The sequence below is a fragment of the Camellia sinensis genome, chromosome 3, assembly GCF_055761805.1.
Source record: "Camellia sinensis isolate YWXY chromosome 3, ASM5576180v1, whole genome shotgun sequence".
Classification (NCBI taxonomy): Eukaryota; Viridiplantae; Streptophyta; class Magnoliopsida; order Ericales; family Theaceae; genus Camellia; species Camellia sinensis.
Window position 1 is genome coordinate 6,248,149 of NC_138963.1, and position 71,699 is coordinate 6,319,847.

At 33.8% G+C, this 71,699-nt stretch overlaps 6 protein-coding genes across 12 annotated transcripts in view; 4 read left to right on the plus strand and 2 right to left on the minus strand.

The window, feature by feature from the left end:
- Positions 1–6,243, plus strand: part of LOC114259259 (putative WRKY transcription factor 70) — a 7,796-nt gene extending 1,553 nt beyond the window's left edge. Inside the window, exons 2-4 of one of the 2 annotated variants that reach the window (XM_082918970.1) lie at positions 3,855–4,229; positions 4,890–4,994; positions 5,548–6,243. In XM_082918970.1, the coding sequence (XP_082775096.1) occupies positions 3,883–4,229; positions 4,890–4,994; positions 5,548–6,073 (978 nt within the window). In that variant the 5' untranslated portion in view covers positions 3,855–3,882 and the 3' untranslated portion in view covers positions 6,074–6,243. Of the gene's footprint in view, positions 1–3,496; positions 4,230–4,889; positions 4,995–5,547 lie in introns of those variants that run through there. The other variant, XM_028199270.2, reaches the window with a different exon arrangement.
- A 14,795-nt stretch (positions 6,244–21,038) lies between these two features.
- LOC114259281 (transmembrane protein, putative (Protein of unknown function, DUF599)) lies at positions 21,039–22,851 on the minus strand. The gene is made up of 2 exons (XM_028199294.2): positions 22,614–22,851; positions 21,039–21,676 (listed from the first exon to the last, which is right to left on the minus strand). Exons 1-2 carry the CDS (start codon positions 22,776–22,778, stop codon positions 21,164–21,166), a joined length of 678 nt encoding a protein of 225 aa, XP_028055095.2. The 5' UTR covers positions 22,779–22,851; the 3' UTR covers positions 21,039–21,163.
- A 1,544-nt stretch (positions 22,852–24,395) lies between these two features.
- LOC114259262 (uncharacterized) lies at positions 24,396–35,547 on the plus strand. The gene is made up of 5 exons (XM_028199271.2): positions 24,396–24,839; positions 25,896–26,829; positions 27,540–27,635; positions 27,771–27,907; positions 35,090–35,547. The coding sequence occupies exons 1-5, from the start codon at positions 24,595–24,597 to the stop codon at positions 35,223–35,225; spliced, it is 1,548 nt and encodes a 515-aa protein (XP_028055072.2). The 5' UTR covers positions 24,396–24,594; the 3' UTR covers positions 35,226–35,547.
- Positions 35,548–38,209: 2,662 nt separating this feature from the next.
- LOC114259263 (vacuolar-sorting receptor 1) lies at positions 38,210–48,751 on the plus strand. 2 transcript variants are annotated; one of them, XR_014363408.1, is made up of 12 exons: positions 38,210–40,196; positions 41,695–42,387; positions 43,190–43,278; positions 43,413–43,482; positions 43,567–43,650; positions 45,173–45,249; positions 45,365–45,446; positions 46,006–46,088; positions 46,240–46,306; positions 46,963–47,091; positions 47,172–47,532; positions 48,343–48,751. XR_014363408.1 is itself a non-coding variant. In XM_028199273.2 (12 exons), exons 1-12 carry the CDS (start codon positions 39,905–39,907, stop codon positions 48,439–48,441), a joined length of 1,872 nt encoding a protein of 623 aa, XP_028055074.2. In that variant the 5' UTR covers positions 38,210–39,904; the 3' UTR covers positions 48,442–48,751. The 2 variants fall into 2 exon arrangements, 1 of the variants encoding a protein (XP_028055074.2); XM_028199273.2 differs by having other exon boundaries at positions 47,426–47,532.
- A 1,418-nt stretch (positions 48,752–50,169) lies between these two features.
- LOC114259278 (protein FATTY ACID EXPORT 3, chloroplastic-like) lies at positions 50,170–54,550 on the minus strand. Of its 5 annotated transcripts, none has more exons than XR_014363410.1 (6): positions 54,160–54,550; positions 52,245–52,605; positions 51,889–52,084; positions 51,650–51,696; positions 51,508–51,545; positions 50,170–50,588 (listed from the first exon to the last, which is right to left on the minus strand). XR_014363410.1 is itself a non-coding variant. In XM_082918975.1 (6 exons), the coding sequence occupies exons 2-4, from the start codon at positions 52,492–52,494 to the stop codon at positions 51,651–51,653; spliced, it is 465 nt and encodes a 154-aa protein (XP_082775101.1). In that variant the 5' UTR covers positions 52,495–52,605; positions 54,160–54,550; the 3' UTR covers positions 50,170–50,588; positions 51,508–51,545; position 51,650. The 5 variants fall into 5 exon arrangements, 2 of the variants coding, with proteins under 2 accessions (XP_082775101.1, XP_082775100.1); XR_014363409.1 differs by having other exon boundaries at positions 52,245–52,608; XR_014363411.1 differs by having other exon boundaries at positions 51,889–52,020; positions 52,245–52,608; positions 54,160–54,534.
- Positions 54,551–67,145: 12,595 nt separating this feature from the next.
- Positions 67,146–71,054, plus strand: LOC114259264 (leucine-rich repeat receptor-like protein kinase PXC2). The gene is made up of 2 exons (XM_028199275.2): positions 67,146–68,888; positions 69,349–71,054. The coding sequence occupies exons 1-2, from the start codon at positions 67,429–67,431 to the stop codon at positions 70,793–70,795; spliced, it is 2,907 nt and encodes a 968-aa protein (XP_028055076.2). The 5' UTR covers positions 67,146–67,428; the 3' UTR covers positions 70,796–71,054.
- The last annotated feature ends 645 nt before the right edge of the window (positions 71,055–71,699 follow it).

The window sequence follows — 71,699 nt, forward strand, 5'->3', positions numbered from 1 at the left end:
TGTTGTCTTTTAGTACTATTTTAACCAAAAAAGTTGCTTCCCAAACACTCCCAAAGCTTTGTTAATATGTTAGTGAAATTGTTAGTAACGGTGTGGGTGTTTGAAAAGTTGTTATTTTAGTAGATTAAAAATTTTGTATTTAAAAAGATAGATTTTTTTGTAATTAGATGTGATATTTATAAGAGAAAAAGTGAAATGATTATAGATTTAATATGATATTTTATTTTGTTGATTATTTTAATTTATCTTATTATTTTATAAATTTTAACCCAACAAATTAAAAAAAAAAAATTTTACCAAACATCCAGTATTCATTCTCAATATTTCTACAAATAAGAAAGGTTTAGATAGGGCTATAAATGAGCCTTTGGACGTGTAACGATGTGTACTAACAATTTTGGATGTGTAGATCTAGATGCAGGGGATTCCATTGCATTGGGAATGATGAGCTTTACTTGTACATCTCTAGTTTTAAATGGGCATTCGATTGTATTAACTAACAAAGTATTGTCAGTATTCTAATAATCAATGTTAATAATAATGACATTATATTAACATTATAGTTTTGGCTCATTATAAAAAAAATTACAAGCGGATGATAAGGAAACGTGTCCACCAACTTGCATAATATTTTAATAGTAGTTAGTAAAAATCTTCAACCAAAAAAAAAAAAAAGTTTGCCAGGTGGCACGAAGAGATGACGGAAGAACATGACGAGAGCGTGCTGACATCACCAACGTCGTATGGGCCTTGTCCCTCACTTGCTGATACAAGTCGTGTAAACCACATTCTCTCTGTCGTCACGACAGGTAATTCTAAATTCGGACTACGAAATGATTGTTTGGAATGATATAAATAAATACGTTTTTTGATTTTTTATGAAATATAAGTTGGATATGGGTTGAATTTGAAGTGATGTGATAAAGAGGTGATGTGACTTAAGTAAGATGATGTGACTTAAATAGGATAGTGATTTTTTAATTTTTTGACTTTTTTAAATTGTGACAAATAAGGCCTAAATTAACTCTAATGAGTTAGAAAATCAAAAAAAAAAAAAAAAAAAAAAAAAAAAAAAACCCAAACATCCTATCCTGTGGGACTCACACCCACATTAGAGTTATTAGAACTCTTGATTTAGAGGTCTGAAATATTTTTGAACCATAATGTGGTCTCGAGTCGTACCAAATTAAATATTCCATCCTTATTAAAATAATAGTCTTTTTTGGAGAATTAATTTTTTCTATAATACAATTATTATACTTTAAAAATATTATTTTTTTAAATCATCCTTTCATAGTATATTTTTTTAAGTATATTTATATTGTTAATGAATTTAAAAGAAAGACAAAATAAGAAATTTATATTATTTAAATCTATAATTTTTAAAAATTGACTAATATTTTGGGATAATAAAAAATAAAATAAAAAACTAATATTTTGGAATAATAAAAAATAAAATAAAAAACTAATATTTTGAAATAATAAAAAATAAAATAAGAAACTAATATTTTGAGACGGAAGGAATACATGAACCTAACCTTATAATGTCCCCATCCTTTATTTTTTCCTAGTATGATTGGGGCAACCTTAGGCAATGAGTTTGGCCTCTCTCAGACATGAGTAAAAATTCAATATTACAGTGATATCACTAATGTGGTACCATCAATAAATTATATAATGTGAAAGTTACATTCTAATTTTTGAGTATCACCTATACATGAAAGGTAAATAGAACAAGAAATAATTGTATAGTTTTATTTATTTATTTATTTATTTATTTGGGTTAAAAAATTAAAGCTTATGAAGTAATATGTTTTCCACATGGTTTAATATTGATATATGAATTATAATAATATTGTGTACTAAAATAGCTTGAGCATGAAATATGTCAAGAATATTAAAACCAGATTTGGTTGTAATTGCAAGCCAGCCAACATTTCATTATTTCAAGAAATAAGTAATCCTAGTGCCCTAGGTTGGGGTATATTGGGTCTAGTGAGAAGAAGTTTCTTGCTTAACCACGAGAGAATTGGTTTTTGGTGTGGCAATTCATGTTCTTTCGATTTTAAAATGTTGTGCTAGTTGATGTTTTGTGGAGTGTGAAGCTAGAGGCGGAGAGAGGGAAGGTGGGGCTGGCTTTGCTGGCATGACCACAATTGATGGCTCATAACAAAATAATTTAATGTGAAAAATCTATATATATCGATTGATTAATATTAGGGTCGTTATGGTTGAATTGTCGAAATTAAATAATTGGATGTAATTTGAATCTTAAAATGACTCACTGTGTAATTAGTTAGATTGATTTAAAATAATAGAGTTCATTCGAATTGTGTCATCTAAAATTTACTTTTTATTTTTTATTTTAAACTATGAGTAATGATTAAGACCCTCACTCTCATAAGATTCTCACAAGACCCCTACAAATCTAAACCACTCATGATGTGGACCTCACACATACATGACTAGGCTCCACACATACATGGAGGGCCATGGTCACTTTGGGAGTGTGGGTGTCATACCCAAAGGGGTCCCAAACATTTTCCTTAAAATATTTGGAAATTGGAGTAAACTAAACATTTTCAAACATTATCACATATTATATTAGCTATTTATTTTATTACAAACCAAAATAAATTATAGTTGTTTATCTTATTAAATGAAGAATCATAAGATTATAAATATTAGATTAATTTACTTTAAATACCAGAGATAAGTTTCTCCCTTTGAGTATAATTGGTGAAAGTGAAAATTATTTTCCATTAATAGTAATGATACCTGAAAAAAATAATAATAATATTACACAGACTTATTTCTTATGTCATTTTTTCACTTTTAATAATGAGACTCTTTTATACTTGTGTTTAAGAGTAAAAAATTAAAATAAAAAATGAGATTTAACAAAAAAAATTCAAAAAGAATTTATGTAATTATGTGAGTGAATTAAGTCATGAACATAAATAATTGTTATATATGGATAGAATATATACGTCTTATAGCACATTTTAAATTGATTTTGATAATAAAATTTACTATATTTATATTGAGTATTTAAAAAATAATAAAATATATATATATATATATTTATAATTAATAAAAATTAATGTTACATAATATTTCATTGACATATAAAAATTTCTTCACGAACATGGAAGGTTGTTGGCATTTACAATTTTAAGTCGGAAGGCGTGCCAAAAATAATAATAATAATGGAGTGTTTATTTAATATTATCATAGTATAAATATGTGGTGCTTTATAAAATTTTAATTGATTGAGAAGGTACGATTTATATTAGAAATAGAAGAATAACATAAAAATTAAGTAATTAATAATTGGTTTAAAATATGATCCCGTAATGTTTCGAAATTATTAAATAATTTTTTTTAATAATAATTAGGCAAGATCGTGGCGCGTGGGGCTGAGGAATTTTCCAAGCAACCCCCTCCCTCTCTCTCTCTCTCTCTTTAAACTTCCAAGCATTTGGCTAGTTGTTATGCGTTTTTTCTTTGGAAAATATTATAGATGTTGAATAATTTATCAATTTTTTTGTTAAATCTGTTTAGTTGAAAGATTTTAAAAAAAAAATTATATAAAATTAGTGAAATATAAATAAATTTTATGAACATTTTATTTTATTTTTTTTCTTATACTTTTTAAATTATTTCTTAAATCTTTAAACTAAATACAATATTTAAATATAGTATTCACACAAATTCAATATGTATGGACCCACAATTATTATACAAAAGATTTGATAAAAAAATTAGATAAATTATTTGAAATCCGTAACTCTTTATCTTCTCTCACCTGTTTATCATTACATATTAAAAAGCCTACCCATTTCTTTACACAGATAGAGATCAAGAGAGTGAGGGCGAGCTATGAAGCACACATTGCAGCAGTCCTCTCCCACATGGCCTGAAAAGTTATCTTGTGATCGGAAAAAGGCCATTCAAGAGTTAATTCAAGGCCGTGAATTAGCAAATCAGCTCAGACTGATCCTCCGCAACCCCTTCTCTCACCACGATGAATCGGCCGCTGCCGGAGATCTCCTCGTCAAAATCTTAGGATCCTTCACGGACACTATTTCCATATTGAATCGTACCCATGAGGTTTCTGCTCAAATTCAGGCGAATTCGCCTCCTTCGGATGCTCGCAAGTTCGAAGATTCCGACGACAGCAGCAAGACTTCGGGGTTGAAAGACCGCCGAGGCTGTTACAAGAGAAGGTGTGTGTCGTATGCTAATATAATTATAATTTTTTATAAATTAAACTTATATATAGAATTTATATGATAATGATATTTTTGTAATTGCGAGGTACTATGATGAGTATTTTGAGGGAGTTTCTATTTTCATTCATAACATTATCTCAATTTGTACAATTTTTTTTTTTTTTAACAAAATAACATAATTTGAAAATTAAACTCCAAACAAGGCCATGATTTCGAAATAACTTTGGTTCAAAAGTTAATTTTCAAAAATTAACCTTCAAAATGAAAAATAGTTGAAAATGAAAACTCCCATGGCTTCGTGTTATCTTTTCATTTCAAGAAGGTAGCTCAAAATTACAATCTCATCCTTCTGTATGAGTTTTATATATAAAAAAAAAAAAATTATATTTGTGAATTATTTTTTTCTATTATTTCACTAATTTGACAAATAGATAGAACTGTATTTTTGGGGGTTATTTTAGTCTTTTTAGGAGTGATAGGGAAAGTTTTTGTTTACCAATTGGATCCAAGTAAGTCATGAACAAGGAGAAAAACTTTGTTCGTGAGAGAAAGACTGTTGTGTCCCCATTTTAGACCTTGAATTACAAACATTTTAATGATGAGTGGTGTGGTGGTTAGTTAACAATTGTAATACTAATAAAATCCCACATGCAGAAAGACATCGCAGACATGGACAAAAACTACCCCTGCTTTAATTGACGATGGCCATGCATGGAGAAAGTATGGACAAAAAGTTATCCTCAATGCCAAGCACCCACGGTAATTTCAATAATTCTACCCTTGCACATTATTTTTCATTACCAAAAAAATAAATTTTGTTGATAATATTTAGTCTTTCATCAGTATTAACAATTTCAATGGATAAAATATTTACTCTTTCATCTTCATTTTTTTTTTTTTCCTGTTTTTATTTTATGTTTTCATATAGAAAACAACAAAAATAGTTTCCAAAATTCAAAAGTTACCTTTTTTTGTTTCTTAGGAAAATTTTACGAAACATATGGTCTTAAAAAAGAAAATATTTGTGAAAAAAGTCCACAAAAAATACTTTATTTTATCTTTAGTGATTTTTTTTTTTTTATAAAAAAATTCTTTACAAATATTTTAATTTTTAGATGCATTAAAAATTTATAAAATTGACTAAAAGGTTCATCAATGACAAAAAATATGAAAAATAAAAATTCAAAAACAGTTTTTAAAAACTAAACTAAACAAAACAAGATTATATTGCTATATTAATTACATGCATTTGGGAAGGAAGGCTTAGGCTATAATAAATGAAGCTAATTTATTTGATTTGATGTGGGTGCAGGAACTACTTCAGGTGCACACACAAGTTTGATCAGGGATGCCAAGCCACCAAACAGGTCCAAAAAACCGAAGACGATCCGGAGATGTATCGGACCACATACCACGGCCACCATACTTGCAGAAATCTTCTCAAATCTCCTCCTCACTTCATCTTCGATTCTACTCCTAATAATGACTCTTCTTCACTTTTCCTCAGCTTTGGTTCAAACAACAAATCGCATGAACCATTTTCCCCAAACAATAATTTTCCCATGATGAAGCAGGAGTGCAAGTGCAAGGAAGATGATCACAAGCCAACTACTTTATTTGGCCAGTACAACCAATCATCGTCGTCCGATTATCTTCTGTCACCTGATCTCACAACATTCGAGTCATCCGGGCCCATGACGGTGTCTGATCATGATCATGGGGATGTCATCTCATGTACGGCTAGCCCTAATAGTCATGGCGGCTTGGACACGGATGATTTCATTGTAGGAGCTGTTGATTTTGATGATGCATGTCTTCGCATTTTGAATTTTGATTAGTGCCACTACTATAGTATTAATTAGCAGTTTTTTTTTTTTTTTTTTTTTTTTTCTTTCTGGTTGTGTGCTAGGTTTTATGTAAAAAATTAAAAAAAGAAGTTAGTATGTATTTTAGTTTCTTAATTAAGACTTTCAAGGGAGCAAATGTGACTGTTGTTCTTCTTCTTTTACTATTTTTCTCCCTCTCCAAAGTTTTACATTTTAGACATTTAAAACTGTAAAAATAAAAAAATTAATTAAGGCTTCATTAAATAGGACGTTACTATTTTGTAATAAATAGTAATTATGTTAGTACTCTCAACTAATTAATTTAATGTCAAGCTAAAATTAATATAATAATATTGATAAAGATCTAATTCACAAATTTGCAAGTAAAACTTGAGGGGCATGTGATAAGAGTAAAGCTAAAGGGTTGTCATGGCAAATTTATTTGAAAAAAAGATGGAAAATTGTTTTTAAACACATTTTTAATGATGAAGAAAACTCGAATAAAAATCATGTGGTTCCAAAAAAATATACCCTGGACGCTGGGGCTCAATAATTCAAGCCATTGAATCTGTTACACTTCTATTAGATTCAAAAGATACTTGTAATTATACCCCTAGATTAGATAAGATATTATGGATGGATGTATGACCAACCTGGTCGGACCACTCCATTTTACAAATGTTCATAGCTACAACTTGATAGACAAAAAGCTGGTTTGTCCTTCATATCTCCCCATAGTGGAAGTAAAAGAGCTTCATTTCCAAAAATATTGAGAATCCTAAAAAGTATATCTTAATTTTATCCATAATATATGATAGCTTGTGTGTTAATTTTTTATTTGTCGCAAACTCAGTTATGTAAGACAAAACTCCTTACCATGTTAGTGTGAGTGAATTTGGATATTTAAATTCTAAGTTTCTAGCAATCCTCATTTGCAGAGTATTTGAACGAATCTTATGGTTGTATTTGAATTTTGAATTTGTGAAGAAAAAAAATAATAAAAGAGATTTGCAACAGACAATGATATTTTATTTTATTTACAAATCCCTTCTCTTTTCCTTTCCCTCAATAATTTTTTACAGAAATTCAAAATTTCAACACAATTCACAGAATATTAAATGGTGTACTATCTTTCATGTCAAATTTAAAATTTGAGAGCAACTCTTTTAAATTTGTTTTCATTGGTTGTTATCTTCCATACCCAATTATAACAACCACAAACTTGGACAAATTTTTTATGATAGGACTAACAAATAATATTTATATTTGATTTTTTATTAAAAAAATAAAAAAAAAATCAAATTTTGGTACATTATCATTTTGCCCCCATAGATACATGCTCTTGGCAGTACATATTTAGGGGAGTACAGGCCAGGCTGGATCTTGGGTTCATTTCATATTGTTGATGAATTAGATGATTATTATCTAAGCCTTTCGTTTGATATGTCAAATTTTTTAATTTTTTTATTATTTTAGTCACAAAAAAATGAAGTAGACTAAAAAATCAATAAGATAAAACGTCACATTCAAACCATAATCATTTCATTTTTTTCTCTCCCAAAAATCAAAAAACCTATCTCAAACAAAACTTTTTAGTTTCAAGCTAAAATAACCAAAAAAATCAAAAAACCAACCCATATCCCAAACAAACCCTAACAAATAATTTTAAAGTTAGTTGTGGTTCTCTTTATTGTGGTGAAATATATGCCAAACAAGACCAAGGTTTTTCCAAGGTCGTACATATAATTGTCGACGGCTCAGCTCAGTTAAGGTTACACATTACCTTGCCAGTGGACCGATCACTTGATTCAATTTCAATTATTATAAATCAACAATTATAATGAGAATCAAATACAACATAAATCACAATTATATATAAATTTTTAAAAGTAAAAAAAATAGGCCTGAAACAAATATAAGAGGAATAAGATTTACATAGAAGTAATTGAATTCTTAATCCTAGTAAGGTGCAAAATATTTATTGTAATATTAACAAGTAAGCTAAGTTATAACTTTTCACTAATAAATATATATTTTCAAATTCTTGATCTTGGTTAGGGCTCTTTAATTAATATTGTTTGCAAAATTAAGACAAGGGTACACAATATTGAATTTCTAGCTATGTCATCAAAGCTTATAATAATTGCAACTTTTCATAATTACTTTGGGCTAAGAACCTACTGATGACCACAATACTAAATTTACTTTTCATTTTAAATCTAAAATATCTTAACCACTGATTGACCACTTTAAACTTCTTGTAGAAAAAACGTGTTTGGGTCAACAAAAGTTAAAAGACAAGATTTCAATTTATCATAAAATAGACATTTTGGCGTAAACCTACAAATAAGACGATACACATAATCATATTATGTACAAAGAATTCAAAACAAGGTACACCCATTTGTTGGCAAGATAAGTGCTAAATACAACTAGAATAAAAACAAATTGGAGCTTTCCATGAAAAAATATTATAATTGTTGAAATCTTGAAAGTTGGCCTTGCATGCATGTTTAACAATCACGGTAGCTCAACCCCAAGGGCAAGTGGCCGAATGGTAAAGTCTGGAGGATAAAATCTACAGGTCTCGAGTTCGAGTCACCCCTTGGGGCCACTGGAGGTTTGCCCGGTCGTTAACTTCAAGGCCCTCAGGATTAGTCCTGACTTCCCTTAAGATCAGCGGGTTAGGGATACCTGAGTTATTAAAAAAAAAAAAAAAACATTCACGGTAGCTCAAGACTGGGACCAAACCAAGGGTGGGACAAGGAGCCATGACCCTAGTAAGTTTTTTAGAATTTTGGAAGGTTGAATTACACTACGATTGCCTTAACTATCAATAAATATTAGTTCATATGAATTTATACATTTTGAACTCTTTAACTATAAAAAATATATAAAATATTTGAGACACCTAATTTATTATCTCTAAAAATTATATCTGATGATGTGCTTGATAAGTGTCAAATTTTAATTTATCAACAATTCTATCATGTGGAGTCTAACCTCAATGCCACATCATTTTGAGTTATTTAGGGGTGATAAATTAAAAGAATGTAGCATTGTTGAAAAAATATATCACTTTCATCACTAAGAGTAAAGCATTTATACGTGTGCTTACAAATTATAGAGATAAACTGATATTTATTAATATTTTTAAAGGGAGTCTTAGTATAATTAAATTTTTTTATTATTATTTTCATTAATTTGTGAATATTTTTATAATGCATATAGAATGGTTCCTCTATGTTTTTTAAAATTCTTTTATTGATCCTTTATTTCAAGATTATTTTTGCAATATTTATATCATGACCCCCAATTATTTTTGATATTACGTAATAGGGTCAATTGATTTAATATGTAAATGTTATATTAACTAATAAAATATCTTAAAATGACATTCTAATAAATTATACACAAAAATCCTAATTATATAGCTAAAAAATTGTATGATTTAATTGAGATAAGTAGTATCAATCATAGATATAAATTTATTAATTTTTTTGCTAATTTTTTTCACAACTCTTACATAAAAAATTATCACTCTCCAAACTCTAGTTTATTTTGCTTTTTTTTTTTTTTAATCAGATAAAATTTATTAATTTTTTGCTAATTTTTTTTCACAACTCTTACATTAAAAAATATCAGTTTCCAAACTCTAGCTTTTTTAAAAGAAATTTCTGCTACACTTATCTTGGCCCTCTAACAAAATAGAAGAAGAGACATCTAGGAGAAAGGCTAACACAACTACATGGAAACTATGCAGCAATTTCATAGATGTTATGTTTGAGAGAGAGAGAGAGAGAGAGAGAGAGAGAGAGAGAGAGAGAGAGAGAGAGAGGACAAGAATGGGAAAAAGGGTGAAAAAATAAGGTATCATCACTATCAATATTTTTGAAAAGGGAATTACTTGGAAAAGTAATATGTTCAATGTGAATGTGTGATGATGTGGGTATTAATTTCACCTCTTATGATGTTAATGAAAGCAAGGGTTCCATTGAAAAACAAAAGAGGAGATAGTGAAGCAGTCAAGATTGGGTTCCACATATTAAGTCATGGGCACGAGGGCTTTACCATTCCCTCTTTCAATATCTTCTGTTCACACTGCCACCATTATTCTAAGGCAGATAGAGCTTTCACAGAGAGAGACACCACACAACACAACAACAACCAATTCACAAGGGCCTTATTGGTCCGTTTTCTTCAACAAACATATTAAAATGTATAGATTGTTACGCATCTACTTGTACATATATATATATATATATATATATATTTAAAAAAAACCGTTATTATATATATAGAATAGATAAACTACTAAGATACAAACTCCTCTCACCTATAAAGAAACTGAATGAAACATACAATATAAAATTTAAAATTTATTCATAATAATATGGTAAGGGAGTTAGATCTTATATGTTTAGTGGGTGCTAAATTAAAAGTTATGATGTATGTCATTTGTTTGTGAGTCAAATTGTGACTATTTTTTTTAGACCAATTCATGGGCTATATATGGACTTAATTTGAGCCCTTCTAGTGATTTGAATAATTCATTTTTATTATTCATGAAGTAACCTTGTTAAGCAAACTAAGTTAGTTGAGCTCAATACTTGTTTGATTCGTTAAAAAATTGTTTAAGATAATTTATTATGTAAATAAATCAAACTTGAATACAATTTTAAACTCATTAAATTTTCAAAGTAAATTTGAACAATCTAGTATTTGATTCAATAAACTTATATGCATTAAAAAAAAAAAACCAAACTACTCGACTTGTGTTCGGCTTGTTAAAAGTTCACTTGAGATCAACTCCTTTGTAAACAAGCTAAGTTTGAATATATTTTAATACTCATTAAGTTTTTAAGGCAAGTTTAAATAACCTACTACTCGACTTATTTATAACCCTATCACTAAGTAGATCAAATGTTAGCCTACATATATATATATATATTGATAGTATGTTGGCTTACCTATTGAAAACTCGAAAATTAAAAACCAAACAGAATAAATAGTTCTTGTTTCTATAGTATTATGAATAAAGATTTGGACCCCTTTTTCCCACCCCCTTTTGACCCCCTTTCTTTTTTGATTGGTCACTTTTTATTTTTCTTTTTTTTCTCCTCCTCCAATCACCACCCACCACGCGTGTGTGGGGATGGTGGGGGTTGAAGTTTGAGGGGATCTAAATCACTGCTGTAATATTATATGTTAATTTTGTAAGTTCATGTGTAAATTGCTTGTTAAAAATATTAATCACTCGTACTTATCATTTTGTAAGAGATGTAGATATAATTATCAAATTAATATAGTTTTTTTTTATGAACAATGACTTAAAAAAATATTAATCAGCTTGTTTGGTTCTGATTTTCAGAAAATATTTTTCAAAAAATTTTACTTTTTATTTTTCGTATTTTAATATTTTCAATGAATTTTTTAAATATTTTAAGCAATTTTTTTTTTTAATTTTTAGACACACTTAACATTACATACACGTAAAAAGTTAATATTTGTGAAAAAAATATTAAAAAATACACTAAATACCAAAAAATACAAAAAAAAAATTCAATATATTTTTTTATATTTTTGTGTATTTATTAATTTTAAAAAATATTTTCTAAAAAATAATTTATTATTTAGATACATCTAAGTAATGTGCATCTAAAAAAGCAAAAAAATTGTTTAAAATTAAAAAAAAATTACTAAAAACAAAAAAATATAAAAAAATAAAAAATTTAATTTTCAAAAAACTTAAACTAAACCGACTGAATAATATTATCAGCATGAAACCCGTAATAGAGTATACTGTGGTCCAGGCAATCAATCTACCTCCCTTTTTGTGTGTGTGCCTTCTAGCCTATGGTTTTCCTAGTCCGGGGGGAAATTATTTTCCACAAGCATGAAGTCCACTTTGTAGCAGAGGCTTCCGCGATATTATTATTGACATAAAATTATTATGCAAAGTGTTAATTTGGGGGAAAATTAGTCTAAAATTCTTTTTCTATTTTTAGTAATGAAAGAAATTTATAATATTATTTTATGATATCTAAAGTCTCTTAATCTCACACTCATATATCATAGAAAAATTTGATTATCTCCCATCAAATCTCTCTCTCTGTTCAAAACCTGCCAAACTCAACACGCAGACCTAGAACTAGTCCACTCCCCTCTTTCTCTCCCTCTCTCTTCTCTTTTCTCTTCATCTGCCCAAACCAAACCCTAACCTATTCACAATTTGGATCTCGTGGTGGTGACAGGACAGACACAGTCGAGAGGTTTTGAAACTCTCTCTCTTCACCAATCTCTCTCTATCTATCTCTACACATAGAAAACTCCAATTTTGAAATCCTAATTTCGAATTCAGAATCTTCGATGATCAATCTGAAGCCGCCAGAGGCTCGAGCGGCGTCATTGTCGGTGCCGCCGGTGATGGCAGAGAAGGCGTTCTAGTTCACATCGTGAGATTGGAGAGAAGTCAAGAACTCTGCAGACACTGATCTCCAGTTGATGAAAGACAGAGCCAATTCCTTCAAAAACTTGGCTTCGTCTTTCGATCGAGAGCTCGAAAACTTTCTCAATTCAGCCTCTATATCAACGTCCTGCTATTAGGTCTTCGCCTCTGACTGAAATCGATTTTGTGATTTTGACATTTATTGCAAGGTGTATGTTCTTAAATCTGTTGTTTAATCAACGGTTGAGGTTGGTTTATTCAAATGGTTGTTGTTGTTGAAAGTAGAGAAAATGGTAAACAAATCAGAGAAAATTATAAGTAAATTAGAGAGAATTTCTCTGGTTTAGACTAGAGAAATTCAAAACTAGATGGTTGTTGTTGTTAAAGGCAGAGAAAATAGTAAACAAATCAGAGAAAATTATAAGTAAATTAGAGAGAATTTCTCTGGTTTAGAGAGAATTTATGTGGTTTGGATTGAATTTTTTCTAGTTTGGATTAGAGAATTTCTCTCGATTGTATTTTCTCTGATTTGGATTGAATTTTCTCTGGTTTGAATTAGAGAATTTCTTTTGATTGAATTTTTTCTGGTTTGATATGAGGGACCTTAGACATTATGAACATATTAGATATCCTTTATGCTATAAAATCTTAATACCAGAGACCTTAAAAAAAATTCCATTTTTGGAAGATAGTTAAAAGTTGAATTTTTGACTTTTTTGAAAAAAGATATAAAAAATGCGAGAGATGATGTGACTTAAAATAAATTAAAAATTGACTTTTAGCTACTAACTCACTTTCCAAAAGAGCCCAAAGTAATTTAACTTTAAGGAGAAATTGCACTTCAGCATAAATTTTTAAAAATATTTATAAATAAGTAAAAAAGTTTATCAATTTTAATATTTAAACTTTTAAGTTTTTTATGAATTGATAAATATTTTGTAGAAATATCAACTAATTTTAATTCCTTATTGGGCTTAGCACGGCTAGTTGAATTCCTGTTTCTGGGCCAACAAATTGTTGTACTGCTGACAATGGCAAAACGGTGTGTTGTATGATATCTTTGGTTGAATTTTTAAAATTAAAAATAATTTTGATAAAAATAAAAAGTTGATGTATAAATAAATTTTTTTAAAAAAATAATTAGTATTCATGATTTTTTTTTTTTTTTCGTTTTCATTTTTTGAACTTTAAACTATTTTTTAGAAATAAATTCAAAAATTCAATGAAATGCAATCATATCGCTTGTTTAATCTCTCCCTATTGCTCGTTGTGATAAAATTGTTGTTTTTAATTTTTTAGAAAATGTCACATTTTACAATTGAAAGAGGAGATGGGTCAGACCATGACAAAACTATATGTTAAAATTTGGAAACAAGTGATGATATTTTGATCATGTGCATGCCAATTTGATTGAGAAAAAATGAGGTTGAGCCAAAATTCCATGGGCCAAGTTTGGTTACATCCTCATGTACCTAAATAGTACCTTTGGTTGTTGAACACAACAAGGAGAGAAAACATGATTATCTTTGAAATTAGTGGTGGAATTATTAAGTCTCACAGTATAAAAAGAGAAGAGTGAAGGACAATTTTATATTTGAGAAGAATGAAATAGATAAAGTCATTGCATATTTTTTATTAAAATAAATTTTATATCCTATCCTACTCTATCCCATCATCAAATATTATAAAATCAAATTGATTTTTTTTTTTTTTTTTTGAATTTTATGAATAACTAATCCAATTTCTATCTTTAATGGCAACCAAACATGTCCAAAGTAGGTGAAAGATCTTCTCTCCTCAAATTTCTATCTCCTTGTTCCAAAATATTTACAATTATTCAATTATTAAAAATCTTCAGATATGATAATACTGAGATATGAGAATCTCTAGATACCATTAATACAAATAAAACATTCACAATTATTGAATTATTGAAAATCTCAATGTAAATCAAAACACAAAACATGCAGCGGAAAAATATCTAGATCATACCTTTAGATGATAGAACCTCGTGGGTAAATCACGTGCTTCCAGAATCCAATAAACCAACCCAGCAGTGAAGTGATATTACAGAATGAATATCACCCACACAAATCACAGTGCAAATGACTTGATCGTTGTTTTTTTGGGAGAGAGTCAGTATATGGGTAAAACTCAGATCATACGTTGTTTCTCTCATAATCACTCATAACCCATATACCAGATATATTATATGTTATTATTATCTATCCATATCAGTAATGGAGATAATATCTGTATCCTGAGTGGTTATCCTAAATAGGTTTGAATTCAATTTCAAAACCTATTTGGATAAGATTCAAATTCAAATTCAAATGGTCATGCCACATGGGCGCCCATTACTAACATCTCCCACTCGCACATGAGTTGGCATGACACTGCCATATCTCTATCTCAATCTCCCAAAAATAAACAATCTCATACTAGCCACTGCACCGTGCGACTGCTGAGAACACCTGCATGTGGGAGCTCTATACTAGAAACTCAAAATGAGCCAGCATAGAGACATCAACCCAAAAAGAATAGAAATGGTGTCTCATATACCCTAGACCCACCTAATTACACCAGTCCAAAAAACATCTCTAATCCCTCAAAAGGAGCATGTTTGACCCTCTTAATTCTTGCAATATATTCACACTCAATTCGCCTCTCATACAGAGCGATGTGAGTTGCCGGCAGTGAATATACAACAGTGGTGTAATACTTGATGATCTTCCCTTTGCACTCATGCCATTTAGTTTAGGATTGACCGTTTTCCCAGTAATGTCCCTTAAGGCCGAATCATGCATGACCGCAGGCAACATACCAAAGTAGCAGAACATCAACCCCTTACCTTATGACATAGTCAAAAGTCACAAAAGGGTACATAAATGAAAGTTATATCAATAATGACACGTAAGACTCACACGGTGAAGAAGTAGGGATCCATTCTCTCACCTCATTACTCGGTCGCCAAGCACATATAGTATGAATACATGCTACGGTGGAGTAACTCTTCCATAAAGAGTGACGTCATACTCGATACACCGTACAGATATTAGTCTAGTCGCTTTCTAGCGCCTAACCCGAATTCTCTATTTGCTCGCCTTCTAGGCGCCAAATGAGATCTCATATCTGGCTAATCATAACAGGCACGACATGGAAAGTGGGTACTAACATCCATGTTTGGTCCTTAACACGACCTCATCTTGGTTATAACCAAGGCGACATACATAGTAGATGATTTAAGCCTCTCTTGGCTCCAAATAAAAATAAACCACCAGTCTCATCCTTGCTCGCTCCCAAGCGCCAAGGGCGATTGCTCGTGTGAGTGAGCCAATCTTGCCTGCTGACATCATCATCTGCTAATCATTATGACACAAACCATAATAGTGTCAACATCCCATCATCTCAAAATAAGTGATCGATTTAAAAAAAATTGACCACAGCTTGCACAATCATAGATTCCAAACACAAGCCTTATCAGCACCTCTTGCGATAAGTATATACAACGGAATCCACCATGTGCGCCTCACATGAAATGATTTAAGATCACTACCTCTTGCGCAATAACCTCTCTAAAGATATTTTTTTGGTGACCAATTTGCGTTCATTCTTTAATGCGCCCAACTAGCGCAGATGCGCCCAACTAGGATATTCCTTATGTAAGTCATCGAAGACAAAACATGAATTCTCCCAAAGCAATCCCTAAGGATCGTACATCCGAGCATATAAATTACATCACCCATGTCCATCATATCTAAAATAGAGGACTGCCCACCCTAGGTGGCGACAACCTTATAAATTCCTGGCTCATAATGACTAAGTAAGGAAAAACTTCTTTTGGACCATTGATCATGCCTCAGTGGTCTTCATCGATCATCATTGGCCTATCATGGCTTGACGAAATCTAAGAACCACTGTTTGGATAACTGCTTTAGGCTGTAAAAGATTTATTGGAACTAGCAACCTTTTTGCGCTCCTAACTTTTCATCATAAAAGCAGAAAGTAAATCCCTACGAATATACTTATCCAATTCTCTAATGAGAAATTGGGTCACAATGTCCACAAATCAATGTTCCGAACTTATGTCAATCATAGCCTAAGTCAAAATAGCCTCACTCCCTAGGAGGAAGTCTTCTCATGGTCTACACTTTCCTCAATGGTGCGACTTTTCGGTATCTAGCGAGCCTTATGCCTCAACAATGACTATCCAAATTAAGCATAAATTTAGAACAGTTTTGCGTCATAATGGAAAGTCAACCAAATTATAAAAAATGGTTAATCCTCAAAGACTTTGTCTTAAACTGCGCAACATTGATCCACTTTTTAAAAATAGGGGACTAGAGCCTTGGGCATTATCCTAGGCTCTTTATCATCTTGCGGAGCAATCATGAATGTTTTCCTCTCAATCACCCAGTGATGACGTGGAAAATTTTCACATTCGCTACCACGCAACTAAGAATGTAGAGTATTCTTCTCTAATGGAGTAATCCATTAGTAGGCACATCGCTCCCACTGTCCCTAAGATATTGAAAATTTCTTTCCATTCTCAACTAGGCTACATAGAGCGCTATGCTTGGAATTCTCCATCTTATAGAGTTCCGAAAACTCTATTCACGTCACCTTTACTAATAAAACTTTATGTGACTTAGTTACACTACCACAAAGCTGCTTACCTATATGCACATGACCCAGAGGGTTTGCATGACCGCATACAATAATGCGCCACACGACCCTTTGTGTTTACAAGACAGCATACAATAATGCGCTATAGAACCCTAGGTCTTAACTTCACAATCTTATGAGAAGTAACATAAAGATAAGCTGCTTAACGGTTACAGATCGCCCATAGATGGCTCTCCACTAACCTATTACTCAAAATTGGAGTGTAAAATCAGATATGGAGGGCTCTTAGTTAGGGATATAGGCAACAAACTAGTGCAATTTCCAATTGGAAAACATTTTGCGCCATTATCCACCTAACATTAACAATATTTAATTCCTTATTCTCTACTACACCATTGTGTTGTTAAGTACTAGGAATAATCAATTTTCTAAGCATCCATCTCTCTTCACAGAGTTTTTCTAAAAATAACTCAAATAGATACTCGCCACCTTGGTCAAAACTAAAAACATGAATGCTGTTATCTAATTGATCTCAACCTCATATGTGCAATGTCAAAAATCATCTCAAAACTTTTGACTTATGGGAGATCAAATAGTCTTGACTCAGATGCGTATCGTGATCTATAAATGTGTCGAGATTGAGGCTTAGCTATCATACCCTTACACATATCTAGTCACAAATATCATAGTGGACTAAATGCGCCAAAACAAATGACCTTCTACGGCTTTCCTACTTACTTGTGTGCACCCATTGCGAACAAAGTTACACATTCACATGAGAGCAGGATGTCATAAGCGAGTGGGCCCGAGAAGGCCTACTCAAACCATCGTGTCATCATCTCATTAATGTGATTAAGTATAATAAGCCACTAGTTCATGACCAATGTCATAACTAATTCCAATCATCTTAATGTGTGAGTTCTCGAAGACAAGTTTTAAAGGTTCAGGCCCAACTAGGTAATGACTCATGACTAAGTCATATTCGCTAGATCATAAAAAGGATGTCATGGAGATATCAACTGTGCCTAAGTCGCAAATTTAACTAGTAAGTACTAATCCCCTGCACCTTCAAGTCAATTTTATTCTCCATACACTTTAATACATCTAGTTGAAAGATGACGATACTCCTCTTGCCATATCTATTTCTCGCTTCATAGTTACTTGCAATTAATTCTACTATCCATAAGAATGAGAGAATAAGCTATCAACTATGACAGCTCCTGAAGTAACTTAAGCGCGAATCAGGCTAAATAGTCTAATTCAACACAATGCTCTTGCTCTCACGAGCCATGCGTCAAATTCTTAGAGTCATAACAACCTTGTCAGTCTTGACCTTTTCATTACTATGCTGCAACGTTTGCGCTTAGTGGTAAATGTTATTCAAAACGTTAGCCTAGTAAAGGAATCACACAAAGAAGCACCTCATCCATGTCTCACACTTGAGTGTGGAAACAAAGTGTCCAGACTTAGACAAGTTAGCAATGCTAATAGATTTTGCAGCCTTTTGGCGCTAATCTTTTCACTTAGTGTTAATAGATTTTGCTACTACTAAGCACTAATCTTTTAATCTTCAAGTGATACTTCAACGCACACTATTATAGTGCATGAAATTTTGCTCCATCCACTCCCAATAATTGGGTAGAGAGCAAAATGCTGCTCATACTGGCTACTCGTCTTACACTTAATGACTAATTTATTTAAGCTCACATTTCTTGGATGACGTGACTCTTGAATGTTACTTCATCCAATGATGTAACATTATTTACAAGTCAAATTACAAAGTCAATCCGCGCAGCTCATTAGTCAAGATCATATACAGATCTATTGAGGGCTTACTAATTTCATAACTCCAAAACTCGCCAACCAAAACAACGTAGCGTGCCGCTAACCATAGCGCACACATTAGTTTTTATTATGCCAAACAAGGCAACAAAACCACGGCGACTTTTGAGTCATGTTTCCTTACTTTGGCTCAATTAAGACTTGACCTAAAGTCTCCAAGACTTTTGCTCATCTAAAGAATGGGATTACATTGTTCACATTTGAACATCTCTACTAAGTCTAGGTCAACCAAATTAACTTCCATAAGTTAAATCAATTTAGAGAGAAATTCGCAATAGGATTAATTTGATTAGCATAATATAATTTTGCCGCAAAAATCTAAATTAAATAGTGACAATATTACACAAGTCGCAAGATCGAAAATCCGCTATGCTCGTAATCATCTCTTGCGCCACAAGTGACAATTATCCAAAATTTAGTTTAATTTATGCGCAAAATATTGGTTTTCGGGAGTTAATCTACAAGGATTTCTCTCAACCGAATAACCTCCCACTGACTATGGCATATACAAAGCATGATAAATTCCATACAATAGCATCTCAATATAAATTTACAAACAACTCATGCTATATTTATTTAATGATGGAATTCAAATAAATAAATAAATAATCATGCTCCTCTAATTACAACAAACCCAAAAAATATGCTGTATTTAATATTTAAATTATGTCATAACAGAAAGTATATCATCCTGAAATTTTCTGGAATTTTTCTGAATTTTTTCTGGAATTTTAAATAACTAATAAACACACATAAAATTAGAAATAAATATTCCAGAATCTGGTAAAATGCTATAATTATACCAGTAAACAGTAAACCATAACAGTAGTGTACAATAAAAAATTCAGCCCCAGAAACTTAATCATGTAACACCAGATGTATTTTAAAGCAAAAATAATGCATTATTATTTCAGGAAAAATATTTTTTATTTTTATAAAATTTTCAAAATTTTACAGAAGATAAAAAATTTAATTCTGAGTCTAACGGTACCAACCATGCTTAAAACAAAGCTATAACGAATAAATTATGGCCAATTAACGCAATTCAAAATTAAAAACAAACAAACAGAGCCTTAGAGCCAAGCCAAGCGGGAAAAACGGTTCGGCTCGGCTCGCCGCCGCTCAGCGCAACTCGGCGCGAGTCGGCTCAAGGAGCGGCTCGGCGCGGCTCGGAGCGCGGCTCAGCCGGCGGCTCAAACCACGCGGCGCGCATGCGAGGCGCGAACGGCATGCGCGTGGACAGCGCCGCTGACGCGCGCGTGATGGCGCGTGCAGGCGCGTCAGCAGGGCATCCGGCGCGTGCAGGCGCGTCAGCAGGGCATCCGGCGCGTGGCTGCGCGTGGGACGCGTGGAAAACGGCTCACGACGTCAGGTGGCGCGTGGTATGCACGCGCCGCCTTCCAGGGTGTTTTCTGGTCCGATTTTTGTACTGCCGGACTCCTTTTTCCAAAATAAAATCATTTATGGTCTTAAAAAAGACATTAATGATCATAAAAATGAAATATTTTGGATCTCTACCTCTTTTATAAATATACACATGATAAAAGAAAGCAAGAAAATACCCATCAATGGCTCTGATACCAATGTAAATCAAAACACAAAACATGCAGCGGAAAAATATTTAGATCATACCTTTAGATGATAGAATCTCGTGGGTAAATCACGTGCTTCCAGAATCTGATAAACCAACCCAGCAGTGAAGTGATATTATAAAATGAATATCACCCACACAAATCACAGTGCAAATGACTTCATCGTTGTTTTTTTGGGAGAGAGTCAGCATATGGGTAAAACTCAGATCATACATTGTTTCTCTCATAATCACTCATAACCCATATACCAGATATATTATATATTATTATTATCTATCCATATCAGTAATGGAGATAATATCTGTATCCTGAGTGGTTATCCTAAATAGGTTTGAATTCAATTTCAAAACCTATTTGGATAAGATTCAAATTCAAATTCAAATGATCATGCCACATGGGCGCCCATTACTAACACTCAATATATCAATACAAATGTTTTGAGACATAACATAAGCAAGGGGGAAAAAAATTGAGAATAGAGGATCCGTGCCCCAAAGTACCCTGTGCTTGCTGAACAAAAAGACTAGTTTATTATTTTTGAAGCCATGAAGTTGATGCATATTTACAATTGATTGCCAATAACCAATATTGTTTTCAACTGAGACCTTTCTTACTATTTTTGGCAAACTCACCAGAAAAATCAAGCTCATACAGCCCCCAAATCAGTAGCACAGAGGACAACGCAACCGGCACAGGGCCAAACATCCACAGCAACAGAGTAAAAGTGATGCAAAGCACTCGGCTACCAACAACCGCCAACAAGAACCCTCGCTCCAGTATCGTCTGTGTGTATCCAGGCGAAGAAAACTCATGATCAGCCGATGCATTGATCAAGAAAATGGCATCTGTCAAGCATCCGATGGAAATGGAGCTGCACAGGAAGCTAACCAACAGGAACAGTGATGCTGCGCCGTACTTCAGAACAAGGATGGCACCAGCCTGTGAATCGAAAAGTCTGTTGGTGAAGAGGTGACCTGCCTTGTAGGTGTTGTTGGCCAGAACTGCTAGTGACAAGTTTATGGTGATTGCTATTGAAGCAGTGAGTATTGTGGTCATTAAAGTGTTTCTCAAGCTTTGGACTGCCAGCACACTCTTCTTATCATCACCCTACACAAGAAAAATTTGCACTAGCAAATTAACAATGAGATTGGCAATAGGTGGATCAAGGATTTTAATGTAGAGGGAATGAACATATATATTAAAAAAAATTTAAACGAAAGTCTAAATTATAATATCAATTTCTACATTTATAAAAATGTACTTTGAGAGGTAGTCATAAAGAGAGAAATATTTTTAAGAACCTAGAGAGGACGACCACTTAAATATATATATATATATATATATATTTAAAGACTCTAGATCGAGACTGTACAATTTTGGATGGTTTTTTGAAATCATAAAAGGGGCTATAGACCTCTTGCTGCCCTTCTAGGTCCATCCTTGGTGGTGTGAGAGGTGAAGTTTTGAGCATGAGACATTTACACTAGGTCCGAACTTAGCCACGAAGCCACATGGAAGAGATCTGTGTGGTAAGCATCGGAAGGGCACAAAGCCATGTGATTCAAGATGAGTGGAGATACTCATAACGATTGTTGAAAGATTCAGCCTGCAATCAAGGGATCACTCCTTAGCAATTGGGGAAGTGGGCAACAAACATAGAGCCGTTGGAGAAGCAAGGGAAGTTGGAGACAGAGTAAGCTACATTTTAGTAGTAGTGCCACCATGTTCTCTGGAAGTAGTTACAGAGCTAAGAAAATAAGTCAACATAAGGTATAAATACTTGTAAAGCCAACAAAGTAACTGAGAATTAGCTATTGAATACTGCGAGCCCTTTATTGATAATTATTTAAGAAGTCCTGCTTCTCACATTGAAAGCACCGGAGCCCCTGACAATCATCCAACAATACCGGCTCAAGGTGTTTACGGTTTGTGTGTTTTGCAGGATCACTGGTGCATCACAGATGTCCATCTTGTTCATACACTGGAGTGGATAATTACCATTCACAATAGGATTAATTGTGTAAGAGATTGGGGGATGCCTTACCTGTTTCATGTCCTGCAACCATGCTCTCCTCATGAATGTGTCCATGCCTATGGTGGTTAGAAAGGGCTTGTTCTTGAAGGTGTGCCAGAGGAAGGCATGGTAGCCTATTGTGAAGAATAGGCTCAAGGGGACCAATATTGTGTCCAGATAGAGAATCACTCCCATCTTTCAATTGGCGGGCATCCAATAGACTCTGAGATGGTTTGGTAGCAAAACAGGCTTTATAACACTAATCTCTCCCTTTAAACTATTTTAAGTGATTTTTTAGTGGAGTTTAGGTCATGAGGACAAGGAGACGGAAGGCACTTATCTTGGTTTTAGTAATGGGTGTCTCTATTGTGGAAAATACATATAATAGTTAATGGACAACAAGTTTACACACACATACAATATATATATTGGTAAGGAGGACATTTGAAATTATGTTTTGATTAATCATTTAAGTACATATAATCTTTACGTTCAACTTTATATATTAAGTAATTATTGAGCCGACTAAAAATGATTTCGTAAGGGTCAAACATTTATGAGATTATAATTAATAATCTATGTTTCTTATAGTGCTTATCACATTTGTCATCTTTTTTTTTGGTTGTTTCTGAATGGCCTATCAAATAACTCTCAAGTGTTAATTAGATTATACATTAAGTTCAAACTGTGAAAATGAGGTTTAAAAGGCGCACACCCACTTTAGGCAGGTGAAATCCTCCCAAATTTGCTAAGTATCATATTAATATTCCATTGCCAGGCAAAATGATTCAATAATATGATCTAATAATGCCATTTCACAATGCTATACATCAAGAAAGTAGTAGATGATCTCATGCCAAGAGTACAAGTCTTTTGTCCCACTTTTTTGTTCCATTCTCTGTTATATATTTATCTGATATTATCACATTACTAAAAATAAATATATATATAAAAAAAAAAAAAAACTTTCATTTATTGTTAACTTTATTTTATTTTCTCTCTTATGATGGCATGGGTTTTGGGATTTCTGCATTGACACATGAAAGAAAGAGGTTAGAGTCAGACATTTTGATATGCCATGCCTTTATAGTCAGACATTTTGATATGCCATGCCTTTATCTTTTTTAGCAGCAGCCATCAAATATTGGACCTTCTCAAATTTAATGTTGATGGTTGTTATTTTATTTTTTTTGGTTTACCTCAATTGAAAATTATGCCATGGTACTAAATCTATGCAACAGAATGGGATTGAATAAATCTATCCTCTCTTATAGTCCTGCTGCTTGGATCTCCAAACCATTACATATGTTATTGGGAAAGTTCAAAGGAACTTATCAGATAATACATCTTTGGCTCATAAATCCTACCTCGCGATTTTTTCAGCATTCAGGCATTGGCCCAAGTAAATATAACTTGCCTTCAATTTTTTTGAGTACCAAGTTTTACTAATGAGGTTTTAAATTTTCAAAAGTTCTATTATCTCTCAGAAGTTTTTCTTTATAAAAAAAAAATACAGTACTAGTGTCAAGTTTTAACGAATTACTTTTTTTTTAATTGTACATATAATCTCCTGCTTCAATCCTCATTTTTTTTCTTTTTTATTTAAAATCTCTAAGAAATCAGAAAAAAATATTTTAATATTTTAAAATTCTGAGAAATCAGAATTTTACTATAAATATTGATATGTGATTTAGATTTATATAATAATGAATCTCAATCATTCAATATTTTTTTAGATAAAATTTTTAACTGCTTAAGTTTTTTTTTTTTTTTTTTTAAGAACAACTATCAAAAAAAAAAAAAAAATCTGATATGGCCAAGGAGTAGTTTCCAGATACAAACAAAGCTACCCATAGAATAGAATACGGGGTCGTTTTTACTTTTCTTAAGTTAAAGTTGACACGTCACTTTTGTAAAACTGTTCCTCCTCGTTTCCTTTCCCTTCCCTTCCCCCGGTCGTCAACACGCAGAGCAGAACCAGCAACAGAGAGAGAGAGAGATAGAGATAGAGATGATACGGGGGGGACGCTATCGTAGTCGTAAAGGCTTGGTAGGGTTTTTAGTTTGCTCTCTCTATATACTCGATTCGATCTCACTCGTCTCTGCTTCGATTCACGAGTACCGGGACGAATCTTTCGCTACTCAGTCCAGTGTCTTCTTCTTCCATGGAGGTAGCGAAGGCCTCTACGCTTCCAACTTCCACGATTCATCTCCCAATTCTTCTGATTCTTCCTACAAACCCAAGTCTTTCATTAGGTATATTATTATTCCTCATCAAAACTTAGTATTTTTCTATTTCTCTGTCTGTGTCCGTGTTTTTGCATCATTACATGTATCTATTCATGTGTTTCTTCAAAGTTAAGAATTGGTTTATTGAAATTGGCTATTTCTTGAAGTTAGAGAGCTAATTTGACTTTGATTTTGGTGATTCGGAATTCCATTCAAGTTCGTTGTTGATCAGTCATAAAGAATTGTATTTTTCATTAACAAATGCATTGGTAATATTAAATTGGGTCAAAAAACAGACTAAAAACTCCATTTTGCAATCTTTGAACATTAATTCCTGATTATATTATTTAAAATCATAGCCTACTACATTACTTAGGGCATCTCCAATTCTTACCCAAATGTTGACTCAAACTAAAGTTTTTAAGTAAAAAACAACTCAAAACACTCCTTCACTCAAACTCATACCTACCAACTTGAGTTTTACTCAAAGCTTGATGTCTTTTTCAATATTGTAAAATTATAAAGTGATTCTTGGAAATTTAACATGGAGTGGAGCAGAGTGGAGTGGAGTGGATGATCTCCTAAAGAAACTATTAAACTAGTCATGCCATAATTTCTCAAATGGGATGGGAGATTTGCTTGTTTTGACAGTTTACATGACCAATGACCATGAATTTTTATCTTTCTTGGAGTTTTCTGCTTTTTGTGTGTGTATTAAATGTTCTTTACTTAGTAGTAATTTGAAACTGCTGTTTCAAAAGCTTTTTATATTTTATAAAACATGGGATTTTTTGGACAATGCAAGGAAATTAAATTTGAAAGAACATCAGTTTTTCTTGAATGTGTACCTAAGGAGATAACTTCTCTCGCAAGATATGGTTATGAGCTAATGACCAAAATTTAAAAAACTACATATCTTTCTTTGAAAGAACGGTTTAATTGGTAAGTTGTCAACTTTTTTGCCTAGGCATGTCATAATGTAAATTAATGGGTAAGAGGTTCGAATAGTACTCATGCACTTTACTTTGTAGATCCTCGCTTTAATATTTGTGCTGGATCTCACCCTTTCCTTATGAATTCCAGATTTGAAAATGTCATCTTTGTGAGGTCAAAAGAGTCCAGTGAGAAACAGAATCCGATGCAGAGTGGGACTGGATTGGTTGAAACTATTATAGTTGAGGTAAAAGATAGGGAAAGAATTGGAGGTGCTTTTCTAAAGTCTGATGCAATATGTTGCACCCCAGAACTTTCCCAGGATAAATCCTGCAAGGTAGGGGAGGTTATTATTCACAAAAACCTAGACAATCCCGAGTGGCCAAAACGCATTCAAACTTTCTTTGAAGGAACACGTCAAGAAGCTAAGATGACTCCTCAAAATGTGAAAATACAAAATACTGGAATGTACTATCTTTATTTCATGTTTTGTGATCCAGAGCTCAAGGGCACAGTAGTTCGGGGTAGAACTGTGTGGAGGAACCCAGAAGGTTATTTACCTGGGAAGATGGTCCCTATGATGACTTTCTATGGAATTGTAGCTTTAGCTTATCTTGTACTTGGCCTAATGTGGTTTTTACGGTTTGTCCAATTCTGGAAGGATATTATACAGTTGCACTACCATATTACAGCAGTAATTGCTCTTGGAATGTGTGAAACAGCTCTCTGGTATTTTGAGTATGCAAATTTAAATGCCACAGGAAGCAGACCAATGGGCATCACATTGTGGGTAGTAACCATTAGTGTTGTTAAGAAGACTCTATCTCGCTTGCTTCTTTTGGTGGTTTCAATGGGCTATGGTGTGGTGAAGCCTACCCTTGGTGGTGTAACCTCAAGAGTACTTCTTCTTGGTATGATATATTTTGTTGCTTCAGAGGCTCTTGACCTTGTCGAGCATTTGGGGAACATCAATGACTTCTCTGGAAAAGCTAAGATATATTTGGTGCTTCCTGTTGCTTTTTTGGATTCGTGGTTTATATTGTGGATTTTCTCTGCATTGTCCAAAACATTAGAAAAACTTCAGGTAATTTTTCTGTTTCAAAATCCTCTTTTCCTATTTCCAACCACAAACTTCTGTATGAACACTGGAATTTCTCAATTTGTCTTCAGCATATGTACCGTAAGACTAGACGGATTATACTATTTAATAACACAATAGGATGATTGTTGGTCCCATTAAATTTCATGTAGTCGGGCTTATTATTTGTTCTGTTCATCTACTAAACATGACTCGATAGGTTTTGTGTGTGCATGCATTAGACATTGATTACATATTATGCATGAATTGATGTATGTGTGCTGTGAATTTGTGTTTGTGGGTGTGATTGATAGACAAATGAATGAATGGATCTACAACCTTACTATTGTGATGAATCTCTTTAAACTCATCAAGTTAGGCCAATTTTTCATATAATTGGCGTAATGCATGACCTAGCCTGTGGTGAATCAGTTCTTTTCTCTGCTGCTAGAATGATGATTTGATTGAGTGCTTGAACTTGCCAACTACAACAGATCTATAAAATAGATACTGGATTATACTGGATTTGCTGAAAATATTTGCGCTAACTTTATTTATTTTCTTCTACTTATGAAAATATATTTGGAACATGTGTAGATGCTTTTGGCACCTGAATAAGAAGGTAGTCCGTGAGTACTAGAAAATATGCTTTGTTTGAATGGTGTCACCATTGATGGCTCCTTTTCTCTCATTTTCCTGCCTTTTTTTGAGTGCAGATGCGGAGAAGCATGATCAAACTTGAGCTCTATCGGAAGTTTACCAATTCCCTCGCAGTTTTTGTGTTGCTTTCTATTGGTTGGATTGGCTATGAGGTAGTACATTTTTTTGTTTTGTTCATAGAATAATATTTCATACGCTCATAGCTTCATAAACCTTGACAACAAATGAAAACTTGTCTAATGTTCCCATTCATATAGTTTTCTGATTAATGGCTCATGTTGGCTCAGCTCTACTTCAATGCAAGTGACCCATTAAGTGAGCTATGGCAATTTGCCTGGATAATTCCGGCTTTCTGGACTCTGCTTGCATTCTCTCTCTTGGTGGTGATATGTGTTCTTTGGGCTCCTTCAAGTAACCCGACTAGGTATTTTCTATGATACTAATGCCTTCATTTTTATTGTCTGCTAATTCATAGAAGTATCTAAACAAACTGTTTGGATAGTAATGGTTTTAATCACCTGGCAGAGCCAGATGCTTGCAACAAGATACCTAACTGACTAATCTATCAGAACTTCAAACATAAATATGAGTTTACTGGGCTCATTAAGAGTGTCGTAACTTTGAAGATACATTTTAATTTTACAAATGTACTAACTCACACATTGCATACAAAGGGGGCTGGTCTGGGTGTGGGGTACCTTTTTTTTAGTAATAATTTTGTTCTCAAAGAAACACATGCATGTGCACACCAAGGACCAAAGAAGTATAAACCCCACACACTGTAGACTTGAAGGGCCTAACTTTTGGAGGGGCAATGGAGACTTGTAAGTAGGGATGGCAATGGATAACCCATCCAATGGATATCCATGGAGACCCGACCCAAATACATGGGGTTTCTTCATTTTTTTCTACCTGTTGGGTTGGGTAGGTGATATTGTTTAAATTCCCATCGGGGATGGGTAGCCGCCCATTTCCCCATATCCCTGTCTACAACTAGGTTTTTCATTCTCACTCTCTCTCATTCTCTCACTCCAAATTCCTCAGATTCTTCAAGCTTACTGGGATTCATGACTTTGTAATAAATTGTCTTACGAACCAAACAAACTGCTGGAAATTTGTGTTATAATAAGATAGTGGCATCTATATAATATGATAGTGGTGTTGGTGGTAGATAGTGGCATGTATAGAATATGATAGTGGTGTTGGTGGTAGATAGTGGCATGTATAGAATATGATAGTGGTGTTGGTGGTAGATAGTGGCATGCATATAATATGATAGTGGTAGATAGTGGTAATATATAATATGTAAGTGGCATATAATGGGTTATAATGATGTTTGTAATATCTCCTATATAAGGAGTGTCATTTGGTCTTGTAAAATAAGAAGTTTTGAATATAACAGAAATATATTCCTTCTTCCTCATATTTTCGGAGTTCTTCTTCCTCATATTTTCTAAGTTGGTATCAGAGCAACAAAAAACACAGCAGCCCTAAAACCGTCATAGCCATGTCGGAAGTCACGTCCGAAACCACTTCAACCCCTGCCGCTGCCATTCCAGTGAAAACGTCCAACTCTCACTCTGTCCAAATCACCACCATCCGCCTAAATGGTGATAATTTTCTCCGCTGGTCACAATCTGTCCGGATGTATATCCGTGGGCAAGGAAAGATCGGTTACATCACTGGTGACAAGAAGGCTCCTGCTGTTAATGATCCGCTGTTCGACAGTTGGGACGCTGAAAACTCCATGGTTATGACATGGTTGGTCAATTCCATGGAGGAGGATATAAGCTCTAATTACATGTGCTATCCTACTGCACAAGAATTGTGGGATAATGTTTGTCAGATGTATTCTGACCTAGGAAATCAATCTCAAGTTTTCGAATTAACTTTGAAGTTGGGAGAGATTCGTCAAGGAGATGATTCCGTCACCAAATATTTCAATTCGTTGAAAAGGTTGTGGCAGGATCTTGACATCTTCAACACATACGAATGGAAATCGGTTGACGACTGCAACCACCACAAGAAAACTGTGGAAGACAGCCGTATTTACAAGTTTCTTGCCGGCCTCAACATTGAGTTCGATGAAGTGCGAGGAAGAATTATTGGCAGACCTCCTCTCCCATCCATTGGCGAAGTATTTGCCGAAGTCAGAAGGGAAGAGAGCCGAAGGAGCGTCATGCTTAAGAAAAAAGGTACTGGTGAATCAATTGAAATTTCTGCTTTAATTAGCGATGCTGCGGCCAACAAGGCTGCAAATTACCAGCGCAGGTTTGATGATAAGCCACGGGTCTGGTGTGATTTTTGCAACAAGCCTCGCCATACACGCGAAACGTGTTGGAAGATCCATGGCAAACCTGTCAACTGGAAAAGCAGTAAACAAGGAGAGAAGAATCGTGGCTTTCCTACCGCTAATGAAGCCGATTCAGGTCCCTTCAACAAAGAGCAGATTGATCAACTCTTAAAGCTGATAAAATCCAACTCCTCATCCGGTACTCCTAGTGTTTTGTTGGCACAAACAGGTAGAAATCCTAAAGCCTTCTCTTGCCTAAACTTCTCTCCGTGGATCATAGATTCCGGTGCCTCCGATCACATGACTAGTTTTTCCCATTTATTTAGTACCTATTTCCCTTGTTCTGGTCATGACAAAATCAGAATAGCCGATGGTAGTTTTTCACCTATTGCAGGAAAAGGATTTATTAAACTAACTGAGAAAATTAATCTCAATGCTGTTCTTCACGTCCCCAACTTAGCCTGTAACCTTTTGTCTGTCAGTAAACTATCTAAGGATTCTAATTGTCGTGTTACATTTTTTGAATCCCATTGTGAATTTCAGGACCAGAACTCGGGGATGATGATTGGGCGTGCTAGGATGCTTGAAGGTCTTTACTACTTTGATGAAGTACCTGTTAGTAATAAAAAAGCTCAGAGCTTTAATAGTACTAGTTCAATCTCTGTTCGAGAAAAAATAATGCTATGGCACTATAGGCTAGGACATCCTAGTTCTCTTTATCTGAAACATTTATTTCCAGAATTATTTAAAGGGATTGATTGTTCTTCTTTTCATTGTGAAAGTTGCATTTTTGCAAAATTTCATCGCTCTACTTATTTGCCAAAACCTTACCAGGCTTCCAAACCTTTTTATTTAATTCATAGTGATGTTTGGGGCCCTTCTAAAATCACTACTCTTTCTGGTAAAAGATGGTTTGTTACATTTATTGATGACCATACCCGCTTATGTTGGATTTATTTGATGAATAAAAAATCTGACGTGAAAAATTTATTCACAAATTTTTACAATATGATTGAAAACCAATTTCAAACCAAAATTGGTATTTTACATTCTGATAATGGAACAGAATATTTCAATGAGCAGTTGGGTGAGTTTTTGGAAAAAAAGGGGATTTTTCATCAATCTACATGTCGGGATACCCCTCAACAAAATGGCATTGCAGAACGAAAAAATAAACATCTACTTGAAGTAGCACGTGCTATAATGTTTTACATGCATGTTCCTAAATATTTATGGGGTGAAGCAATTTTAACAGCCTCTTATTTGATAAACAGGATGCCTACAAAGGTGTTAACATACAAAACACCTTTCGATTGTCTCAAAACTTTTTTTCCTGACACGAGGTTGTTTTCTGATTTACCCGCCAAAGTTTTTGGATGTACTGCCTATGTTCATGTTCCCAGCCAATTTCGTTCAAAACTTGACCCCCGTGCTATAAAATGTGTTTTTTTGGGTTATTCCTCAAACAAAAAGGGGTATAAGTGTTTCGATCCTCAAACCAAGAAATTTCATGTGAGTATGGATGTGTCATTTGTTGAAACAAAATCCTATTTCCCCAACACTTCTCTTCAGGGGGAGACAAGTGGAGTAGAAGACCGTTTTTGGGATATTTCTATCCCGCTCCCCAATGTCATTTATCCTACACAAAAACCACATCTGTCTGATAATGATCACTCAGGAGAACCAAGTTCTATGGTGCCTAGTCAAGAAGATTCTTGTTTAGGGGGAGAAGTACTACAAAATGATCTAAATCCTGAGCTTCAGGTTTATACTAGGAAGCGATTTCATCTGAGGAATAATGACCCGAAGGTCCATCCTAATGACCCGAATGTCCACCCGAGTTCTGGCATCGAAATTTTAGGTAATCCTATTCCTTCTATTTCTGACCTTGATGTTCCTATAGCAATTAGGAAAGGTGTCCGAAATTGCATTAAACATCCTATTGCAAATTACCTCTCCTATCAAAGACTGTCTAAAAACCATAGAGCTTTCACATCTAGGATTTCACACTTGTTTGTTCCAAGGAATATACAGGAAGCATTGGATGATCCGAATTGGAAATTAGCAGTCATGGAGGAGATGAATGCTTTAAGGAAAAGTGGTACTTGGGAGATAGTTGATCTACCCAAAGACAAGAAAACAGTTGGGTGTAAATGGGTGTTTACGATAAAATGTAACGCAGATGGAAGCGTTGAGAGATACAAGGCGAGACTGGTGGCTAAAGGCTTCACTCAAACTTATGGGATCGACTATCAGGAGACGTTTGCTCCTGTTGCTAAAATAAATTCCATCAGAGTACTGTTATCTCTTGCAGTAAATTCAGATTGGCCTCTACATCAACTTGACATTAAAAATGCATTTCTCAATGGTGATCTTGAAGAGGAGGTGTTCATGAGCCTACCGCCGGGATTTGAGCAGAGACTTGGAAGCGACAGAGTATGCAGATTGAACAAGTCATTATACGGACTCAAACAATCACCAAGAGCGTGGTTTGAACGCTTTGGGAAGGCAGTTATCAGTTGTGGCTTCTCGCAGAGTCAAGCAGATCACACAATATTTTATAAACATTCAAAAAAACAGTAAAATTGCAATTTTGATTGTTTATGTTGATGACATCATTTTAACTGGTAATGATGAAGCAGAGTTAGCAGCCCTCAAAGAGAAACTCGCAAAAGAATTTCACATTAAGGATCTGGGAGCCCTCAAGTATTTCCTCGGAATGGAATTTGCAAGATCCAAGGAAGGTATATTCGTTAATCAGAGAAAATATGTTCTTGATCTCCTTGGAGAAACAGGTATGCTTGGTTGTAAGATGGTGGAGACTCCGATCGAGCCTAACTTGAAGTTACAAGCTGCTAAGGCTGAAGAAGTCAAAGAGAGGGAACAATATCAGCGACTTGTCGGGAAATTGATTTACTTGTCTCATACGCGGCCTGATATTGCCTTTGCAGTCAGCATGGTAAGTCAGTTCATGCACTCACCAGGGGCAGAGCACTTTGAGGCCGTTTATAAGATCTTAAGATATTTGAAAGGAACTCCAGGGAGAGGCTTACTGTTCAAGAAACATGGACATCTTCAAGTTGAAGTATACACAGACTGGGCAGGAAGTGTTACAGACAGGAGATCAACATCCGGATACTGCTCCTTTGTAGGTGGGAACCTAGTTACATGGCGGAGTAAAAAACAGACTGTGGTAGCTAGAAGTAGTGCAGAAGCAGAGTTCAGAGCTGTTGCCCATGGAATCTGTGAAGTAATGTGGATTAAAAGAATTCTTGAAGAATTAAAGCTTTCTCACCCGACACCTATGAAGGTCTATTGTGACAACAAAGCAGCTATATCTATAGCTCATAATCCAGTTCTACATGATCGCACAAAACATATAGAAGTGGATAAACATTTCATCAAGGAGAAAATCAATGCTGGCATAATCTGTATGACCTACCTTCCAACAGGTGAACAATTAGCTGATGTGCTAACAAAGGGACTACACAAGAAGCAATTTGATAAGCTGACTAGCAAGCTGGCTATGGAAGATATCTTCAAACCAGCTTGAGGGGGAGTGCTGGAAATTTGTGTTATAATAAGATAGTGGCATGTATATAATATGATAGTGGTGTTGGTGGTAGATAGTGGCATGTATAGACTATGATAGTGGTGTTGGTGGTAGATAGTGGCATGTATAGAATATGATAGTGGTGTTGGTGGTAGATAGTGGCATGCATATAATATGATAGTGGTAGATAGTGGTAATATATAATATGTAAGTGGCATATAATGGGTTATAATGATGTTTGTAATATCTCCTATATAAGGAGTGTCATTTGGTCTTGTAAAATAAGAAGTTTTGAATATAACAGAAATATATTCCTTCTTCCTCATATTTTCGGAGTTCTTCTTCCTCATATTTTTTAAGTCAAACTTTCCATGCAATCAATTATTCAAAATCAAAATAAAATACAGAATAGACAATAAAGCATAGTAATTGACAAACCAAACCACATGGAAAGAAAAGAAAACAAACCAAACATTGAAATTAAATTAAAAGTAATAATAAATTTCATACATGAATCAAAATACAAAGACCAATCATGTATTCACACTTTCTCCAAATCCTTGCATTCCAATAATTTTCTATCTCAAGAAAACCAAAAGGAAAAAAAAGAAAATTTATATACAAGTCAAATAATTCAGAAACAATAATAATAATAAGAAAATCAATGAAACATGTACTGTTGAAGATGGTCTCTGTTTCTCTGATCAATCGATCTTAACACTATTTGTTCTCTATCCTTCCATGGCATCGAAATGAGATCCTTTGATCATCATAACCTTAAACTCCGCAAAATTGATCGTTCCATAGCTATCACAATCGACTCCACTAATCATCTTCCTACACTCACCGATCAAGCATTTGTTGCCCAGGCTCCGAAGCACCTTCATCAATTCCTCGGTAGAGATCGATCCATTTACACGTCAAGCTCGATTCTCTTCCTCCACAAGCTTTATCTCTCTATATCTACAACTTTACTTTCTCTCTCTACAAGGGATTGACAGTGTAATCATGGGTTTGGTTGCTGAGAACCCATATCTCCCTCTCTCTTTCCCCTCTTCTTTCTTCCTTTACAAATCCAGAACCTTCCTTCTCTCCTCCTTTACAAATCCAGAACCCTTGTCCTTATTGTTAGATTATACCAGGGATTGTGGATGATCTTGATCTGGGAGTTTTTTTTTTTTTTTTTATTGGATTATTATTATTATTTTTAATATTTTAATTTGATTGATCTTACTGTATGGGACTTAATTGGATACAAGTTTCTTGATTGGCAGCTTTTGGTAGTCCATACTAACATTTTTTTTTTTTTTTGGGTTACTAGAAACTTGTTTGGTTGTCTTATAAATCTTTAAAATAAGCTTTTTAATTAATTAATTAATATGTATTTGATTTTGTTGTTGAATCAAAAAAATTAAAAAATAAAAGTTAATGTGTATTTGGCTTTGGCTGTGAACCTTGAGGGGGGAAAAAAAGGTCAAATTGGGTTGGGAAAAACCCAAACCCATTAGGGGATGGGGAATGGAGAATGGGAAAAAATTATAATAGGGGAATGGGAATGCGGATGAGAAATTAATATCCACCCCATTACCTCCCATTGCTACCCCTACTTGTAAGTCTCACTTGGGATGGAATACACAAACCATGTGAAATAAATTATTTTGTTTTGTTTTGTTTTTCATATAGAAATGTGCTTTTCTGAAGATGGACCAAATAAAACTCTTTTGTTGTTACTATATAAATTTGGTGGGTGGGAATTTCAGGTATGCATATGCAGGAGACACAGCAGATGACTTTGATGAGGAGGCTATCTCACTGACAAGTGCAGTGAAGGTATCTGGTGCAACGGAGCATGTAACTGGGCTAAGTGAAGATCTTGAGGAGGATAAGCGAGAATAATTGTCGAAGCTTTTCTCGTAAGCGATGTTTGATTTGTATGGCAATTTGCCTTTTCTTCAGTGTTGTACAAGCCGTGCTGCATGTACAAAGTGGTATACTACAATCAACTATGATGAACTCGATAGTAAAATCATACGGCTCACTTGTAATTGTCTGATCACTTTTGTTTAAGCTACGGGAGAGAAATTTACTTATGTTTGATCTCGTGTATGGAATCATGACCATATACAAGTGCAAGGAAGCTTACTCGTTTTTCTTATCATGAGCTGTGTGCGCTTCTTCTTATTACTGCAGTCAAAGTAGACAGGCCTGTTTTTATTTATTTATTTTTTTTCAAGAAGCTTTATATTCCTCGAATGCTACTGCTACATTTTGGTTCTTTGTAAACTGCAAACCTTTTTACCTCACGTCTCTGTTTCAAAATGCGGTATATAAATTTTGGGTTTATTGTTGAAACCTTATTGTTTTTGAGTTTTCACCTCCGTCATAGTTGGTGTGTTGGTCATCTTGCACTTGCAGACGACATTCAAGTTTGCAGCCGACTGATTTTACATTCCACCTTAAACAATAAAATTTTAGAGTAAAGCTATATTTTCTTCATCATATTTGAAGATTACAGACTGTCATGCCAGGAAACATGCAACCGAATCTCAATCCCTCTGTACTAGGTTCCACTTGGGACCTCTCGAAACAATGAAAACAACTATATTTTTTGAGTGAATTCCACTTGGATCATCATGTGTTTTATTCTAATTATTTGAGTCGTTCATCTTATAACATGTTTATTAGATTGATTCAATAATTATAATCTTATGATTTTTTTTATTAAATTTGTCTTTAAAAAAATAGATTACAAGTATATTAAAATTAATTGTTCATTATTTAAAGACTAATCAGTGTGTTTGGTTTGAGTTTTTTAAAAATTGAGTTTTTTTATTTTCGTTTTTTTTGTTTTTAGTGAATATTTTTAAAATTTTAAACACTTTTTTTTTTTTAGATGCATCTTACTTAGATGTATCTAAAAAGTAAAAAATTTGTGAAAAAATATTTTTAAAAATTAATAAATACATAAAAATTCAAAAAATGTAATGAATTTTCTTTTTTTTTTTTTGTATTTTTTGTATTTTTGATATTTAGTGAATTTTTAAAAGTTTTTTTTCACAATTTTTTTACTTTTTAGATATATTTATGTTAGGTATGTCCAAAAATTAAAAAAAATTACTTAAAATATTAAAAAAATACAAAAAATAAGAAAGTAGAATTTTTTAAAAAGTGTTTTTGAAAAACCCCAAACAAGCAAGGTGTTATCAGATCAAATCCTATAAAATATATTTGGAAATTCACTCATTTGTCTTTAGTAAGCTTTGAATTCTCCTCCCATCTCTACCTTGTTGGAGTTATCAAATGTTGATATTTTGGCTTGATTGATAATTTAGCAGGCATAGGAGTTTACCATGAATTGATTATTAGATTGGATTGATTTTGGAGTGTGGTTTGATTAATATTGGGCGAATTAGATTAACTCTCATTATAATTTGGGACTTGTGTCAATTTAGTTCTTGACTTTTTAATTGTGACACATTTGACATTAAATTTTAAATTTTATTCTAAATAAGAATAATTGAAGATATCATTACTCAATTTCAAAGGCAAAATCGTCAATTTGATAAAATATAAACTAATTTGACAAAAATAAATGTCAAAAAAATATTTTTGAATTTTAAAAATTATTTTTACCCACCATTGATAAAATTATGTAAAATTAATAAATCTTTTAAGCATTTATTTATTTAACCAAATTAATTTTTATTATGTGTTTAGATGATAATCATGTAATGTGTGGTTGTTAGGTTTTTAATGTGTAATCGATATATTTAATATATGAAATGTCTTTAGTTTTGAATTTTTTGATTTAATAGATTGGTTTAATAATGATATCAAAGTTGTCGACATATTTGACTTTTGAAAAAATAAAAACTAATTTAATGAAAATAAAAACCATCATCCATTACATAATTATCATCCAAACACATAATAAAAATTAATTTGGTAAAATAAATAAACAAATAAATATGTAAAAGATTTATCAATTTTATATAATTTTATCTTTGGTGGGTAGAAATAATTTTAAAAATTCAAAAATATTTTTTTGATATTTATTTTTGTCAAATTAATTTATATTTTATCAAATTTACAATTTTGCTTTTGAAATTGAGTAATGATATCTTTAATTGTCTTTATTTGGAACAAAATTCAAAATTTAATGTCAAATGTGTAACAATTGAAAAGTTAAGGATTAAAGTGATACAAATCTTAAACTATAAGAACCTTTAGCGTAATTTATCTATTAATATATATATATATATATACATATATATATATATATTGGCTGGGGGTGGTTTGATTAATTAAACACCCAAATTCCTATTAGATGTCAACTTTGTGGCTTTTAGTTTTTGTATCACCACATTTTCATTAATTTTTTAGAAAAATGTTTGAGGGCCCGAAATTGTTTAGCTCGAAATTGGCTCGAAACTCAAAATAACGTTGTTTTGGATTCTCTTATCGGTAACATGTAATAAAATTTTTTTACTGATAACATGTAATAAAATTCTCTTATCGGTAAGATATATTATAATTCTCTTACCGGTAAAATAATCTAAAATAACATCGTTTTAGATTCGAGACAAATTTAAGTTTGAAATGTTGGAACCCTCTAGCAGCGTTCAATTTTTTATTACGTGGTTGTTGACAGTAACCCTCTTTAATAATACACTAGACAACAAAAGGCAGACTTTTGATCAGATGATTGAAAGTTAAAATTAAATCTTATCATCCGATTCCTTCCCCATTTTTTTTTTATGGGATATCATGAATTTTGAGTTTATTTTTATGTATGTTTTATACGAGCAGTTATTCGGTGCTATGAAATGGAATCAATAACTGGGTGTCTCATGCAATTTTATAATTTTGTATTAGATAATAAAAAAATAACAAAAAATATATAATATAATTAGTATAAGACATGTGTCACGTAATGATAAATAGTAAAAAATATCTTCTTACATAAAATTTACACAAATAATAAATAGTAAAAAAATGTTTGATGTCAGTACAGTACCACAACAAACATGGAATAATTTTTCGATGAAGACTGAGCAAACTTCTTTGAACAGAAAAGAAGTGCATGAGGCACCCAACCTAACTTCTCCACGTGTACTTCGATATGACACGTCACGCCTTGGAATCATCTTCAATTACAATGCTTTGATAAAAGTTCATGCAATTGATTTGTCTTTTCAAATCATATTTATAATTAGATTTTATTTTCAGTTTTTTTTATTTGAGTAACAATCACCTTGCGTGTTTTCACTTTTTAAAAAATATTTATTTTTTTATTTTTTATATTTTTTTGTTTTTACTAATTTTTTTTAATATTTTAAGTAATTTTTTTATTTTTTAGACACACTTAACATAAACACACTTAAAAAGTAAAAAAATTATTAAAAAAATCTTTTAAAAATTCACTAAATACCAAAAATATAAAAAAAAAATACAAGAATTCAGTATATTTTTTATATTTTTATGTATTTATTAATTTTTTAAAATATTTTTTCACAAATTTTTTATTTTTTAGATACATCTAATTAAAGTGCATCTAAAAAAAATATTTAAAATTTAAAAAATATTCACTAAAAATAAATAAAAAAAACATGAAAATCAAAAAAGTCAATTTTTAAAAAATTTAATCCAAAAAATTCAAACTAAACACACAAAATATTATTTTGGGGATAATTTGGTGTCTATTTTTCTACTAAATAAACAGATTAAAATCCCAAAAGAAAATTGAAATTGTTTTTATTTTTTTTATTTATTTTTGGGGGAAAAATTTCATATCATTGGATTGGAGTGTGTTCCACGTTTGATCATCCAAACACAAACAAACAGAGACTTTGGCCTCATTTAGGAACAGGTTAATTTAGTAATTTTTTTGATTATTTGACTAAAATATAAATTAAAAAAATTAGTATATTTGGGATATTTTTTAATTTTTTTACGAAAAAATATGCAAAAAGTAGAGAGAAAAGAGAATTTTTGACTTTTTTGGTATGAATTGTTAACTTTTTGACTAATTTAATAATTTTTTTTGACTTTTTGACTAAAATAGAGGGTTCCAAAGGAAGCCTTAAAAGTACATGTCGCCAACGTGCCAAATGGCTCGGCTCGGCTCGGCAGGTGTTAGTTAATTCTATCTGCAAAAATCCAATCGGACCCACATTTAAGAAGACTCACAAAAGCACTTCGAATGGTAACCGCACTAGATCACATCCTCTAGGTTTTTGGGCCCACTTTTTCATCCCCATACCATCTGAACCATTGATCGTCTACTCATTTGGTCCTTGAAATCCACAAATCCAAAACCAATAATAAAAAAAAAAGGTTATTATTTTTTATATATACATATACGTATACCCCCAAAGCTGTTGAAGTAGTTAACACGGCTTACTATTCAACTTCTTTTGTTTTCTCTCTCATATTCTTTTCTTCCAAACACCCCGTCTCTTCCACTCTCTGTCTATATAATACATTCAGCTGAAAACCCAGGAAAATTACGGAGGAAAAAAGTGATTTGGGTATTACTTAAATTCGAGTAAAAACCAAGGAAAGTGCGAGAAAACATGAAGGAAAATCTGGGAATTTTTGTGGTCGTTTGGTTTCTTCTATATGGGACTTGCTTGGGTAGGTTTGTAGTGGAGAAGAACAGCTTGAAGGTGACTTCACCAGAGTCACTGAAAGGTGTTTATGAATGTGCAATTGGGAACTTTGGGGTTCCCCAATATGGAGGAACCATGGTTGGGATTGCGGTTTACCCAGAAACCAATCAAGATGGATGCAAGAGCTTCGATGATGATGTCTCCTTCAAATCCAAGCCTGGTGGCTTCCCCATCTTTGTTCTTCTTGATCGAGGAGGTAAAATAATAATAATAATAAATTTAATTTTCATTTCTTTTGAATTAAATTTATCAGTTTTTAACTCTCAGTTTTAGTGATGCCCTCATAAAAAATGTTCAGACTTGTGATTTATGTCATTGTATACTTTGTTGACTACTGATTTGTGGTAATTGGTTGTCTTGTTTACTTGATTACATGTTCATATGGTTTTAAAATGATAGAGGCCTATTTGGTGCAGCTTCTAGTAAGCTTAAAGTTGATAATCAGCTAAAAGCATCTCTACACTGATTTCCCAATAATCAATTTTAAAGTTTTTTTCTTAAAAAAAAAAAAGAACTTAAGAAGAAGAAGAAGAAGAAGAAGAAGATGGACTACTGTTTTGCGGTAATTGGTTATTTTGTTTGCTTGATTACATATTACTTATTTAGTTTTATAATGATAGAGAACAAGTTTGTTTATTGGATATGGTTGTATGATATGTTTATGATGCATGACAATATGTACCAAAGTCGATGTCTGTGCAATTTAATTGTCTTTGCTATGTGAAATCTTGAAATGATTACAAACAAAAACACACACACACATATAGCCCATGTAGGTTTCAATACGCAGGCGAACAAAATTTTATTTTTATTTTTGAACTCAGATAACAAGTCGTGAGTTGTTGTGACTAACAAGTCGTGTGAAATAAGAAAAGATTGTACCCAGTGCACAAAGCTTCTACTTATACTAATAGTAGGGTTTGGGAGAGGTAGTAAATACTGAAATGAATAAAAAAAGCAAACCGAAACCTGTGTGATACCACAGTCTCCTTAAAATAGGTTCACCTCCTTACCATGGGTGCTGGAGGTATATTAACGTCTGTCTCCCAGGATATAACAGTTTAGAACCCACTAACGCAGAAGCACCCTCTGCTTAGCTCCAGCGAACTGCCAATGGCAGCATTCTCTCACACAGGAAGAATATATTATAGGAGCAAACTGACTATAATATGAGAACAAAAATTTCTGTACTCAAACCAAAGAGGATGGTCTCCTTTTATACACAATGGGAAAAAAGAATAAGAGAACTAAGATTATTTTTGTGATAATATTCACAATGTTGAGCATGCCCTTATATAGGCATCTTTGGCAAGGCCATGTGTATGTCATGGTTTCCAAAACCATGTGTCTCTCATGGTTAGGCCATGTGTGTCTCATGACACTATTAAGGCCATGTGTTCCTCATGGTCAGGGCATGTGTTTCTCATGGTTAGACCATATGTAAAATGCTCAATCATCATTCTCAATCTCCCATTCATGAGGCCAACTTTATAAGATAATTTTCATTCAATTCTCAAACCAAAAAACCTTTTTTTTTTTTTTTTTTTTTGAGGTGTTGATTCTTGTTATTTGAACCCCATGTCACAAGGCTGCCTGTGGATAGCACTTGCCATTGCACAAAGTCACAATATGTATGTGCATTGTTATCATCTTCGCCAACATAATGTTTTATTTATAAATTGTTGTTGTTGCAGATTGTTACTTCACCTTGAAGGCATGGAATGCACAGAATGCTGGAGCAGCAGCTATTCTAGTTGAGGATGACAGGGTTGAAACTTTGATCACCATGGACATCCCGGAAGATGAGGTTAAACAGGCAGATTATCTGCAAAATATAAGCATTCCTGCAACACTTATTCGCAAACATTTTGGGGATCAGATCAAGAACGCTTTATCTAGTGGTGAGCTGGTTAAGATAAACCTTGATTGGAGAGAGTCTCTTCCTCATCCTGATGAACGGGTTGAGTATGAGTTATGGACGAATAGCAATGATGAGTGTGGGCTTAAATGTGATAGTCAGATCAATTTTGTCAAGAACTTCAAAGGAGCAGCTCAGATTCTTGAGAAGAAAGGGTACACTCAGTTTACCCCACACTACATAACTTGGTATTGCCCAAAGACTTTTGTCTCGAGCAAACAGTGCGAGTCTCAGTGCATCAACCAAGGAAGGTATTGTGCTCCTGATCCAGAGCAGGACTTCAGTATAGGGTATAATGGGAAGGATGTTGTCATTCAGAATTTGCGGCAAGCTTGCCTTTTCAAGGTGGCCAAGGAAAGTGGAAAACCATGGCTTTGGTGGGACTATGTGACTGACTTTGCAATCCGTTGCCCAATGAAGGAGAAGAAGTACACCAGTGATTGCGCGAATAAAGTTATCAAATCACTTGGTAGGTTATCGATTTACATTTTCTGAATGTTTCAGTTTGTTATTATGTTTGTATGTGCACAAGCTTATGTTACTTTGTTCAAATGAGGTGAACTGTTCTTGAAATATTATGAAAATCCCAAAGTAGAACTGCATATTATTTAATAATTTCTTCATTATATGTTTTTCCTTGGCAGAACTGCATAGTATCTAATAATTTGTAACAGATTAGTAATTTTGGATGATGCTTTCTCACTCCTCTTCATCAAATTGTACCTTTGTATTATTTGTGTAATCAACTGTGGCAATATATGCTTGAGTAGTCGTTGGTTGTAGTGGTAATTTTCTGTGTGCCCTTCCTCAACTTAGATATATTCTTTAGTATTTTTATGATATTTTTGTCAAATTAAGTCAGTTGTCTTTAGTTGTGAGTCCAAATTTCCACAAATTGTGTCTAGTTGGGACTTTCCTCAAAATTTAGGGAAATTCTTTGAAACCAATTTGCTTCATAGACATATGGATTCTGAAGTAAGCGCCTTTAGATTTTAGTTATCTTGGATGATTTTCTAGTGGGTACAACAAGGAGGCATAAATTTGTAGACATATGGATTCTGAAGTCAGCAATTTTAGATTCCCTTTTATTTAACTTGGCTGATTTTTTAATGGAAATGAGGCTGACATAAATAAATCTGTTTACACTCTCACTATTTTGGTAGCTGCTGATTTGTTGGGGTATGATCAGATAAGTTCCATTCATCTTCTAAGATCAATATATTGTATATTCTAACAAAGTTTTTCTTTCTTTCTTGTGGTAAACCTTAAAGGGGTTGATGTCGAGCAGATAGACAAATGTATAGGGGATACTGACGCAAACGTAGATAACCTGGTTCTCAAGGCTGAGCAGGAGGCACAGGTAATAAACTAAGAGAACATTCTTCTGATAATTCTTGTAGCCTTGTGTTCTGGCAATACTTTTCTTTTCGTAGTAGAAGCACTTTTTTTTTTCATTGATAGCAATATTGCATCGTCTTGGAAATGTGGTCTCAGATTGGCAATGGCTCGCGTGGGGATGTGACCATATTGCCAACACTTGTCATAAACAACCAACAGTATAGAGGTTTTAAGAAATTGTATTATATTATTTCAATTGCTATCTGATTCCATGAATTTTCTTCTGAAGGGTATTTCCGTCTTGTTTCAGGTAAGCTGGCCAAGGGTGCAGTTCTAAAAGCCATATGTTCAGGTTTCAAGGAGACCACAGAGCCTACGATTTGCTTAAGTGAAGGTTATCATTATAAGCCTTTTCCTTTAATTTGGAAGTTAAACACCAGAACAATTATTTACCCTTTCAATTTTTGGAAATTGAATGGCCATCTCCCACCATGGGGGTTTTATTATGATTTCACAACAAAGTGAAAGCATGAGTTGCCAGAAGGTCACTCAAGTGGTTGGACTCTAGAAGTTAGTGTGATTTCAAACAGGAATTATAAGGTTATTGAAATTGCTGAGTCAGTAGTAGTTTGTGCCTAGAGAGGTGAATAGGTCAAACAATAAAAGTTATGTTTCTAATTAAAAATTACCAAGCTATTAATTAATCAGATTCAATGATATAGTGTGCTTTGCAAAGGATTCAATCCACAATAAATATAAAAATGAGATACACATGGGATTTTACGTGGAAATATTGAGGAAAACTCTGACAAAAGCTGACACACCAATTCAATAAAGCCACATTGAATCAAAAGGACAAGACAGAATGACACTAGGAATTACAATTTACAACCCTTACCCAGTTCACCTAGCTCTTTGAATCTTCCACAACGCCTTGCATTTGTTCTCCACTCCACAAGGTTCTGATCCTCTCAGCTTCTTTTGATCCAACATTCCACCATGAAGCTCCTTACTTTGATGTGTCATGCACGTTGTATGAGGGTTCTGTACAAAAAAACTCCTTCTAGAACATGTAGGATGATGAAACAGTGAAAACAATGTTCTTGGATCCAGGCAAGCATGGTTTTCACGATTGTATCCTTGAAGAAGAAAAGTAAGGCTTTCCAACTCTCACAAGGACTCTTAAAGGCTCGTAGGTCGTGTGTGTGTGTATCCCTAATAGATGAGAAAATAAAATTTATCTAGGTTTTGGAGAAAGGAAACACATTTTGACCAGAACTCAACATACCTGGCACTTTCAGCATGCTTTGAGCATAGCTCTCAGTAGGTTTGCAGACAGCTTTGCACTGCTCTTTGGAGCATAGCTCCCAGGATCTATGCTAAAAAAACATTTTAAAAGTAAAAATCAAATAAATGTAGGGTATAAAAACTAGGTTATTTTGGTAAAAAAAAAACACTCTTCAAATGTGCCAATTCGAATGTCAACCTGAATCTAACCCTTATAACCATACCCAAAACACAAAATAACTCAACAATTTGTCACACGGAAATTACCAACTTAACCTCAACTTCATGTAACAGTTATAACCAGAATTCTAAAGTTATAACCTTGTTAGTTTGCATGAGATTAATATATGGGAATTAAGTTGTACTCACTCTACCAGTATGGTTGTTTGATTCATGTTCAATGGAGAAAGTTGTCTGCATTAGTTGAGCAACTTTAAACTATCCAAATTCCGGAGTGACTTGTTAAACTTCCTTTGTTAGATATGATTGCAGTTTTTATATTTTAGCATTGGATCCGGTTCTTTGTGAATGATTAAGTTCAACAATCAATCATATATATACATATAAATACACACGAACTATGCATGTTTTTTATGGTTGGAACTTATCTCTTGTATTTTTCTTTGCAGATATAGAAACAAATGAGTGTCTAGAAAACAATGGTGGATGCTGGCAAGATAGGGTTGCTAACATCACTGCATGCCGGGTGTGTAACCATTTGTCAGTTGAATGCTTGTGGGAAAAGTTTTTCTTGTCTTTTTTGACTTAAATATGTTGGGTCTCTTCTAGTTTTTTCTATGATATTTAGAAACTTCTTGTAGGATACTTTTCGAGGGAGAGTATGTGAATGCCCAATTGTGGAGGGTGTAAAGTTTGTTGGTAATGGTTATACTCACTGTGAAGGTAAGTATTTATTCAAATTACAAAGTTTTGCTAAAACACACATGAGTTGACAAACAAATCTAGCTGGGGAAATCATTTATAGATTAGTTGTGGCACCAATTTCACAGAGTTTTAGTTAAATTAAGTAAAAATGTGAAGGCTTCAGGACATTGTATCTAGATGCCTGTTAACCCACATTCACACACTGGATGGATGAGGAGACATGCTTTTGTGAGTAATCTTAAGTGCCATCAGTTGCATAGAAAAAATTTCACCATGTCTTGGTATCTAGCATGATACTTCATGAGGGAATTCTATTTTCCATGTCACTTTAGATGAGGCTAGAGAAGGTTTTTTTGGAGAAAATATCAAAACAGTTGTAATTTTGAAGTTGCTGTTTTTAGTGGTTGTGCTCTTATTAACAGATCTCATAATATCTGTTTTTTTTTTTTTTTTTTTTTTGGTTATGATATTGTAAGAACAAGGGGGCATCTTACACTTTGAACTAGGTTGAAATTATACACAATGTCATTTTGTACTGTTTATATTTACATTATATTTTGCATATTTGGTTTAACAGCTTCAGGTCCTTTACGGTGTGAGTTAAATAATGGAGGCTGTTGGAAGGAGACCCAGGATGGAAGGACCTATTCTGCCTGCATTGTAAGGGTTGAACCTCACTAGATAATCCAGTGCCCCTCTCTCCACCCACATCCCCACACCTCTCTTATCTATCAGAGTTGATTCATAGAATGACACTTGGTTATTTTTAAATGGGCACTGACTATGGAGTGGTACTTGATGGACTTTTCAGGATGACCATTCAAAACGTTGCGAGTGTCCCCCAGGATTCAAAGGTGATGGAGTCAACACTTGTGAAGGTACACCACCACATCACTGGTTCTTTGTTTTTACTGGTTAGTGTCATGAAATGTCAGAAAATAACTGGGTTCTATGATTATTAGGTTTGTCAAGCCATCAACATTAGTTATATATTTTCTTGGGCATGTTATTGGGAAGCCAAGTTTGGGGCTTTTTGTGGCTATTTTAGTCACAAAAAACAAAATAGGCTTTTTAGCCCAATAAGACAAAACATCACATCCAACCCATAATCATTACATTCTTCCTCTCACAAAATAGCCAAAAAAGCCGAAAGCTCTTCCCAAATGAGACTTCTTAGCCCTAGGCTAAAATAGCCAAAAAGCCAACCCACTGCCCAAACGAATCCAGTTTTCCTTCTCAAAAAAATTTATGGTAGATCTACCGGATGAACCTGGTTGAAAATCCAAGTTTAGGGCTTTTAGAATCTTTTTATTTTTTTTCTTCTTATTTGTGTACCCTTTATATCTTTTATGTTTAGAGGTTGATGGGATTTTTTTCCTGTTTTGAAAACTGTATATAATCTAGACATATAGCTGGGATCCTTTGAATTTTTTAGTATCCTGTAGTGTTGCTGACAGTCATGGTTTTGTAGATGATAAACATTAGTCGGGTTCAATGATTCAATCTTTTGACTTCTTTGATTCATGTCTTCCAGATATTGATGAATGCAAAGAAAAGTCGGCTTGCCAATGCCCAGGTTGCAAATGCAAGAATACCTGGGGCAGTTATGGGTGCAGCTGCGGTGGCAATTTATTTTACATGCGAGAACATGACACTTGCATAGGTGAGTCTGAGCATCTCTCTCATCTTTGCTAAAAGAACTAATAATTAGTCTAATTTTATTGCGGGATTATCATTATACAGCTGTTGGAATAAACCAAACTAAGCCTTGTGTCTCACTCAAGTAAGGTCGGCTACATGAATCCTTTTTCACTACACTGCTTTGTCAAGGGCTATATACTCAGTCAAATTAAATAAATTCATATCCTTTTTTCTGTTACTACTGCATCCCATGTCAATTTGGGTCTTCCCTTCCTCACAAGCATGAAGCTCTCTTCTTGATGCCTTGTTATCCTTGCTTGTTTCGGCACCTAAGTTTATCTATTGGGAAGATGCAGGTAAATCTGTTAAGACACAGGTTAGCTGGGGCTTTATTTGGGTTGTTATTCTCAGTTTGGCTGCTGCTGGAGTTGGTGGTTATGCACTTTACAAGTACAGAATCCGGGTATGCCTTTATTGCTTTGTTATATTAAACACTTCTGTTCCTTCATGTCAGGCATCTAGTTGGATTTTTGTTATATCTATTCTAACGAGGTGTGTCTAAATTTGGTCTCGTCTTAAAAACTGCCAAATCTTCCAACCCAATTGCAAGTAAACCTAGCCAAAGATCTTATGTGGTTTGATTACCTTTTCAGAAAGAACAAAAGTCATCAATAAACAGAGACAACAAAAATATAAAATAAAAGAGGATTAGAATGTTTCATTTCTCCTAATAAACTTCATGGGTTTATGAATGAGTATTCAAGAAATAGGGATGAGATGAGATCATGTGGGCCTTGGGATATGAAGAATAAAGTAGTGAGATGTAGATCCTTAAATTATCTGAACAAATTCAGTAATTGATAGAGAGCCTAAAGCAGGTTTTAACTCGAATGGAGCACAAAGTGGGGAAGAGTAGATTGACAAAGCAAATACCGGACACAGGATTTTATAGTTAATCTTAATGAACCTGGTGATAATGGATTTGCAAATAGTTGCTTAGATTTGATCCTTTTATCCTCTTACAAACTGGATCAATGAGTAATTATCCTCTTCTCCCGGAACATCACATTGGTTGTGTGCCCACCGATAAAAGGGGATTATGTGTTTCTATGGTCTGAAAAATAGGAATAATAATATGGGCAAATAAAAAAACACCATTGATCTGTTCCGGACTAATGTGATAATTCTTAGGATCAATGAGCTTAAGATTAAAGAGTTAAATTAGATCATTTTCACTTGTATTGATTTGTGATTGGAACTCAATTCTTTGCAGAGTTACATGGACTCAGAGATTCGGGCTATCATGGCGCAATACATGCCCTTGGATAATCAAGGGGAGGTCCCTAACCATCTTCCCCATGGGGATATATGAAGATGATGAAGGTGAGGTGCTGCACTCAAAATTGGGGAGGAAAGATCCACCACCAGCATCAAGAATATTTTCCTATCCAATGCTGGTGACTTTGTTGCATCGGCATTTCTCCATCATTTCTATGGAATTTGTTCTCACTCGTATTTATGTACAAAAATCTGAACTAGAGCACACATAAGTTCCCAACATGGCATGATGAATTTAGTGTAGTTTCTTTCTTCATCTATGTTGCGTCTTTTTTCTTCTTTTTTGTTGGTTATATAACATACATGGTTGCAGTTCAAAGGATGAAAAATAGATCTTCATTCCACCCTCCTGTATTCGCTCTTGATTTCCAGATTATTTTTGTGTGGTATTGAATACCATGACATAAGATGGTATTGACGATGTTATGTTTGATTTGCGGATGGGATTAGGCAGGATAAATTATCCAAGAGAAGGTAATTTTGTCATTTTGTGATGAAATCCTTACTAGACAAAAAACCTGCAATTGCGAGAACAATTCTTGGGATTAGTTATTCAGGTCATAAAATGTGAACCAAACATGAGAGAATTTTATTCCGTGATAACATAATCATTCCTTCTTTATTTGTGAATCAATTATAAATACATATGATAGTTGTTTGATTTGGTTAGATGTGTCAGAGAATGAGATAAATGATGGATGAGAGGGTAATTTTTGGGAAAAACTGGGCCGAGCTGCGAGTTGGGCTTTAAGGCCCAGAAAAGCGAAGGACTAAGTAAAAAAGGCCGTAATGGTTACTCCGGCCTAGGAGAGACAGAGTTACTCCGGCCCAAAGGAGGTGGAATTACTTCGGCTTACGAAGTAATAGAGTTACTTCGGCTAGAGGATTGTAAAGTACTTCGGTTTGGGGAGCAACTTGGAGTTAGACCGGCCTTAGAGGCATACCGGTTTGAGAGTTATGCCGGTCGAGTCAGTGGTTCGGTCCGAACATACCACGGTTCAGGTATGAGAGAACCGAGATATGATAGCATGAAGAAGAACCGAACAACTGTTAGTACGGCCTACTTGGTGGCTCGGCATAGCCATTTTTACTTCGGTCAAATAGAAGTTCGGCCATAAAGAGAACCATCCCACTTGGTTTAAGCAGTGGGGGAGGGTGTGAAAGGATAAGCATTATCCTTAGGAGAATGAATCCTAGGAGGACTCTGCATGGAGAAATACAAGTCCTACTAGGATTGTGCCACGGGAAACTTATAAAAGCTCACAAGCATCATCTTGGAGGAGGTAATTGAACACAATCTTTCTAAGAACTTAGAGCTTTGTCTACTTGTCAAGTTTTCTGACTTAGGCATCGGAGAGGTTTCCGGCACACACCCGCCGGCTAGCTCACGTTTGTGTTTTCAGGTGACAAAGCGACGTCGTACGGAGGAGCGTGGACTTGGTCAACAGGATTATACGAGGAGAATTATTTCCTCCCCGTACAATGGAGATATTTTCTACCGCTGAATCCAGCAAGGGCCAAATCCCATTGGAAAGGTGGGATTAGTTATCCTTAAGATAATTCTCTATAGTTAAATCCTGAAATTAGCTTTGTTTAAAGCAAATAATTGACATGGGGTTAAGGAGAAACATGTTTGCCAAGTTGATTGTCAGCTCATGCAATCATATGATGGTCATTGCAGCTGATTAACTTAATCTGATTCATCTGATTGAATACTTTACCCACACAGATTCATGTGTCACAATCACATTTCAAACAAATGTTGGAAATAAACAGACCACTATTATTAAATTTCCCATATACAAGGGGAGGACAAGACGAAATTATTTCATAACATCATCATCACATCCTGTTTGACTAAAAATATAAAGTGAAAATTCAATCTCAATATCCAGCCTCCAACAACATTAGGGCAATCATAACTATGAATTTCAAATTCTTCAAAAGTCCCTTCCAAGTCCTGACCTAAACATCTTCTATACAGTGACTTCTTCCATCAGACAGATTGTGCTTGCTCGATGGAGACATAAACCAATCAAGCCTAGCATTTCTCAAGAGTTGTAAACGTGTCAACCACGCTAGCCTAGTATAGGAGAGCATTAATTTTGTTCCAAGGTTGATGCATTTGTCTGTCCGCCATTCAATGTGATCCTATAAAGATAGAACACCACCATTGCACCACTGCACAGGGCAAGCAAGTTGTCAGATAAACCCATGATTGTCCAGTGACATGAAAGGTCAATTCAAGGAAGAATTGAATGCTAATTCAGTTTAGCAGGTTTTGAATCAGTTTTAGGTGACTGTCTAATGTTGTGGGATTGAAGTACATATTCTGGTACCACACGTTTTTGCCTTTGAGCTTGTAATTTGAAATATCAAGAACTCAATGCATGTGTATGTGCACTTGTGTGTGTGTGTGTGTGTGTGTGTGTGTGTGTGAGAGAGAGAGAGAGAGAGAGAGAAAGAGAGAGATAGAGCCTTCTCAATGGCAGGATAAGCAAGTAAAACACTCAAAAGCAGGATCTACACTTAAAAGAGGAAATCCAAATACCACCATGGAATCACAAAATGCTTGATATCACAATACACACACATTGTTAAGTCTATCTATGCCAAAATATTATTAGTTGATCTTTTGCCTTTTCCAGATATATAATAACATCAAACAGCATAGTTGAACTACCTCAAAGCATATATGCAATCACCTTCAAGTACACAGAAAACTTCTGATGAAGATTAGTCCAAAGTTTTGTCCATCGACTACTGAAGTTTTTAACGGATTCTGCAGTTAATCTAAGCTTCTTTTTTGGCAGGGGACTCGGATGTGTAGGAAGATGTGGCCTTTGATTCTCTTGTATATTACACGGATCATTTGTGGGAGTAGGATCTAAGGTTTTTTGATGGTATAAAAGTCCCCTTGTTTATGGGAGTTGAGAATTATCAATAGTTCCCTCAAGCAATTCATTGATTTTTTATGTGTCTAGTGTTTAAACTGAAAAGATAGGAAAACTGTGTCCTTCTACAAGAACACATGTAAGCCTCCATTGGATTCAAAATGGTTTTAATAACATTATTAATAAACATTAAGAATCTCAAGTACCTGAACAGAGATGTAAAGCAACTGGCAAATGAAGGTCTCTACAAGGTTTAAAGAAGAGAGAAACATCAGAAAATATCACATTTAAGTTATGCTTCTAAGGCATTAATAAAACAGTAGGCGAACTATAGCTAGATAGTCTTACCTTAAACAGCAGCCGTATCTCCCTTAAAAATAATATGCTGGCTATTGCTGCAGAGTCAACAATACAATCAATCAAATTCAATCACAGCTGTAACTGAAAGGGAATTGTACATATGTGATGGCTGGATCATTATAATTTGAAGGAGCACACTCTCGTTAAACTATGAATAAGTTGCTATTGTTATAGAAGTTATTCAACTGAATGATCAATTAACTCCCTTAATGGATCACATATCTCACAAATACATGGTTTAGGTAGTAGATGACCCCATCATGCACTTCAAGGCTAGAAGGAATGACTCTCCTCTTTTCCATGATCTCAGACTTGAAACACTTAAGGCCAAAAGAGTACCACCAAGGATAACACCGAACCTAATGGCAGAAATGCTTCCAGTTAGCATGAAGGAAAGAAAACCACCAAATGAAAGAAGGATACCTGCAAAGCATAAGAATTGTGATTACTGAAACTAAAAGTGCTTTACATCATCTTCTACTTAATATAAATACAAGACAAGGAATAGTGTCGAAGCATAAACCACTGAAAGTGCTTTAAGATATTTCTACCGTAAATATTCATGCTTATACATGATGCATACCATATGGTATCCCAAGGTAAAAGTCATGCAAGTTAGAAATTTCCTTGACATCATCAGTTGAGGAAGCAAATATTTCAACGATATCCTTCACTGGTTCAGGGGATTTCTCCCCGCCAATTTCCTTTGCAATCACAATCAAATCATATCTTGCCTTTTCTGCTTGAATTTTCAACTGCTCTGAAGTTTCTTTTAAAATGACCATTGCTTTCTTGGAGTATAGCTCATATGCTTCTTCTGATAAACCCTGCATCTTTAAAGCTTGTTCTTTGAAAGAGACTGGTGTCTGTTTCTATGTTTCTTGTGATTCTTCAGCTCCCACTTTAAGATCACTATTCTCCTTCTCCATGTCAATTTCTAAAGGCTTCTAAGAATCAAATGTATAAACGACCATCAAATTGATATACACTTGGGAATGTAATCAAATCAATGAGAAGAAATTGAACAACATATCCATGTAATTGTAAATGTAAATGTAATTGTAATTGTAACATAAAAAGGAGTATATTGTAACTAATTTCATGTATATAAAAATATATACTAATATGCATATATTAGTTGTCGTGTTCATGCTGTGTTGTCTCCTGTTATTTCATGTTGCCTCCTATTATTTTGAAAATTACAGTGTTAGTGTGTCAACATCATGTTGTATCCAAGTCTTCTTAGCCCCGGTAACACTTCCTTCAATTAAAAAGAAGTTTTTGACAACCCATTTCCATAAGTCATGTGGAAATGTTATTTACAAATTAGATCAGTCTAACAAAAGCCACTATGCTTTTCCATCCATATTCCACCCTTTGCCCTTGGAAGGGTAAAATTGTATTTCATCAACCTTAAGATCTCATGCACTTGAGTCAAGAAAGTGAAAGTTTATACTTGATTATGCAACAATGAGCAAACTATTGCTTGATAAAAAAGGATGCAATGCAACATTTTCTCCCCGCAAAACAGATGTTGAATTGAGTGATGTTATTTTGCATTGCCAAGGTCCAAGGGTTTACTCCACAATCCAAAGTGACAAATGGAAACACACTACTATTACACCATCAGAATACAAAATAATAACTTGAAAAAGATCAATGTCCTAAACTAATGGACCAGAACTAGAATCTTCCCCCAACAATATACAAGCCAGCAAACCCCAAATCACTGCAATATGTATGTTATATACTAGTAAAACATATGTTCCCAACAGGAAATGCAAAATACCTAACTTTTTGCATTTTCCTTCTCTTTACAAAGTCGCTAAAATACTTGAAAATCAAATTGGAATTCACGCGCCAACGTTTTGCTGAACTTGAACCTGTAAAAGTACTAAAAATGTACATTGACTAGTGCACCTGACCAAATCTCAATTTTGACATAACATTTTATTACTGAATCCCATTTTCTTTAATGCTGCCTTAGAAACTAAAATTTATTGAGGAAAAAGTAAAGGAAACAGAATCACTTGTGCTTTGTCACTTTTTATGGGTCATCAAACAAAACAAACAAACCAAAAGAATTTTTTTGTTAGTCTAAACAAACAAAAGCAAAGATTTTAGCTTCTCATGGTCATTTTTTATTTTCATTTTTCTTTTCTTTCCCTCAAGAAAACATAAAACTTACCAAGACTGAAGAATACCAATATCAGAAAACATCATCCTGAACCACATTTTTAGATGCACCACCCAATGAATTTTATTTAATTCTCCCAAAATCTCACTCATTCCTATTATAGTAATATTATTGAGAAAAACAATCTAACAATTTATTAAGGCCATTTCTTTGGCAAACACAAATTCAGAAACTGAAAATTCCAACAATAACAACAACAAAAAAAACGCTCAAAGCAATTCTCATATGAATCAGATAAGCAACAGTCCAACACTAGAACACACTTAAATGCATAAATTGCTCAAAATTTCAATCTACTTACCGATTCCTCGTGCGAAGCTGCGAATGCGAAAACCGACCAGTTCCTGAAGCCATGACGACGGAGAGGAACTAGGCCGAGGTGGAGCACCCTGGGACAAACGGTGCAAGCCGAGATAGAGGTTTTGTGAGGTCGTCGGAGAGATTCAAGGGGGAGATACTTTGGGGATGGTAGTGAGGGACACAACGCCATTGAAGGTCTAAGAGTGGAGCTAGGGTTAGGATTTGTATGTGTGAAGAGAAGGACTCGAGCGTAACACTCTGATGCCTGACTGGTGTATGTATGTACAGGTTCTAGACAAAGAAAGTGAGAGTTAGAGAGAGAAAGACAGAGGGGCGAAGTACACGATGATGGCGCGAGGGAGGGAGGGAGGTATATAGACGGTGAGAAAAAAAACAAGAATCCATAAAAGAAAAGGTGGGGCTATCTGATGTTACTTTATTGACACGTAATCAGCCACGTGTTGGTGTGGCCCCGTTGAATCTGAGAATGCTTTTATTTTGAGTAATCTCCAAATATAAATACGTATTATTCTATAGTATTATAATTTGTAAAAAACATAAGTAAGTAAAATATTATATTACATAATTAAAAAATATAAAAATATATATTAAATAATAATTAATTCAATCCCGTTACGTAACTCGAATTTTTCGTGACTTCAGTGACTCGAAATTTCAAAATGACGTCGTCTTGGTTTTTTTTTTTTTTTTTTTCCTTCATCCTTTTCGTAACTCATAGAAGAAGAAGAGAAAGAAGAGAAGAGGAGAGATTCAATTCGTAACTCACAAAACAAGTGATGTTTTGAGAAGTTGGTAAAAAGTTGACTTTTTGACTTTTTTTGGTGGATTTGTTGACAAAAAATTGAGTTGTTTTGAGTAAAAAAATTGACTTTTTTGGTTTAAAAAAGTTAAAAAGTCAAAAAATTAGCTTTTTTGGTGTGTTCCTAAAAGACCACTTAAATCATCATCAACACATCATCATCATTACACAAAGACTTCACACAGAGAGAGATACAGAGAACGAGAGAGAGAGATACACAGAGAGAGAGTGAGTGATATATATACACAGATCTATCTGTGTATACATAGAGGATGGCAGACACTAGTGATGACACGGGTGATGGCGGCGCGGGTCCTTTTCTCTCTTCTTCTTTGTTTCCCCTTCCTTCTCTCTTCCTTTTCTCTTTTCCTTCCTCTCTCTGTTTCAGATATAAAAGAGGAGGAAAAAAAAAATCCAAAACGATATCATTTTGGATTCGGACCACTCGAGCCATGAAAAATTCAAGCTTTGAAGCATTTTTCTAATTAATTAAAGTACGAACACGTGATGTTTTAAGAATAGTTATAATTTTCCTTCCGTTATAAAGAAGTTATTTGATGGTATCGAAGGCCACCTGCTACGTTGTGATTGATAGAGTGGTGTTTTGAAAAGTTGGTAAAAAATTAATTTTTAAACTTTTTTGTGGCTGTTTTTTGTGTTAAAAAATTAAAAATCCAAAAAATTAATCTTTTTAGCTTCTTGCCAAAACGGCCCAGAGTGAAGGGTGTTATAATTAGGCCAAGTTTGGCATGATTAAAAAAAGACAAAAAGTTAAAAAGTCACTATCTTATTTAAGTCACATCATCTTATTTGTGTCACATCACCTCTCTAACACATCACTTCAAACCCAATCCAAACTCAACCCATATTTCATAAAAAGTCAAAAAGTACACTTATTTAGTCTTCCTAAACTAGGCCTTAGTATACAGAATGAGTCTTCTAATTATAATCAATTAAGTGATCGAAAAATATAAAAAAAATATATATTAATTTATAATTAATCAAAAGACATGACACGTGACATCCAGATCAACAAATAATTTTTCGTTGTTGTATGGTGTGACGAAGGTCTGCTTTTTATTGTGATCCTGCTTATTTGTGGATAGGGTTGGAAATAGGGGTGGAGTCAGGAAACTAAATTAAAAAAGATATTTATGAATTATAATTTTAATTTTTTTTCATAATCAACAATAAGAAGATAATAATAATTTTTAAATTAATATTAAGGGTTGGTTTGGGATGTCCTAAAAAAGTGCACTTTTTGACTTATTGGTGGGTTTGGGTTGGGTTTGGGTTTGGTTTGATGTGATGTGTTAGAGAGGTGATGTGATTTAAATAAGATAGTGACTTTTTGACTTTTTAACTTATTTAGTACATGCCAAACTAGCCCTAAGTACAAAAACTTAAATAAATTATTACAAAAGTATTTCACATAAAATTTTACAATTAATTTCGAGTAAAATCGAAAACAAAGTATTGCATGTAACTACTGTATCACGGATAATGTAAAAAATTCATATATTTAAGTCTTAATATAAATTATATAATGGTAAGATAAATCAATTTTTTTTATAAAATTTAAGTAAAAATTTCATATAATAATGATATCACGTCATTATTAACATATGATATTACCAACCAATAGTAAAACAATAGATGAAGGGTGAACTCTACATGCAAATATAACTCATACTCTAGTAATTTTTACATATATATAATGAGATTAATTATATTTGCATATCAATAATGATAGATATTATATTTATATTAAAAATATAATTTGTTGTAGTCACTTCATTTTCAATAAAACAATCACTATTGTTTTCATAAATTTAAAAATGCTCTTGACATTGTATTGTAAATATTACAGCTTGTTTGGTTTCGTTTTTCTGAAAACAGTTTTCAGATAATTCTACTTTCTTATTATCCGTATTTTTTTATTTTTAATGAATCTTTTTAATATTTTAAGCAATTTTTTTTTTTAATTTTTAGATATACCTAACATAAATATACATAAAAAGTAAAAAAATTGTGCAAAAAATCTTTTAAAAATTCACTAAATACCAGAAGTACAAAAAAAATACAAGAATTCAGTATATTTTTTGTATTTTTATGTATTTAATAATTTTTTAAAATATTTTTTCACAAATTTTTTACTTTTTTAGATACATTTAAGTAAAGTGCATCTAAAAAACTAAAAACAATGTTTAAAATTTTAAAAATATTCACTAAAAACAAAAAAATACGAAAAACAAAAAACTCAATTTTCAAAAAATTTAATCCAGAAAACTCAAACCAAACACACTGATTTTTGTTTAAAATTTTATTATATACATATGTAAAAATAAATAAATAAATAAATAATTCCAGGGTAGACACGTGACCCCCCTGGTCACATGGTGGCTCCATCACTGGTTACAAATGAGTCGAGTCGAGTTAAGTTTTAGTATATTTAGGTTTGTTTATTAAGATTTTAACGAATTTTAACTCGAACTCAATAAAAATTTAACAAACCGAACTCGAGCCGAGTTGGCATAAGCTTGACTCGAACTCGAGCCTGTTCACGAGTATTAACTAGCCAAAAAATTTATAAATTTATACTTATGTATGAAATTAAAGTTACAATTAAAATTTTAATTATACAATTATATATACAATATATATATATAAACATTTTTTAAAAAAAGTTAATATTTCATTAAAATAATAATATCTACTATTACTATTATATAAACATACTATCTATAGTTAACTATTATTTATATTTATATTTTTTAAATATATAAATAATATATTTATCTTGTTTTTTTATATATTTTTATATTATTTAATATATAAATAATAAATATTAAATGAGTTAGTTAACGAGTCGAGATTTAGAATGTTTAAATTTGTTTATTAAGAATTTAATGTACTTGAACTTGAACGTAAAAAAAAAAAAAAATTAACAAATCAAATTTAAACAAACTTTTATCGAGTCAAGTTCGAGTCTGTTCGTCAACGCGCACTATTTATGAGTAATGGGGATCAATCATGGATCATGAGTATGAATGTGTGCCGTATTTGATTTTTAAAAAACTGGTTTATTTGTTTTTTTAAAAAGTAAAATTTAATTTAATAAAAGAAATAAAAAATTATTATTATTTTTATATAATTTTATCTTTTAAGAAGATAATAATATTTTTTAAAAAAATTCAAATATTTTTTAATATTTATTTTTCTCAAATTAATTTTTATTGTTTCAAAAAAAATTAAATTTTTTTTTTTAAAAAAAAAAAGAAAAACCAAACAAGGCGTGATCTTTTTAAAAATAACTGTACAATTTTTCTGAATACTACCCTATACATTTTCAAATCTTATACATGGATAATGAAAGAGAAAAATATGGTCTGGATTGGGCCATAGTAATACCAGGCAAATTGTGGGCCGAACACATTTGGGTCGTGGTACCTCGGGTCCACCAAGAAGTGATTTTTGCTCGGCAATGGCAAGGGCATGTGGAACCGAGCTACGTCACCTTGTCGGCACGGAAGCCGGTCAAGTAAGGGTTCCACGGTTTATGCATTACGCGGTTGGAAAGCATGCATCCATAGCTCGGTGTGAAGGCTCATGCCTGAAGCTCGGCATGAAGGACTTTGGTTGACCGGTATGACCAATCTCAAGCTTGGCTTCGCCGGAATGCAGTTGAGCATGGCTGGAAAGGAGCTCGGTTGTTGGGGACACCTGGGCATGAAACGCAGCATGGCCGTTGACAGCCGAGATACTACAGCCCAGCTACCGAGCTCCCAATACAGTGGACTGGCAGTCGGGTTAAGTGATGTTCAGCAAGATTTGTGCTGACAGATGGGATAGCAGCACCACGTGTCGAGAGACGAATGTGAGTAGATTTGGGACGCAGAAGGTATATAAGCAAGTTTGCGCCCCCCATGCTGGACAGATAAACATTTGGTGAGATTTACACTAAACACTCTCTCCTCTCTCTCTCTCTCTCTATCCCTGTGTGTGTGTCTAATTTGATCGTCGGAGGGGTTTTCCGACCACACACCGCCAGGTAGCTTATCGCTGTTGTGCTCGCAAGTCGATCGGACAAATAGGAGCTTGGAAGAAAGGAGTGCGGGCTTGCCTGAATATTTGCCCCCCACACAGATAATATACCTAATGGATAGGATTTGAATCCTAAAATTAGATATCTCATTAATAATCAATCTTGCTTTGGCAAAATATCGAATTTATGAGCCCTAGAAATTGCCTATCCTTTTTTTTTTTTTTTTGGTAGAAATAGGATCTGCATTACACAAAATTGAAAGAAGGATAATTTTGGAATAGCTGATCCCTTTAACATCATCATACAATTCAATTGACTTGTAATACATTGAGAAAAATGATGAAAAATGTGCAATCCATCTAATGATTGAAGACCAAAGTTTGCAAGGGTGTTAGCGCATTTGTTAGCTTTACAATAAACGTATTTAATTGAGTATATCCTTAACTGAGTCAACAGAGACGTGCAATTACATATTAGATTACTAAGATGATAGTTAGTGTTTGTTTCACCCAAAATGAGTTATTTAACAAATAAAGCATCAGTTTCAACTTTCAATATTTGTGAAGTTCCTATCTAATGCCAAATTGTCTATCCAATCCAACACAATTTATCCTGCAAAACAAACATAACCAACAAGTACATTTTGGCTATTGTAAGTTTGAAAACTATGTAAAACATGTATTGGTATATTTTGATATTATGTTTTTCTTATTTACAATCTTAGAACTATTATTAACAGGACCCATTTTACAAATTTTTTTTTCCATGGAAGTAAAAAAAAAAAAAAAAAAAAAAAAAAAAAAAAAAAAAAAAAAAATTGGGTACATTTTTACTCTTTTTTCTCTCATATTCACTTTCACTTCTCTACCATTTTTCCTATACATGTGTACACAAGGTTTATAGAAATAAAATTAAAAATCTGGACCAACTCCTCCAAGACTTTCCACTACTATTCATATATTGTTAGCTTCCATGTTACAATGTTGTTAATTAGATCCTCTGCAAAGACAAGCAATCACTCAAAAGTCCTTGGCAGGAAGGCAAGGAAAGAATATATATTGATGCAATAACTCTGCAAGCAGGCAGCAGTAGTCCCTCTAATAGCTTTTTTTGCCTATCAACTATAAGCAAGGCATCCATCCACGCATCTTTCCCTATCCCAAGTACAACAATACCTAATCCATCAGCAAAATTAAATGCCCAATTATCTTGTTTTTTCCTAACCACAAGAATATTTCGCACGAAGCACAAAACATCATTGATCAGCACACATGATTGTAGTATTTCTTTTTAACTATTTTATTTGACTTGATTTTAATCCAAAACCGATTACATTGTCTATTATGATTGATCTTAAGTTTGTGCAGAAGACCAATAACAACCGATCAGATGATTTGATTTTGCTCAAATCTGACCATATTATAGGTTATGATTGGTTCTAGATTTGCTTGCCTTATAAGAAGACTAATGATAATGGATTAGAAAAGTCAAATCTCCATCTATATTTCGGTCCCAAGCTATATAGCACTTCAATGACTTCTTCTTCTTCTTCTTCTTCTTCTTCTTCTTCTTATATATACAATTGGTAGGAGAGAAGTAGAGAAAAATAATTGCATTCATCTCAAATCTAGTCATTGCATTGAGGTGAATGGATGTAATGTAATGGCGACTTACAAAGAGGCCGAAGGACCAACTGATGTGGGCTTAAGGGGATGGAGCCCAATATATCCAGCCCGCCATTAACATTCAAATTTATCTGTTTCACCCACTACTCATTTGTTTTTTTTGGGTTTTGTTTTGTTTTGTTTTTTAAATTTAGTTTTGTTTATGAGGTGAGGGCCATAGGGACTTCCAACCAACGTTGACTTGTTCACAGAATGATCAATGAAGAATATTATATAACACAGTGAAAAGTTGAATTAAACTTAATTAATTAACCTGCAAAATTATAACACATTTTCCCTTTCTATTTTGCTATATAAATTCTCTTTCTTATTAAAAATTCAGTGTCGCGCCTTTCACGCCACTCTCATCTGCAATCTTATCAAGGCTAAACCCTCCCAAGTAACACACAATTCTGACACTACTTTTTTTTATTAAAAAAAAAAAAATGAACAAATCGATGGATTATATGGGCTCACCAATGAAGTGAAGAAAGAAGGATGGGTGTGAATGAAGTGTGAAATCAATTTATAAGTCCCAAGTTCAAACAAAGTAGTAGTTACCCAGCACAACTACCTTATGAAATAGGCTGATACAAACAAAAGAGCTTGCATGAGGGAGGATTTTTATTTTTTATTTATTGTTAGAATAGAAGAGAGAGAAAAAATAGTATGTATTGTATTGAATAGAAGGCCTCTATATATAGACCGTGAAAGAGTATCCTACTAGAAATCTAACTTTAAGAAAGAGTATCATAAGAGATATAACTATGGCAATACCTAATATATCAATACCTAATATATGTAGGAATATATATCATATATACATTAACATCCCACCTCAAATTCAAGGAGGATAAACATCTTGAGTTTAGAGAGAGAAATTAAAATATGAAGTAAAACTAAATAAAATAAAAGGCAAATAGATTGCAAAAATCTGAATGAGAGCGCAAGGGCACTTGAAATAAATCAGAGGCTGGAACTAAAGTCGAGAGACAGTTTATGGTCGTGACGGACCATTGTAGGAACTGGCTGAAACTAATGCCATGACAATTTAAGGTCGTGTCGGACTAATGTAAAAACTGGTTAGAACTAATGCCGAGAAACAGTTTATGATCGTGTTGGACAATTGTAGGAACTGGCTGAAACTAATGCCATGACAATTTAAGGTCGTGCCGGACCAATGTAGAAATTTGCTAGAACTAATGCCAAGGGACAGTTTATGATCGTGTCAGACCATTGTAGGAACTGGCTAGAACTAATGCCAGGACAGTTTAAGGTCATGTCGGACTGTTGGAGAAACTGGTAAGAACTAAAGTCGAGAGACAGTTTATGGTCATGTCAGACCATTGTAAGAACTGGCTGGAACTAATATCAGGACAGTTTAAAGTCATGTCGGACCGTTGGAGAAACTGGCTGGAACTAATGCCGAAACAATTTAAGGTCATGTCGAACTGTTGTAGAAACTGGCTAACCGGAATCAATATCGGGACAATTTAAAGGGGTCATGTAGGATTGATGTAGAGAACTGGATGTTGAACTAACAAGCGTGGCACACACATAACTTATGATGTAGTGTTAAACAATAATGACAACAGAAGACTGAGTATGCCAGGGGGCGGCTTAAATAGTGCGCCAATGGGCAACTTTGGTGGTGCGCTAAGGAGACGGCTTAGGTAATGCGCCAATAGGACGGCTTAGAGAGTGTGCCAAAAGGAGATGACTTAAGTAATGCGCCCATGGGACGACTTAGAGAGTACACCAAAAGAGGCAGCTTAGAGAGTGCGCCAAGAAGGCCGCTTAGATGGTGCACCAATGAGACAGCTTAGAAAGTGCGCCAAAAGGAAGCGGCTTAGGTGGTGCGCCACAATGGGCGGCTTAAGTTGTGTGCCACAGGGGGCGGCTTAGGTGATTTGCATGGTGTATAACCATGTTCACCGTGATATAGGTATAATATCCCCCTCAAACTCAAATAGGTTTGAAAATATAAACCAATTAGATATTGAAGCAGAGGGAAAGATAGAGTAGAGATAAAAAAAATGTATTGCGAGTAAAAAATAAAAGAACAAAAAAATATGATAGAGATATTGGCATATGAATAAACCAATGAATAAAGAAAGAGATCACCACGAAACGATACTGACAAGAAAACATGACAGTGGAATATGTTGATGCCTGACGGGCGGCCAAGGCAAGGCTGCCGCCTACCCGTAAAACGAAGAACACCAAGAGCTTAACCTATAACTCTGATACCCTGTTAGAATAATAGAGAGAAAAAATAATATGTATTGTATTGAATGAATTGTATTGAATAAAAGGCTTGCATATATAAGTTGAAAAAAAGTATCTTATTAGAAATCTAACTATGAGAAAAAGTATCATATAAGAGATAACTATGGCAATACCTAATATATTTAGGAAATCAATAGCTAATATATATAGAAATATATACCATATACATTAACTTTTATAAATAATCTTATTGTCATTATCTTTGGAGTTGGAGTTTAAAATTTAATTCCTCCCTTTTTAGATCTACGAATAGGCCCCAAGATGTGTGTTTATTGCCAAGGCATGAGTAAATGAAACTCATAAATAAGTCCTAGGACACACTCATATTTTATCTGTAAACTATTCTGTGAATAATTTCTATACAAATAGTTTTAGGTTTAGTTTGGGAAATGAGTTAATTTTTTAGCTTTTTAATTTTTTTGACTATTTTAGTTTGGGGCTAAGGCCCCTTTTGGGAAGTGAGTTATAATCCACTTCTCAGATTATAACTCACTTCCTCTTTCATAAAAAAGCTTCTTATAAGCAGATTTTAACTAAAAAGTTGATTATAGCCATCTTTCCAAAATAGTCCTAAAAAGCCTGGTTTATGAAGGACTTTTGACTTTTTTGTGAGAGAAAGAATATAATGATTATGGATTAAATATGATATGTTATCTTATTAAGATTAAAAAACTTATTTTATTTTTTGTGACTATTTTAACCTCAAACCCACCCAAACCCACTTCTCAAAGAACCCCTTACTCTTTTCACATACTAAGTCGGATAATGTAAACCAACTATTGCCATATTAAATTCAATTGAATTCTATAACAATTAGTTAAAGGAAAATGCTATAGGTTTTAATTTTTTTACTAACTAAATGTCTCATATGAGTGTGGGATCTACAAAATTACGAATCATACACCTATGTGAAATATTTGATCATTTATTTAGTAAAAAATTTGGTACTCCTAACGTTATTCATAGTTAAAAATTGAAGAAGAGTTGACTAATAGCCATTAAATTACATTTAGTTACTAGGAAAAAAAAATTAAAAATTCTGGGAAAGATGTTTCATTGAACTACATTAATTGAAAAATCTGAATTAGATTCTCCACAGAAGCTCTATGTGATGGAGGCCCCCCAACGGTTGAGAGAGAGAGAGATGTTTCAAACCTTCAAGCCATGCGCTGCTTCTAACAGAGCATGAGCATCTCTGCTCCTTCCTAAACACATCCGACTTGCTTCCATTACTGACTCTCTGTTTTTTTATTACCATTTTCAACTTTGGCCTCAATGAGTGTGTTTGGTTTCAATTTTCTGAATTTAATTTTTTGAAATTTGAATTTTTTGTTTTTCGTATTTTTTTATTTTTAGTGAATAATTTTTAAATTTTGAGTAATTTTTTAATTTTTTTAGATGCACCTTACTTAAATGTATCTAAATAGTAAAATATTTGAAAAAAAATATTTTAAAAAATTATTAAATATGAAAAATATACTGATTTTTTTTTTGTATTTTTTAAAGATTTTTTTCACAAATATTATACTTTTTAAGTATATTTATGTTAGGCGTGACTACAAATTTTAAAAAAAATTTGCTTAAAATATTAAAAAAATTCATTAAAACATTAAAATACAGAAAATAAAAAAGTAAAATTTTCTGAAAATGATTTTCTGAAAATTATAACTAAACAAGCTTGTTTTCTCTGGTTGCTGCTGGTAAATTTCCCAATGCAAATATTGGGTATAACGTAATACTACATGGTGATATTATTTATTAATGAAAAAAATAGTAAAAATGATATGATTTGATTAATTTTCAAGATGTGATGCAACCATTGGATAAATTATGATGACCACTCTTGAGATTTAAAATAAATTTAATAAACTCTACATATTTATTATTATTATATTAAATTTTCTTTTAGTAAACATGACAAAAAAAATGATAATATTATTTTTTAAGTGTCATATAAGTTAAAACATTAATGTAATTTACTAATAGTTATTACTTCAACAATTCCTCTGTGTTCATGAACAGAATTAGGAGAAGACTATAGGGATTATGACCTCTCAATTTCTATGAATGTTATTGTTTGTCATCGAATTTTAAAAATATAGATATCATTTTATATATAAAACGACCTCTCAGTATAAAAAATATATATGTCATTCTTCTTTCATCTTGAATTCTCTTTCTATTTTATATTAAAAAAAATTTATTCATCCTATTTGAAATTACTTCTCTGATATTTAATTTAATTTAATTTAATTTTTTTTATGTATATATAATTTATATATATATATATATATAATAAAAAAAATATTATTCACTATGTTTGGTTTGAGTTTTCTAGATTAAGTTTTTTGAAAATTGACTTTTTTGATTTTCGTATTTTTTTTTTAGTGAATATTTTTTAAATTTTAAATTTTTTTTTACTTTTTTAGATGCACATTACTTAGATGTATCTAAAAAATAAAAAATTTATGAAAAAATATTTTAAAAAATTAATAAATACAAAAAATATACTGAATTCTTGTATTTTTGGTATTTAGTGAATTTTTAAAAGATTTTTTTTACAATTTTTTTATTTTTTAGGTATATTTATTTTAGGTGTGTCTAAAAAGTTAAAAAATTATTTAAAATATTAAAAAAATTCAGTAAAAACAAAAAAATACGGAAAATAAAAAAGTAAAATTTTTTGAAAAGTATTTTTTGAAAAGTGAAAACAAGCGAGGTGATTTTTCTTTTAGAGGTGGGTTGACTTTTTGACTTTTTGACTTATTTTAGAATGGGCTAAAAAGCTTGGTTTGGAAAGGATTTTTTGAATTTTTTGACTTTTTTAATGAGAGAAGAATATAATAATTATGTGTTGAATGTAATATTTTATTTATTGTGACTAAAATAATTTATTTTATCTTTTGTAATTAAAATAACCAAAAAAAACTCACAAAACTACTTCCCAAACGGTGCCTTATTTCTTCTGATAATAAAATCATAATTCCGTCCTGATCTGTGTTGAGGCTAAAAAGGCGAGCGAGCCTTCTCGTTTTACTGCCTGTAACATAAAAAGAGAGCCGTAAACTTTTTTACTGGTCTTCTATGGCATTTCTTTTTCGGATTTCGACCTCTCTCGAGGTAAGCAAATGCGGTAGATGACGAGTTTGACTTGTCAGTTTTGCTTTATTCTCTCTCAGAGAGTTATGAAGAGTTGTAGCCACTGGATTTTGGGACTACTCCGCTGCCCAGTAATTCTTTTTCAGTTTCAGGTTTGGTTAATATCTGTCTTTTTAGTATATATTGATCACTAAATCTAAAATACAAAAATGTTAGACCCAACTTCATTAGTTAAAGTTATGAAGCCTATTTTTTTTAAAAAAAAAAATTCAAGAGACAAATTTTATAAATATTAAATGAAAAGTTTACAACCATCAAATAATCACTCGTTGGCCAGAGCCATGTCGTATGACATCCCTCGGATGCTTGTTTGACCAACAGGAAACTATTATAAAACAACACACAGACACAGACACAGACACAGAACAGAATATGCACAAGCACATCAACAAAAATAAGCACTTTATGGAGTGTAATAAAGACGCCACGCTATGCCACAGACAACTCCTCTATTTACGCTACTCGTCCCCTGCTTCCTCTACTATTCTACAATTTCCCCATAAATACTAAAACAATATTCTAATACACTACTCCCCTTTTGAATAGAGAGCGCTTTCAATTCTCTGTCCCCCCCAAAACCTCATACCAATAAAAGTAGTCTCTCACTCCCTCGCCACCGCCACTACCACTACCACCACGAGTCCAGATCCCCTCCTTGAGCCCCCTCCTTAATTCCCTCCTTGCAGGGGCCTTCGGGTCTACTTTGAGGCTCAGTTTTGATAATCCGAACCGTTCATATTTTTAGATTTATTCAGTATATTATACCTGTAAAAAATCAAGTTGATCGGATATCAGAAAGTATGCGTTCAGAAAATTGGGACTACAAACTATTTTTTAATAAACAATTTTCCGAACACATACTTTATGATATTCGATCAATTTGATTTTTTACAGGTATGATATACTGAATAAATCTAAAAATATTAACGGTTCGGATTATCAAAACTGGGCCTCAAAGTGGACCCGAAGGCCCCTGCAAGGAGGGAATTAAGGAGGGGACTCAAGGGGAGGATCCCAATTCCTACCACCACACCCTCCCAGAAGACATAACTCTTTTTAATCCCAACTATTCTTTCACGACTACCCTCTCTCTCTTTCTTTGTTTCTACACACACTCTCTCTCTCAAATCTGTTTTGAGCTCGAATTAATCATAAAGTTTGAGTCTTTGTTTGTATGCCCAGTTGGGTATTTGAAAGGAAGCTTCATTTGAACCCTTCAAATGGCTGTCTAAGATTTTCGTATTTTGGTTCTACTGCCAGAGACACTCTGCGTTTGAATTGGGAATTTTAATTATGCTACTAACCTTGTTAACTCTCCTCTTCTTAGCTTCTCTTCTTGTTGTAGTACACTCCACAGACCCAGCGTTCAACGATGACGTTTTGGGTTTGATTGTCTTCAAAGCTGGCCTCACTGACCCACACTCCAAACTCACATCATGGAACGAAGACGACGACAATCCCTGCAACTGGGTCGGCATCCAATGCGATCCGAGGACTAATCGGGTCTCGGAGCTCCAACTCCATGGCTTCTCTCTTTCGGGCCATATCGGAAGAAGCCTCTTGCGATTGCAGTTCCTCCGAGTCCTATCTCTGTCCAACAACAATTTCTCAGGAACAATCAATCCCATTCTCGCCCAATTCGAGACCTTGCGGATTATTGATTTGACCCAAAACAGTCTATCCGGGTCGATCCCAGACGAGCTTTTTCGACAATGCAGGTCCTTGAGAGCAATTTCACTTGCCCAAAACAACCTCTCTGGCCAAATCCCAGATTCTTTGAGCTCTTGCTCAACATTAGAAGGAGTTAATTTTTCTTCAAATCAGCTTTCTGGGTCATTACCCTCTGGAATTTGGTCTTTGAGTGGACTCAGATCACTCGATTTCTCCGATAATTTGCTGGAGGGTGTGATTCCACTTGGAATTGAGAGTTTATTTGATTTAAGAACTGTTAATTTGAGACAAAACAAGTTCATTGGGCAAATACCACAGGACATTGGTGGTTGTTTGCTATTGAAATCACTCGATTTCAGTGAAAATTCTCTCTCTGGTGGGCTTCCAGAGTCCATGCAAAGACTTAGTTTGTGCATTTCTTTGAACTTAAGAGGGAATTCATTCAATGGTGAAGTCCCAGATTGGATTGGAGATATGAGAAGCCTCGAAAGATTCGATCTGTCTGCAAATAACTTTTCGGGTCCAATTCCAAACTCCATAGGTGATCTTCAATTCTTGAAAGAACTAAATTTGTCTGAAAATGAGTTCACTGGAAGCTTGCCTGAATCATTAACTAGTTGCATAAACCTTTTAGCATTGGATGTTAGCAAGAATTCGCTTACCGGGAATCTTCCTCCATGGATTTTTGAGTTGGGTTTACAGACTGTTTCTCTAACTGGAAACAAACTTACCGGAACAATGGAGTTCCCTTCTATTTCATCAATGGCAGCCTCTTTTCAAAGCCTTCAGATATTGGATTTATCTTCTAATTCATTATCTGGTGAAATTCCATTAGTCATTGCGAGGTTTAGTAGCTTGCGGTTCTTGAATGTGTCCCAGAACTCTTTGATTGGTTCTATTCCTGCAACTATAGGTGAATTAAGAACAGCACAGGTTGTTGATTTTAGTTTCAATCAGCTAATGGGAAGCATTCCTTTGGAAATTGGAGGAGCAGTTTCGCTCCAGGAACTTAGGCTGGAGCAGAACTTCCTAACGGGGAAGATTCCTAGTGAGATAGAGAATTGTTCATCCCTATCCTCTTTGTAAGTTTTCTTGCACAATCTTTATTTCTTACTATACCAAGGTTTTTTGCAGCTGTATATAGTAGGTTATGTTTGAGTTCAACTCTTTGGTGTCTAGATTCTGGAACAGTTAATTGATCCACAATGTCGTCATGCATAATCCGAAAAAACAAGACCACAAGATTAAGATATATGTGGTTTGGCGGGGTGTGCCTAGGCCTCCACCTCCATAAAAGGCCCTTTATATAACACTTTTTATAACACTCTTTAGTGTGCAGTAAATACAAGGCACCTTACAACAATAGTCTTGATTGAGATTCCTTCATATTGTTGTTGTCTGTTTTGATAGCATAAATTGGGTTTCCTCTATATTTTCTGGACCAAATAAATAATCTTTTGTGATTTAGAGTGAGTCATTAGGGAGACCATCAATACAACATTTTAACAAACTCTAATTGTACTATTTTTCTGAACTCGACAGGGTCTTGTCAAAGAACAACTTTACTGGTCCAGTCCCTTTAGCCATTGTAAATCTTACTGACCTCCAGATTGTTGATTTGTCTTTTAACAACCTGTCTGGAACGCTACCCAAAGAGCTCACAAATCTTTCTCACCTAGTCATTTTTAACGTCTCTCACAATCACCTCCAAGGTGAACTACCTGTTGGTGGCTTCTTCAACACCATCCCTCTTTCATCCATCTCTGGTAATCCCTCCTTGTGTGGTTCTGTTTTGAATCATTCGTGCCCTTCTGTCCATCCCAAACCCATTGTGCTCAATCCCAATTCTTCAACCAACTCCAATGGCACTTCATTCTCTTCAAATCTTCATCACAAAAGAATCGTACTTAGCATCTCTACCCTCATTGCCATTGGTGCAGCTGTTTTCATTGCCCTCGGTGTAGTAATCGTCACGTTCCTTAATCTTCAAGTCCGGTCTTCTATGTCACGTTCTGCTGCTGCTGCCTTCACAATGTCGCGTGATGATGATTTCAGTCACTCCCCTACCACTGAATCCAACTATGGCAAGCTTGTCATGTTCTCTGGTGACGCTGGCTTCGTTGCTGGGGCTCAAGCACTGCTCAACAAGGATTGTGAACTCGGGCGTGGTGGATTTGGGGCTGTTTACCAAACAGTCCTTCAAGATGGACGCCCAGTTGCCATCAAGAAGCTTAACATTTCAAGCTTGATAAAGTCCCAAGAAGATTTCGAAAGGGAAGTTAAGAAACTTGGAAAGATCAGACATTGCAATCTTGTGGCACTTGAAGGGTATTACTGGACTCCATCGTTGCAGCTTCTCATTAACGAATATGTCTGCAGTGGGAGTTTGTATAAACATCTCCACGAAGAGCAGTCGAACAACTGCCTCTCATGGCAACAGAGATTCAACATAATACTTGGGACAGCGAAAGGTTTAGCACATTTGCACCAAGCGAATGTGATTCACTACAATATAAAGTCTACTAATGTTCTGATAGACAATTTGGGGGAAGCCAAGGTGGGAGACTTCGGCCTGGCAAGGCTGCTACCTACAATTGACCGTTGCATATTAAGCAGCAAGATTCAGAGTGCACTTGGATACATGGCTCCTGAGTTTGCATGTCAGACGGTGAAGATAACTGAGAAATGTGATGTCTATGGATTCGGGGTGTTGATTCTAGAGTTGGTGACAGGGAAGAGACCTGTGGAATATATGGAGGATGATGTGGTGGTGCTGTGTGATATGGTGAGAGGAGCGTTGGAGGAAGGGAGGGTGGAGGAATGTGTCGATGGAGGGCTTAGTGGTAATTTTCCAGCAGAAGAGGCAATACCCGTTATAAAGCTCGGTTTGATATGCGCATCTCAAGTGCCATCGAATCGACCAGACATGGGAGAGGTGGTCAGAATTTTAGAGTTGATCCAGTGTCCTTCAGAAGGAGAATGGGTTTAGCATGAATTTAGCTTGTAGAGATTGAGACCCCCAAAAAAAAATTGAAGAATGGGTTTTCCGGCGAAGAGGAATCCAGTGTGCTTGTTTAGATACAAGAAGAGAAAATATTGTTCGAGGTTCTTTCTCTTTTCAACTTTTTTGTTTTTTTTTTTTTTTTTTGATTCTTGGTCTGTATTTCTGTTTTGTAATTTATTTTATTTTTCAAATCTTTGTTAACAGTTATATATTACTGGATTCCTTTTCACCGGGATTGTTCTAATGTCATGTCTTTCTACATAGCAGCGCAACCGAGTCTTTTGTCTTTTGGTTTTATTTTGTTGTGCTTGTTTTATGTTGTCGGGAAACTCATCTGATGATTCAATTCAAATCCAAATATTGTTTTATGCTGAATTTGACTTTGTTTTAGCAGACTGGTCTTTTTTCTTCATGTATCAGTAGCTTTTGCTCAACTGTGGCATTGGCATAATATGGCAGTAACAAAGGATGGTCCACAGGACCTGAAATCAAAATTATGATATTGAAGCATGGAATGACAACAGAAAAAAGGGATGAATAATAAAAAGCAGAAATATAAAAAAACAAAAAAAGGGTGAGGGATAATGAACTTAACTGCTCAACATTGATGCACAAGTGACACAGGAATGAAATGGCAAATGCATCTTATGATGCAGAAGGGCAAGAGGAGAACATGCTGCACAAAGATGATTGGAAAAAAATCATTCTGCTCTGTATGATCATTGCACTCATGCCTTATACCAATAGATGGTGGGCCAGAACCTTGATGCATAAGATTAAAAGAGCCGCACAATGCACGAGCCCCCCACTAAAATAAGGTTTGGGAAGAGTAAGATTATGCAACTATAATCTTATTTTTGAAGAGATTGTTTCCATGATGCAAACTCGC

Excerpts from the sequence above, each read along its gene's own strand:
- LOC114259278 (XM_082918975.1), bottom strand. The coding sequence starts at position 52,494 with ATGCAGGGTTTATCAGAAGAAGCATATGAGCTATACTCCAAGAAAGCA. Across the intron at positions 52,085-52,244 it reads TTACCTTGGGATACCATATG|GTATCCTTCTTTCATTTGGT; the intron begins GTATGCATCATG and ends TATGCTTTGCAG. Across the intron at positions 51,697-51,915 it reads GCCTTGAAGTGCATGATGGG|CAATAGCCAGCATATTATTT; the intron begins GTCATCTACTAC and ends TTGACTCTGCAG.
- LOC114259263 (XM_028199273.2), top strand. The coding sequence starts at position 39,905 with ATGAAGGAAAATCTGGGAATTTTTGTGGTCGTTTGGTTTCTTCTATAT. Across the intron at positions 40,197-41,694 it reads TGTTCTTCTTGATCGAGGAG|ATTGTTACTTCACCTTGAAG; the intron begins GTAAAATAATAA and ends TTGTTGTTGCAG. Across the intron at positions 43,483-43,566 it reads AAACAACCAACAGTATAGAG|GTAAGCTGGCCAAGGGTGCA; the intron begins GTTTTAAGAAAT and ends GTCTTGTTTCAG.
- LOC114259262 (XM_028199271.2), top strand. The coding sequence starts at position 24,595 with ATGATACGGGGGGGACGCTATCGTAGTCGTAAAGGCTTGGTAGGGTTT. Across the intron at positions 26,830-27,539 it reads AAACATTAGAAAAACTTCAG|ATGCGGAGAAGCATGATCAA; the intron begins GTAATTTTTCTG and ends TTTTGAGTGCAG. Across the intron at positions 27,636-27,770 it reads TTGGTTGGATTGGCTATGAG|CTCTACTTCAATGCAAGTGA; the intron begins GTAGTACATTTT and ends ATGTTGGCTCAG.
- LOC114259264 (XM_028199275.2), top strand. The coding sequence starts at position 67,429 with ATGCTACTAACCTTGTTAACTCTCCTCTTCTTAGCTTCTCTTCTTGTT. Across the intron at positions 68,889-69,348 it reads TGTTCATCCCTATCCTCTTT|GGTCTTGTCAAAGAACAACT; the intron begins GTAAGTTTTCTT and ends TGAACTCGACAG.
- LOC114259281 (XM_028199294.2), bottom strand. The coding sequence starts at position 22,778 with ATGGGAGTGATTCTCTATCTGGACACAATATTGGTCCCCTTGAGCCTA. Across the intron at positions 21,677-22,613 it reads GGTTGCAGGACATGAAACAG|GGTGATGATAAGAAGAGTGT; the intron begins GTAAGGCATCCC and ends TTTCTTGTGTAG.